We start from the raw sequence: 72,089 nt of genomic DNA on the forward strand, positions 1-72,089 counted from the left end.
TTTACGATTTTTCCTGTCTCTAGTTATTCTCATACCAAGGATTTGTTTTGCAGCTCCCAAATCCTTCATTGCAAATGAATTTGCCAATTTTCTTTTGAGCGCATTTATTTCCTGCATGTTAGATCCTGCAACAAGCATGTCATCTACATACAATAACAATATAATATAGCTGCCATCATTTTGCTTTTTCAAATAAACACAATGATCAGAGTGACATCTAGTATAACCTTGTTCAGACATAAACTTGTCAAATCTTAGATACCACTGCCTTGGAGCCTATTTTAAGCCATACACGCTCTTCTTCAACCTGCACATTAGTTTATCCTTCCCTTTCCTGTCATATCCTTGTGGCTGCTGCATATATATCTCTTCCTCCAAATCCCCATGGAGAAAGGCTGTCTTTACATCTAACTGCTCAAGATGCAAATCTTCAGCTACTACAAGACTTAAAATAGTTCTGATTGAAGTCATTTTAACAACAGGAGAAAATATTTCATCAAAATCAATACCTTTCTTCTGTGCAAACCCCTTCACCACAAGTCTAGCTTTATACCTCTGTTTTCCTCCATCTTCTTCCTTCAGCCTGTAAACCCATTTATTTTGCAATGTTGTTTTACCTGCAGGCAACCTGACTAACTCCCAAGTCTGGTTATGTGCTAAGGAGTCCATCTCTTCTTTCATGGCTTGCTCCCACTTCTTCCTGGTTTCTACCTGCACTTCTTCTTCATAACATTCAGGTTCACCAGAATCAGTCAACAATAAATAATATAATGAAGGAGAGTAACGTTCAGGGGGTCTACTTATCCTGGTAGATCTTCTAACACCACTTTCGGGTGTCTGGGGTGCCCGTTGCTGTTATGGTGGTTGTTGTTGTTGTGGTTGTTGATTATTATTATTTTCAGGCACCTTTACTTTTTCAGTGATTTCGTCAAGAACTGCGTATTACTTATTTTCTTTTTCTTGCTTCTTTTCCTGCAACTGTTTCTTATACAAGACCTTTTCATTGAATATTACATCTATGCTCCTAATGATTTTGTGATTTTCATAATCATATAAGCGATAACCAAAATCATTAACACCATATCCAATAAAGGTACATTTCTTTGACTTTGCCTCAAGCTTTGTTCTATTTTCTTTATCAATATGGACAAAGGCCTCACAACCAAAAGGCTTTAAAAAAGAGTAGTTTACCTTTTTACCTGTCCATGCTTCCTCCAGAACACCACCATCCAAGGAACTTGAAGGCCCTCTGTTTATTAGATAAACAACAGTATCTACAGCATCTGCCCAAAACTGTAAAGGCAATCCTGCATGCAATCTCATGCACCTTGCACGCTCCATGATTGTTCTATTCATCCTTTCTGACACACCATTTTCTTGTGGTGTTCTTGGAACTGTCTTCTCTCTACGAATTCCATGCTCTGAACAGTACCTATCAAACTCTTTGCTGCAATATTCACCTCCATTGTCTGATCTAAGACACTTCAATTTCTTTCATGTCTCAATCTCAACCAAAGCTTTCCATTTCTTGAAAGTATCAAATACATCAGATTTATTCTTGATACAATAAATCCAAGTTTTTCTAGTTGCATCATCAATAAAAGTAACATAATAACGAGAGCCACCGAGAGATGATACCTGAGCAGGTCCCCATACGTTTGTATGCACAAGCTCTAATTTTTCGTTCTTCTTTTCTTTCCCAACTCTGAGAAATCTGACTCTCTTCTGTTTTCCATAAATGAAGTTCTCACAGAAGTCCAAATCAACATTCTTCAAACCCGACAACAAATTCCTTGAGTGAAGAATCTTCATCCCCTTTTCACTCATGTGTCCGAGCCTATGATGCCATAATGTTGCATCTGCTCCTTTGGAAGTTAAAGCATTAACAGAGTTAGAAATACCATTGCATAAATACAATATACCAACCCTTTCACCTTTTGCTATTACCAGGGCTCCTTTAGTGACCTTCCAAGCTTTATCTGTGAAAGTTATCACACAACCTTCACCGCCTAACTGCCCTGTTGAAATCAGATTTTTCTTTAGATCTGGAACATGCCTTACCTCCTTTAATAGCCATTGGTTTCCATTCTGCTGTTTTACAAGAACCTTACCCATTCCAACGATTTTACAAGGTTTATCATCACCTAGACGAACTTGTCCAAAATCTCCTTGAACATAGTCATGAAAGTATTTCTTATCAGGTGTGGCATGGAATGAAGCCCCTGAATCTACCACCCAGGAATCAGTAATATTTTCGAAAGAAAGAATCAAAGCATCTTGTAACACCTCACCTGTCACATTTGCTTCATGATTGTTTTCTTGCTGTGCATCTCCTTCTTTTCCCTTCCGAGATCTACAGTCTTTCTTTAGGTGTCCTTTCTTTCCACATTTCCAGCACACTATCCCTGATCTAGACTTGGATCTGCCTTTCCTTGATTTACTGCGATATCCTGAGCTCTTTCCTCTTTCCATTTTTCTTCCTCTAGACTCTGCACTCAAAGCGTTTCCCGATGTCTCACCGGAGCTTTTCTATCGCATTTCCTCGCTAAGGATAGCACCGACAACATCATCAAACTTTAAAGTACTAGATCCAGAAACGGAGTTACTAATGGCCATTACCAAACCATTCCAACTTTCTGGTAATGAGCACAAGAATAACAGTGCTCTAACTTCATCATCAAAGTTTACCCCTACAGAACTTAATTGACTTGTAACTGTATTAAAATCATTTATGTGGTTTCAACAGATCCACCTTCCGACATATTCATATTAAATAACCGTTTCATAAGAAATAGCTTGTTTGAGGCCGAGGGTTTTTCATATAGTTTCGACAACGTCTTCATCAAACCCTTTGTCGTGGTTTCCTTCGAAATGTTGAAGGCGAGTGACACAGCAAGGCACAACCGTATTGCTCCGAGTGCCTTTCTATCAAGAAGGTTCCATTCTTCGTCTTTCATACCTGTCGGCATCTTTGTTTTTCCGCCCAATGGTAGGTATAGATCTTTCTGATACAGATAATCTTCCATCTGCATCTTCCACAGCGAGAAGTTTTGGCCGTTAAATTTCTCGACCCTAAACTTACCATCTTCCGCCATTGCGAACCAGGAACCCTTTTTCCTGCAAGCCAAATATACCTTCGGCTCTGATACCAGTTGTTAGAAAATTATATATTACGGAGCAATGGAACACATAAAATATTGCAGAAATATAAACACAGAAAACGCACAAAACAAGAGAGACACAAATATACGTGGTTCACCCAGTTTGGGCTACGTCCACCCCGAACAACCAGTCCTTCCTTTCTATTATCCAGCAAAATGAAGAGACACAACCTACAGCAAATCCGCTGTAATATCCTCTGTTTTCTCTCACAGTCTCACCTCTCTGTTTCTCTCTCACAGTCTCACCTCTCTGTTTCTCTCTCACACCGAATACACATCTATCACATAGCCTAAAATACAATACCCTCATACAAAGAGAGGGGTTTCCTGCTAGGGCAAGAAACCCTAAACAAACATAAGTTCTTCCGTCAGATCATCCGCCTAATGAACAGCCCAGATTGACTAGAAATTAGTATACTTTTACAAGGCAATTTTACATTTATTTTTGGCTTCGGGGGACCGCTAGCTCCCGGACCCCTGCGGGAGGGACAAGTCCCCCCCGCACCCCCCCGCGTGGAGGGGTGTACAAAACTTCCTGGGGTATACATCCGGCTGAAACAAAGACCTCTAAACAATCATGCTCCACACACAACAATCTCCCACTTCGAGAATGATTGTAGCAACTCCACCGCTGCTTCTTTTGCTGGACAATGGCTCCTCTTTGGACCTGGTTGTTTCTCATCTTCATCGTCATCCTTGAATACCAATTGAAACTGAGAATGTTCTCAGTTTCTCCCTGGTTACAACTTTTGTTAGCATATCTGCAGCATTCTGGCTAGTGTGTATCTTTTCCAGCTTCAACTCTCCATCTTCTAACACTGATCGTATGAAATGATACTTGAGCTGTATGTGTTTAGTCCTGGAATGAAATGCTGAGTTCTTTGCAAGATGAATGGCACTTTGGCTATCACTGTATAACGTGCCCATATCATGCTTCTTACCCAACTCACCCATAAACCTTTGTAACCAAATCATTTCTTTACTAGCCTCTGTAGCAGCAACATACTCTGCTTCTATTGTTGAAAGTGCAACAATACTTTGGATTTTTGAAACCCAACTGACAGTTGTTCCTCCAACAGTAAATACATATCCTGTAGTGCTCCTCCTGTTATCTCTGTCACCTGCCATATCTGCATCAACATATGCTTGTAGGCAGATGTTTGAACCACCAAAGCATAATGCTTGATTTTTGGTACCTTTCAAATATCTGAGAATCCATTTCACTGCCATCCAATGTTCCTTTCCTAGATTGTTTATGTACCTGCTTACAACTCCCACTGCATGTGCAATATCAGGCCTTGTGCAGACCATTGCATACGTTAAGCTTCCAACTGTTGATGCATATGGAACTTTAGACATATAATCCATGTCTTCTTGGGTCTTTGGGCACATTTCCTTGCTAAGTTTGAAATGGCTAGCAAAAGGTGTACTAACTGGTTTTTCATTGTGCATGTTAAATCTTTTCAACACCTTTTGTATGTACTCATTCTGAGACAATGTTAATTTACGATTTTTCCTGTCTCTAGTTATTCTCATACCAAGGATTTGTTTTGCAGCTCCCAAATCCTTCATTGCAAATGAATTTGCCAATTTTCTTTTGAGCGCATTTATTTCCTGCATGTTAGATCCTGCAACAAGCATGTCATCTACATACAATAACAATATAATATAGCTGCCATCATTTTGCTTTTTCAAATAAACACAATGATCAGAGTGACATCTAGTATAACCTTGTTCAGACATAAACTTGTCAAATTTTAGATACCACTGCCTTGGAGCCTGTTTTAAGCCATACAAGCTCTTCTTCAATCTGCACACTAGTTTCTCCTTCCCTTTCACCTCATATCCTCGTGGTTGCTGCGTATATATCTCTTCCTCCAAATCCCCATGGAGAAAGGCTGTCTTTACATCTAACTGCTCAAGATGCAAATCTTCAGCTGCTACAAGACTTAAAATAGTTCTGATTGAAGTCATTTTAACAACAGGAGAAAATATTTCATCAAAATCAATACCTTTCTTCTGTGCAAACCCCTTCACCACAAGTCTATCTTTATACCTCTGTTATCCTCCATCTTCTTCCTTCAGCCTGTAAACGCATTTATTCTGCAATGCTGTTTTACCTGCAGGCAACTTGACTAAGTCCTAAGTCTAGTTATGTGCTAAGGAGTCCATCTCTTCTTTCATGGCTTACTCCAACTTCTTCTTGGTTTCTACCTGCACTGCTTCTTCATAATATTCGGGTTCACCAGAATCAGTCAACAATAAATAATATAATGAAGGAGAGTAACGTTCAGGGGGTCTAATTATCATGGTAGATCTTCTAACACCACTTTCGGGTGTTTGGGGTGTCTGTTGTTGTTGTGGTCATTTTTGTTGTTGTGGTTGTTGATTATTATTATTTTCAGGCACCTTTACTTTTTCAGTGATTTCGTCAAGAACTGCGTATTCCTTGTTTTCTTTTTCTTGCTTCTTTTTGTTATGAAACCAACTCAATAAAAGATAGAAAAGATAAATCCACGCCTTAGAATTCAGCCTCTTCGAGGGGGCAACCTCCTTTACATTACATAAATGAACAATTCTTGGATGATACAAATGAAAAGACCTCCTTTCTATATATAGGAGTCTAAGGGGTTATAACATAATCAGAGCCGACATAACAATAATAATGTAAGGGCACAATAATAACGATAGTGGGCTCCTATGTGGCACAATAGTAACAATATGGGCACTACATGGGTACATCAATATAATAAGTGGGCTATACTAATAACAATAAGGGGTTACACTAGTAGTATAGGGGCCTAACATGCCCCTCTCCTTCAAAAAGCGTTGTCCTCAACGCTTGAGTAGTTCTTGATGCTTCTGTATAAAATTCTTGTCCTCCCATGTGGAATATTCAACGGGTAAGTTCTTCCACTTGATGAGATACTCTGAAATTGATCGATTTCGTAGCTGTTGGGTTCTTGTTTCTATGACTGCTCCAGGTTCCAATATGATTTTTCCTTCCTCTTCAATTTCTGGCAATATTGCTTGAATTAGGATCTTTTGCAACTTTTGAATAAGTAGCCATACTTCTTCGTCCTTCTTCCATTCATCCCTTGCTTCGTTTATCCAATTTGGTTGGATAATATAAATAGCACAAAACAATGCTTCCACATCCTCATCCTTGAAGAGTCTTCCCATTCGGTAAGGTCGCCATTTTTTAAGTGCATGTAGTATTGCCAACATTTCCTTCTCATAAATAGCTTGCTTGAGATGTAGCAGTAAAAATACCCAATCACCTACATCAAAACGATGTTGATCTACCTGTTGTTTCGTTTGATTTTGCACCGGAGTGGCGTTATCCTTTAAAAGTTGGAGAACTTGTTGTTGATGCTTGATGTGATCTTTCTCTGCTTGAACCTTTTTCTTCTTGATATGTCCTTCTATCTTTTGAGGAGTGGTAATTTCTTCTAGTCCTTTACAAGATATGGTCCGATTCATTTCTTGATGCTCGATGTGATCTTTCACTTCTTGAACATTTTTCTTCTTGATGTGTCCTTCTATCTTGATAGTTTGAGGAGTGGTAATTTCGTCCATTGAATTACAAGATATGGTTGGATTCATTTCTTCTTTCTCGATGTGATCTTTCAATTCTTGCACCTTTTTCTTCTTGATATGTCCTTCTATCTTGAGAGTTTGAGGAGTGGTAATTCTTGCCAATGCTTTACAAGATATGGTCTGATTCATTTCTTCTTTCTCTGGGTGATGTCCTGGCGTATATCCTCTTCTTTTGATGTTTCTTGATCCTTTTCTTCTTCTTCTTCTTCATATTCAATGTAAAATAATTTCTTCTCAGCACACCTATGACCTTTAGTGCATTTGCTATCACAATTGTAACAAAGCCCTTTTTCTCTTTTTTCATCCAATTGTTGTGGTGTAACCCTTGTAGGTTGTGGAAGGCTGGGAGAAAAAACACTTCCATCTTTATAGTTGTGAGGGGTATGCTTCCTGGTTTCCATAATTTTGCTTTCCATTATGTCACAAAGCCCTTTTACTCTTTCCAATTGTTTTGGTGTTGCTCTAAAGAAGGTGTTGCTCTTTGTATCCTCATAATGTGCTATCATTTCCTCCGTGAAAATTGACCACGTAACACGTTTTTTACGAGAACAAAGCCCTTCATACCATAAGAATTGATCTCATTCTAAATATGAAGATGCAATACATACCTTTTGTAACAGTTGTACACCATGTAGATCAAAATATTGCTCCATCTGAAGTATCCATTTTACCGGATCCTTGCCATCAAACTTCCTCATCTTTCTTTTTCTTGATTTTAGGAGCTCGACCTTGAAACGACTGTAACTCTGTACTTTCAGATCTTTAAGTTCTGAAATTGTGAATTTTAGTAGCCCTCTGTGTCCTCTTTCTAATGCCACTAGTCTAATCCAAATTGGATTCTCCAAGAAATAGTTATGCACAATCTCCCGCAGTGACCTGATTATAGACTAGTTCAGTAGAGCGAACTTGTATGAAGTGCCACGTGTCACTGTTTCAACCTTTGACTCTGAAAAATATATAAAAGAAAACTAAAGTCTGTCCTCTTTCTGTACCTAATTACGAAATTTCAATCCGATGCTTAGAAAGAAAGTTATGACGATTTTCCCCAGGTCACCTGTTTTGAGTGTAATTCAGGAGTCTGCAAAAATACCAACTTCCTCAGATCATATCTCTGAAAATATCGCGCGAACAGCTCTGAAATTTGGACCTAAGGTTTAGCGCGATTTCTTCTCAAATGGGTTTTTTTTACGACTTCGGAAACGTCACAGAAAAAAAGTTATAGCGAAAATTCCACGAAGACCTGTTTGGAGCAGCGAAACCCTAGAATCCAAAGCTCTGATACCAAATGTTATGAAACCAGCTCAAGAAAAGATAGAAAAGATAAATCCACGCCTTAGAATTCAGCCTCTTCAAGGGGGCAACCTCCTTTACATTACATAAATGAACAATTCTTGGATGATACAAATGAAAAGACCTCCTTTCTATATATAGGAGTCTAAGGGGTTATAACATAATCAGAGCCGACATAACAATAATAATGTAAGGGCACAATAATAACGATAGTGGGCTCCTATGTGGCACAATAGTAACAATATGGGCACTACATGGGTACATCAATATAATAAGTGGGTTATACTAATAACAATAAGGGGTTACACTAGTAGTATAGGGGCCTAACACTTTTCCTGCAACTGTTTCTTATACAAGACCTTTTCATTGAATATTACATCTCTGCTCCTAATGATTTTGTGATTTTCATAATCATATAAGCGATAACCAAAATCATTAACACCATATCCAATAAAGGTACATTTCTTTGACTTTGCCTCAGGCTTTGTTCTATTTACTTTATCAATATGGACAAAGGCCTCACAACCAAAAGGCTTTAAAAAAGAGTAGTTTACCTTTTTACCTGTCCATGCTTCCTCCGGAACACCACCATCCAAGGAACTTGAAGGCCCTCTGTTTATTAGATAAACATCAATATCTACAGCATCTGCCCAAAACTGTAAAGGCAATCCTGCATGCAATCTCATGCACCTTGCACGCTCCATGATTGTTCTATTCATCCTTTCTGACACACCATTTTCTTGTGGTTTTCTTGGAACTGTCTTCTCTCTACGAATTCCATTCTCTGAACAGTACCTATCAAACTCTTTTCTGCAATATTCACCTCCATTGTTTGATCTAAGCCACTTCAATTTCTTTCCTGTCTCAATCTCAACCAAAGCTTTCCATTTCTTGAAAGTATCAAATACATCAGATTTATTCTTGATACAATAAATCCAAGTTTTTCTAGTTGCATCATCAATAAAAGTAACATAATAACGAGAGCCACCGAGAGATGATACCTGAGCAGGTCCCCATACGTTTGTATGCACAATCTCTAATTTTTCGTTCTTCTTTTCTTTCCCAACTCTGAGAAATCTGACTCTCTTCTATTTTCCATAAATGAAGTTCTCACAGAAGTCCAAATCAACATTCTTCAAACCCGGCAACAAATTCCTTGAGTGAAGAATCTTCATCCCCTTTTCACTCATGTGTCCGAGCCTATGATGCCATAATGATGCATCTGCTCCTTTGGAAGTTAAAGGATTAACAGAGTTAGAAATACCATTGCATAAATACAATGTACCAAGCTTTTCGCCTTTTGCTATTACCAGGGCTCCTTTAGTGACATTCCATGCTTTATCTGTGAAAGTTGTCACACAACCTTCACCGCCTAACTGCCCTATTGAAATCAGATTTTTCTTTAGATCTCGAACATGCCTTACCTCCTTTAATAGCCATTGGTTTCCATTCTGCTGTTTTACAAGAACCTTACCCATTCCAACGATTTTACTAGGTTTATCATCACCCAGACGAACTTGTCCAAAATCTCCTTGAACATAGTCATGAAATTATTTCTTATCAGGTGTGGCATGGAATGAAGCCCCTGAATCTACCACCCACGAATCAGTAATATTTTCGAAAGAAAGAATCAAAGCATCTTGTAACACCTCACCTGTCACATTTGCTTCATGATTGTTTTCTTGCTGTGAATCTCCTTATTTTCCCTTATGAGATCTACAGTCTTTCTTTAGGTGTCCTTTCTTTCCACATTTCCAGCACACTATCCCCGATATGGACTTGGATCTGCCTTTCCTTGATTTACTGCGATATCCTGAGCTCTTTCCTCTTTCCATTTTTCTTCCTCTAGACTCTGCACTCAAAGCATTTCCCGATTTCTCACTAGAGCTTTTCCGTCGCATTTCCTCGCTAAGGATAGCACCGACAACATCATCAAACTTTAAAGTACTAGATCCAGAAATGGAGTTACTAATGGCCATTACCAAACCATTCCAACTTTATGGTAATGAGCACAAGAATAACAGAGCTCTAACTTCATCATCAAAGTTTACCCCTACAGAACTTAATTGACTTGTAACTGTATTAAAATCATTTAAATGGTTTGCAACAGATCCACCTTCCGACATATTCATATTAAATAACCGTTTCATAAGAAATACCTTGTTTGAGGCCACGGATTTTTCATATAGTTTCGACAACGTCTTCATCAAAACCTCTGTCGTGGTTTCCTTGAAGGCGACTGACGCAGCAAGGCACAACTGTATTGTTCCGAGTGCCTTTCTATCAAGAAGGTTCCATTCTTCGTCTTTCATACCTGTCGGCATCTTTGTTTTTCCGCCCAATGGTAGGTATAGATCTTTCTAATACAGATAATCTTCCATTTTCATCTTCCAGAGCGAGAAGTTTTGGCCGTTAAATTTCTCGACCCTAAACTTACCATCTTCCGCCATTGCTCCCACTCAAACCAGGAACCCTTCTTTCCTGCGAGTTTATTAGCCAAATATACCTTCGTCTCTGATACCAGTTGTTAGAAAATTATATATTATGGAGCAATGGAACACATAAAATTTTGCAGAAATATAAACACAGAAAACGCACAAAACAAGAGAGACACAGATATACGTGGTTCACCCAGTTTGGGCTACGTCCACCCCGAACAACCAGTCCTTCCTTTCTATTATCCAGCAAAATGAAGAGACACAACCTACAACAAATCCGTTGTAATATCCTCTGTTTTCTCTCACAGTCTCACCTCTCTATTTCTCTCTCACAGTCTCACCTCTCTGTTTCTCTCTCACAGTCTCACCTCTCTGTTTCTCTCTCACAGTCTCACCTCTCTGTTCTCTCTCACACCGAATACACATCTATCACACACCTAAAATACAATACCCTCATACAAAGAGAGGGGTTGCCTTCTAGGGCAAAAAACCCTAAACAAACATAAGTTCTACCGTCAGATCATCCGCTTAATGAATGGCCCAGATTGACTAGAAATTACTATACTTTTACAAGGCAATTTTACATTTAATTTTGGCTTCAGGGGCGCTGCCCCCGAGCCCCCGCGGGGGGGAAAGTCCCCCCCGCACCCCCTCGCGTGGAGGGGTGTACAAAACTTCCTGGGGTATACATCCGGCTGAAACAAAGACCTCTGAACAATCATGCTCCACACACAACAGATGAGTTGGTATCCTTCCATTGAATTTGTTGTTGGATAAATCCAACACATGAAACCTGGTAAGATTTGTGATTTGTTGAGGAATACAACCATGCAGATTATTATAACCAAGGATTAAAGCTCCCAAATCCTGAAAAGATGTGAAGTATTCAGGAAGCTCACCTATCAATCCATTTTTCCTTAAATCCAGTAGCTGAAGTTTAGTGCAATCGACCAGAGATGCAAGCAATGCCCCAGAAAAATTATTAGAATGACCAGAGAAATTTGTCATAGACGTGCAATTTCCAATGCTTTCAGGAATCGACCCTTCCAAATTGTTTTCTGATAGATCTAATGTGTCTAATGAAATCAAACCATTGATACTTTTAGGAATACATCCTGATAAACTGTTATCATATAAGATTAGATAACTGAGAGAGTTTAGTTGAACTATGCTATAGGGGATATGGCCAGTTAATTTGTTTGAATGCAAATATAGATACTGGAGAGAGTTTAGTTCACCTATGCTATAGGGGATATGCCCAGTTAATTTGTTTGAATGCAAATCTAAAAGGTAAATGGAATGAAGCTTCCCTATGGCTCTTGGAATTGTGCTGGTCAAATTGTTTTTTGAAAGGCGAAGATATTGAAGGTTCTTTAAATTGGTAATGGATTTGGGTAGACTTCCAGTGAGTGTATTGTTACTAAGGTCTAGATAAGTTAAATGACGCAAATTGGCAACGACTATCGGAATCCTGCCAGTCAACAAGTTTGAAGAAATAGATAGTTCTGTTAATTGAGAGAAATTAAGAATGGCTTTGGGTATATTGCCAGTGAGTCTATTTTGAGAAAGATGTAAGACTTTCAACTTGGTTAAATTGGAGATGTATTCAGGGATGCTAATGAGTCTATTCCACGAGAGATCTAGTGTCATCAACTTGGTGAGATTGGCAATGCATGCAAGGAAGTGAGTCTATTTTGAGAAAGATGTAAGACTTTCAACTTGGTTAAATTGGAGATGTATTCATGGATGCTAGTGAGTCTATTCCACGAGAGATCTAGGGTCATCAACTTGGTGAGATTGGCAATGCATGCAAGGACGCTGTTGAATTTGTTGAAATTAAGAAATAAGTCAGTCAACTTGGTGAGATTGGCAATGTGTCCAGGGATTTTTGTTAAACTGTTCTGAGAGAGATCTAAGTAGCTCAATTTGGTCAATTTGGCAATGTCTTCAGGGATGCTAGTGACTCCAATTTCAGAAAGATGTAAGTAGGTCAGATTAGTGAAATTTGCAATGGCTTTAAGTATGCTCGTTGTGAGGTTAAGACCACTGAGAGACAGATAGGAGAGAGGAAGCCTAAATATCTCAAAAGGTATAGAATCAAAAATATTCAAGCCATAGATGGATAGTTGTGTAATTTGTGTTAGATTACCTAACTGACATGTTATATTGCCTGAGAAATCATTCTCTTCTAGAAACAGGGACTCCAATTTCTGCAACAAGCCTAACTCGACTGGAATGGAACCGTTGAGCTCATTTTTGCTGAGGTCAAGTACTCGCAACTCTTTAAGCTGGCCCAACACAACTGAAATAGAACCCCCGATGCCAAACTCAGAGAGGTCAAGTACTCACAACTCTTTAAGCAGGCCAAACTCAACTGGAACTAGAATAGAACCACCAACGATGCGAAACTCGGAGAGGTCAAGTACTCGCAATGCTTTAAGCTAACCAATCTAAGGTGGAATTCCTCCTTCCATGTCATTAATGGAAAGATTCAGGGTGCAGAGATTTTGCAACTTGCCTAATTTGGCTGGGATTGACCCATTGAAGTCATTCCAGCCGAGGTCAAGTATTTGCAATGACTTAAGGTGGCCAAACTGGGTTGGAATTCTTCCAGTTAAAAACTGACCAGAAATATTGAAATTGCGCAGTAAAGACAAATTTCCAAGAGAGGAAGAAAGGGCACCTTCCAACCATTGGGTACCTTGCCATGCCGACCAAAATTCAAAATTGAACACGTTAGAGCCCTTCAAATGGCCTTTGTCACGTTAGAGAAGGAGAAATTTTTACGCGTCAAAAAAAAATTAAAACATGATTTTTGTCATTTAAAAAAAATGGAATAATATCTTAAAATTTTTTAAGAAGGGTTATTAAATTTTCAACCTTTTTTTAAATTTCATTTTTACTAAAATTAAAATTTTAATAATGTTGAATTTGTGAATTTCCTTTCATGTTAAAACTTAAATCCCATTTGAGAAACTTCCATTCCAAAAACAACAATTTCTTTTTGAGTTGTTTTTTCTAATTGTGCATATGATGCAAGTTCTTATTACTTATTATGTCAAAATTACCTTTTCATACCATTACATTTGGCAGTTTATAAGTTGCTCCGATTTAAAAACAACAGTTTCTTTTTGAGTTGTTTTTTCTAATTGTGCATATGTTCCAAGTTCTTATTAATTACTATTTCACAATTACCCTTTGATACCATTTCATTTGGTAGTTTCAATTGAGAACCACTAGATGTCAATATGGGTCATGTATTGGGTCTGTAATTTTACTGGGTTGTGCCTGAAGGCTGCCCAAAGCAAGGTTTGACAACGATTTAAGCTAGAGAGGAGCAGAGATTCATGATTCAACAAACACCCAAGCAAGGTTTAAGCACAATTTATGCTTGGAGAGGAGCACATTCCACAGCCTTCCTAACGTAATGGATTTTATTTTTTTGCGGATTCCCAATTCCAGGTATGTTTTCATATTCCCAATTTCTGAATGAGTTACTTGTATCAGTGTTAGTAAATGTGCTAGTGACTTGGAGGCAAGATACTAGTAATCAAAGAACAGATTTATCTTTGTTCATAATAATTCTAGATGCCACCCCAAATCTGGAAAGTATGTTGTGGAATGCTTGTAGTTTTTCTTACCTTATTTAGAAAACAACAGGTCATCCACAAACATGAGATGTGAAATACCAGTGGTTCTTATTACCCTGCATCTAGTAATTAGTCCATTTTATCTAGCCAACTGAATGCCTTAGCTCAAACCATAAATAACTAAAATAAATAGTAACGAAGAAGGTGAACAATCTTGTTTTAGTCCCTTGTAGAGTTTGAAGAAATTAGTCGGTTTCTGGTTGATGAGTATTGATAGTTTTGTTGAGGAAATGCATGTCATAATGTAACAAGATTAGTCCAGATCTGTATAGCAGGAAATTCTCTGTGATCTGTAAATAAACATGTACTCATTTTTAATCAATCAATATCATATTAAGAAACGCCACCCAATTGTGACTTCTCCCATAAATATTAAAAAAATCAATCTAATCCTATTAATCTAAAGAAAAACATAATATATTAAAATGGTGTGAGAAATCAACACTGATAACAAGATATAAAATATAAAATAACGCAAAAAATAAAGGAGATACCAAAAACATATACACCTTTGTACACTCTTCTGTTGAATCCTAAACCTGTTTAGAATTTCACTGAATTTTTTCATTCATGCAATAAACTTAAATTTGATTGAGCTACTTGTATATTGGTATTTCTACTTGTAGTTGCTGCTCCTATTAGACCTACCTTATACACAACATCCATGGGGTTGTTGTTCCACTATTCTCCTATTACTCATTAAAACACAAGTAAAGTTTTCTTTCTCTTTTTCATTTTTTTAAGGAATACATCTGGCTTAGGCTAGGCTAGCCCATGTATATATCGAAGAATAACTATCCACTCATATCAGCAATACTATTAATTATTAATTTCTCAAAACTAATGAGGAGTATCCCCCACAAACCGACTGGTATACTTTATACTATGTCCATAAAAAAAAATAAGTGCATCAAAAATGATTTTGTGAACTATATAAACCTATTGCACTCACCTAAAACGATTGTAGCTTTGTCTTTGGGTTTAGGAAAAGGATATGAACTACCCTTCTTCAGATACATCACAATTTCTCCAAGGACCCTAGCTCGGAGCCATGAGACATGAGCGTGCCACCACAAGGTTCCTTCCTGATCAACAATGATGAATCTGTATGTGTAACTTCCACCCGGTTGAATTGGGCACTGTGTAATATACGCATGTCCATCGGCCCAACCTGTATGTAATTGGTGTACTCCATGCCTGCCATGATTGAAACATCTATCACTCTCAGCTTTACATTATTTCTTTCATATAGTCAAAGAGGTAGGTTAACACCCCAACGAATTACCCTTTTCCACAAGTTTAAAACACTGAGAGGTTAAGAAGTCGATTTCAAGGGATATTCAGCATAAAGTATTCTTGTTTGCTGAAATTATTTTTGTTCATTGAAATTATACGCAAGACTTATGTATGCATAATCTGAGATTGCACATATCAAAGGCAATATGGACTTCGAAAATGGCTAGATTCATTTTTACAATAAATATCTGTGATTTTAAGAGATGGTAGATTTGAATTGAATCTCATATTCTAGGAATCTGTAATGCATATAAGTTAATAGATGTTAGATTTTAATTGAAGTGGATATCCCAAGGAATCTGTAATAGTGGTAAATAGTAAATTTGAATTGAATAAAATATTTCAAAAATGTGCAATTAATATAAGAAATTGAATCTCCAAAAGTATGCTTGGTGAATTTGAATTATGAATTTGAATTAAATTAACTTCACCAAAGATTGAATCACCATATTCCAATTAAGGGATGTCCAAAAAATGAGAGTAGAGACAAACCAGTGAATAGTGGAATCCCATAGTGTCCCGTTGCTTAAAAAAGAGTTGGTCCTGGTAACTGGCCATTTACAATGACTATATCGTGCATTTGGCATAATCTCTGAATAGGGGTGATTTCAATCTGTTCCAATAAATTGAGATTGTAACAATATAATGAGACGAAATTTAGTTCAAATCATAGTTTGATATATGCCCATTAGTTTATTCATCTCCTTTCACTCAGAAATATTATATAAAATTTTCACAATATATCAATAGAGAGTTACCAGAACAAGAAGACATCACAAATAGCATTACAGAGTCGTAGTTCTAAACAAAAGAGCTATGACAAACATACAGTGAAAGTATGATGGTGCATGTGTGATAAACAATTTATATGGATCAAATAGTTTGCAACTCCCACCACTATGAGTATTAGTAACCCAACTGAGCATCCTGTCCAAAATACTCGTCCCACAAGCATTGGTATTCATATGATCTCGTCATGAGTTTAAGCTTAGTCTCAATATTCAACGTTCAGTGTTAGGCCTCAAAATTGTTTCAAGGGATTTAGTTGGACTCGATTTATTGCCAGGAAAATAATGAATGAGGATTAGAGATTTTAAGCAAGATAGGAATATTTGGTGATACAATCCAAATCAACTTCCATAATGCCATAGGTTTTCCATCTATGTTACAGACAAAAAAGGGGTTGATAAGTGGTCCAACATAATTTTTTAACAGAGAGCACATTATTTCTATATTAATCTAAACTTTTTAACAGGGAGGAGGACATGTCAGGTTATTTCTATCTTAATCTATTTTAAAAAATCAAGATAAATGGTATATGTATTTATTATAATATAGTTTTATAAATAATACAATTTTATACAAGGTGGAAAATTTTATCATAATTTAGTTGTCAAATCAAAAGCCAAGATAGCTATGTCTGGCTGCGATTCTCAAAGAACTCAACACAATTATTTAAGGAAAACCACGCCACCTAAAATAACCTGGGGGTAGGCTTTCACCCCTGCCAGATGCCTCTCTGTCTGGTGTCGTTAACCTCTTTCCTTATGTCCAAAGAAAACGAGTTCTTACTCAAACAGGAGCAGTTAACCTCTTTCCTTACGTCCAAAGAAGACCAGTTCTTACTCAAACATGAGCAGTTTTATGGCATACTCCAGACTCATTATTCATCATATTTACTCTTAATTTCTAATTTATTTATTTTTATTTTGGTTCAAGGAGTCTTTTAAAATTGGATAAATAAGAAAGAGGTCAATTTATTGTTAGTTTCTTTATTTATGGACAAGAAAAAGAATCAATAATTTGATTGGTTTTCTAAAAAAACTATAATTTAAATAAAAATGACCATTTATTAATAATTTTAACATGTATAATTAAACCGTTTGCTAGCAAAATGTATTTTTCAAAATTACAAATGGTAAGGATAAATAAAATTGTAAAAATAAATAGGATATACATGTGTTGTGTAAACATTATTCCTTACTCATTTTATATGTACTAGTGGTCTAAAAGCACACAATTATAAGATTGATATACCTAGATAGGAAATTAGAAAAAGTTGAACTAAAGAGATATTAGATTTAAAAAATAAAAATGGTTTATATTTATAAAGATTTGTTCTGAATTTTACCTGAATTTTTTTTAATGGAATGTTACAAATACTTTATTAATATATATTTCTATGTTATTAATATATATAATTAATAAAAATATGTAAATGAGAGTAAATGTTTTGTTTAATTTTAGTTTTATTAAATATTGGTTATAAATTAATTATTTAAAAAAATTACAGAGGCTTTTTTTATTTTGTGAATTTTTTTTATTTTAATATGAATATTTGTTATATTATAGAATTAGCTTAATGCCTAATAATATATTGGTGATAATTTTGGACTAAGTTAAGATGAATCTATGATATAATTTTGGACTAGGTTAAGATGAATCTATGATATATTTTTAATGTATTCAACTGATTTTTTTATTATTGTAATATTGACATTAAAGGCAGATGATTTTTTTTTTGTTTTTCAAGGAAAGTTATAGGGGCCAATGTTTCCAAGTGAGCTAATTTTCCATGGTTTTCTAGAAAAAGAGATTTGCCAATTTCCGTTTATTCTAAAAATGGTTCGCCTAAATTTTATGTTAATTTAGAGACTATACAATAATTAAAAATTTTAGTATTCTTACAAAAATATTGCTAAACATTTTTTAGCTTAATATTGAGGACTAATAAGATTTTCTTACATTTTTAAACTTGGAAATTTTTTTCATCCTTCAATTTTTCCATGTTCAATTTGAAGAAAATTTTCGGTCTTTAAAATTTCCATACTCATTGTAATTTAGACACATAATTCATACATTTAGTTAATTCAATTTAAATGCAAAAACACCTCATTCTCCTAGTTGCAATTAAGCTTAATTTATTCAATTTATAATAATTAATAATAATTTCAAATGAGTGGCCATTAATTTTGCTCATACATTTGTGTTGACTATGAATGTATGCTCCAAAACATAATATCCCAAAGTCTAATTGGTGAATGGGGACCAAAGGGATACATTGATTGATTTAATAATAGCGCAATATAAGAGATTTAAAGGGACCAAACATTAAAAAATTATCAATTTCATTAACATTGTATCCCAAATCAATTATGTATCCCAAACTCTAATTCATGAAGCTAGACCAAAGTGATACATAGATTGATTTAATAATAGCATAATATAAGATATTTAAGGGGAACAAAAATTGAAATATTATCAATTTCATTGCCAATAAAGTTAGGGGTAAAGTGATTTACAATCAATTGTCTCTCATAATAACTTATTTTGAAGATAAAAGTTTAGTTAATGAAATGAACATAGAAGAATAATGAGTAAAAAGAGAATAATAAGATGTTAGTGGAAAAGATTTAACAACAATTTTTTTTGTTTTCTTATTTTTCAATATGTCAATCATCTTTTTTACTAAATGTAATATGGATTTCAGTTTTATAAATCAAGAAGTAAGAAAATAAATTTTTTATATCTTTTTAAATTAAACAGAGAAATTTAAAATGCTATATTTTAGAGTAGAAACACAAGTTTTTGGTCATGATATACAAAGCAATTTAATTACACTAGAAAAAAACTCACACTCATGAGTGAATTGATTATTGTTCATTCACTTTATTTATTTTTACAAAAATTTAAACAAGCATTTTGAAGGATAAAAAAATTGAAGTTATTCAATCAATCAAAGTATTGTTTAAATCCCTATACAATAATGACATTGATCAAAGTATATCTACCTATATTGTAATCTTAGAGACGTCTAATATCACATGTTTGCAATAATGAAATGAATAATGTTAATTTATTATAGAGAAATCCAACATACAAAAAACAATAGATATAAATCCATATAGGACAATAATAATTAATAAGATAGAATGAGTGATGGCTTTACAATGTCATGTGATAATATGTTTATATGTGTTGACTAGTCAATGTTATGTTCATTATAACAAGTTGACTTGAGATGCAATGGAATGATTTGAAACATCCCAAACCATTGTACATTGTTCAATGCATTTTTTTTACTGTATAAAAGAAGGATAAATAGATGAAGAAAAATATTCCACTAATAAAGGCATGTAACAACTCTAAGAGAGAGATAGAAGCAATTGTTGTTTTTAGTTTCCTAAAGCAAAACACACAATAAGAGTATTTGAAACAATTGAAATGCACACTCTTTCATGTTTGTAATTTTATTTGAGATGTAATTATAACCATAACATTGAAATGTACACACATGCATGTCTATAATTTTATGTGTGATGTAATTAGAACCATAACATTGAAATGTACAGTTGTTGAGCATTGAAATTTGGACTTTTAGTTGCCCACCTCCACTCTCAACCATATGTAGTTGTTAACATACATAACAATCATGGAACCATGCATGTTAATATTCATGGCTATCCTAATCATCTGGTGTTAGCAGTGTTGGGAGATAATCTTGCGTGATTTTTATTCATTATTTATTATCCAGCTACACCACCTTGTACAGCTGAATTTTCTTACCAATTCCACCTTCTAATTCTGGGTGGGTGTAATTCAACCGTTGAAAATCACTTTCTTCATTTGAGACAAAAGGAAGCATCTTAATGCTCTTCTCTAGTTGGAAGTGTTTGTGAACTCTTTTCAAGAAGTATCCATACATGACACATGCTGCATAGACTTGCCCCACTCGAACTGCCAACTGCTGGTGTGCTTTGTGCATCCCTTTTTTGTGATTGTTGTCCTTGTGAATCGTGATGCCTTCTACATTACAATTATTAAAAATAATTTGAGATATTCCTTGCTATAAAAGAAATTTCATTTTGGTGATGGCAATGTGCATAACCTTCCATGAAGATCAATGTTAATTTTAATTTTCAATGATCAACAGAGCTATGTGTGTGAGATCGATTTGTTGCTTTTCATTAGTTTTCATATCAATTTTGTTGTATATTGTCTTATTTTCAAATAATATTATGTATTTTTATATTAATTTATATTTTTATATTTCTTGTTTTGTTGATTATAGGTATAAAATGCCACCTCTTGGTCGCCCCAAAAAGGATTTGAAACAACTTTCACTTTCCGATGCATTTGGTATCTCTCAATGTTTTAATCAACTGCATATTTCTGAAATGAAATATATGATCATGTGGATGAGGACCATGAATCAGATAGTGCAGAACTTCTTGAAGAGGAACCAACATCCAAGAGGTACAAAAGAAAATTCAAGTCCAAATGGAAGCTGAGATTTCCATGGGCTTATGCTGTAAAAGATTTTAATGGTGTTGAAAGGATAAAATGTTCATGGTGTGTAAAATTTAAAAGGAAACTCCATTTGCTAAATATGGAAGCACAACCCTTCAAGTTAGTGCTTTAAATATCCAACTAACTTGTAGAGGGAGAAAGTAAACGGAGTACTCTTCCAATTACAAAACATGTAGAACTAATGGTTAATGCTCAGAAAGAGAGAATTATATCAGTGATTGAGAACATGTATTTTGTTGCAATACATGATTTACCTTTGGAGGTATATAAGCCAATTTGTGACTTGAATACATACAAAAACACTCCTCACATGCCTCTAACAGATGAATACTCAGCATATACAAATACAACATCTAGAAAAGACTTTCTAGAAGCTGCTAAGGAAGTATATTGGAAAAAATTAAAAGATGAGATTTTCCAAAGTCCATATTACTCACTTTTAGTTGATGAAAGCATTGATCGGAATATGGTGCAACATTTGATTATTTGTATTACATATTTGACCAATGAGAGAAGAGGTCCATGTGCTAAGAAATTCATACAATTGCTACAAATTAGGGATGGAACATCACAGTCTATGTATGATACTGCGACATCTCTTTTAGCAGACATGAATGTATCCATGACAAAGTTAGTTGGATTTGGATCTGATGGAGCATCATCCATGAGGGGTATTCGTGAAGGTTTATTTACTAAGCTTCGTCAACATGCCCCTCATTTAGTAGATATCCACTGTATAGCTCATCGAGAAGCATTATCAGCTAATGATGCTTCATCTTATTTTAAAGAGTTGCAAGCTATTGATAAGTTTTCAAACAGAATCTATTGTTAGAGAAATCTACTAAAAGAAATGGAGAATTGAAAGAGCTAATGAAGTCATTTCAAATCACAAGGCCAGAAGTGTTACAAATTCATCATATTAGATGGCTTTCTAGAGGAAAAGTCATGGAAAGACTCGTTAAGCTCATGCCTGCTTTGTTAAGGCACTGGGAGTTAGTGGAGAAAAAAATGTATGAGATGGCTACAATATTTCAAGTTCAATTTCGCATCTACTTACTTGCAGATGTGCTTATTGAGTTAAATAAGCTGAATCAAAAGTTTCAAAAGGATCATGTTGACATTACATCTATTGGAACAACTTTGGATATCACTATTAGCTTGCTTCATAAGCGATTTCTAAGAGGCACATTTGGGGCAGGTGTGATGCACACATCATCCTTCTTAAATAAAACACAACAAGGAACTCTTGAGTTTGCAAATTTCACAGGTATAGTACATGTACATGAATTGAGGTTTGAGAGTTTGCCAAAGTCACAAAGATCAAGGACACTAGATGATTGCATTATGCTGGGAAAGGCTTTTGTAATGAAGGTGATTGACTCTCTAAATGCAAGGTTTACAGATTTACCTATTTTTAATGCAGCTAAGTTTTTAGTCCTCGTAATTATTATGAGGATATGGATGACAGAGACTCTCAAACAAGAAGATGGTTGACATGTTTATGTGAAAAATTTAGTGCTGGAGGCTTGCTTGTTGTGGACAACATTAAATATATGGGGGAAATGGATGAATTTATATGTACTATGTATAAATCTTACCCAAAAAAGCATATGTTTGGAGCATGAGATCTATGTCGAGGTGAAATTGAATGGTTTGAAGGATTTCCATGCTTAATGCAGCTATGGCAAGCAATTCTTGTTATTCTGGCTAGTACAGCAGTTTGTGAAAGAGGTTTTTCAAAATTAAATCGGATAAAAAATGAGGATAAGTCAAGGCTTTCTTTAAAAACACTGGATATGTTAATGTTTATCTCTCCCAGTGCACCTCATGCTCTAAATGAGGTAGATTGGAATGCTATTTATGATGAATGGAAAGAGATGAAAACTCGAAAACCTCTTCCACTATGAAAATAGATTGAAAGAACTACTAAGTTTCAGTATTTATTACCATCATTGTCTTACTCTATCGAGCACTTGAATGAACCATTTTGGTAAGTGAATTTTTTTAGTTTTATACCATTTTCCTTTTGTAAATGAAAGCATAACCATATTTTTCAAGTTTGTATGTGAAGTTTTTCTGACACATATTGAATATAATCATTGCAGGATATTGCACAAGATATGTTAAGGTGGAGGACCACAACTGTCAAAGTTTTATAACTGAAAGAAGAAGCTATCTTAAATCAATTTTGCGGCCAAGTATAGGGACTGTAGTTTCAATAGTTTGAGATGTGCAAATATTGGAAGTCTCAGCTTTCCAAAAGAGTTTTAATAGACAATAGAATAGTGATTTGATCAAATTTGAAGTTTATAAGCTAGAATTACACTGATACCTCCTATTTAAGCTAGAATTTATTTTTAATTTTATAAATGAGACCTTCCATATACTTTTAATATAAGTATTTTTGTTTCTTCGTATTTTTATTTTTATTTCAATTTCATTAAAATGTAATTATGTCTATATGTTTATTTTTTGTACTCATATGCATTTTCCCAACTATGATTTTGTCCCTATAGTTGGTTCAATTGTGGCTTAGTTCAAGGCCTGGGCAATATGATCTTATGTAGTTACATTTTTCAATCACATGTGTAAGAGTAATTCATTTACTAATGCAGCGTTTGACGTAGTAGTATTTTTAGTTTGTGAAAAAATAAAAAGAAATTTGAAAATAATTTAATATTATCAATTGAATTGCTTTTTTTTAATGCTTTTCATTATAGAAGTGCGACCTAGATGTGTGCCCTTCTAAATGAAATTAAGACCTACCTTTCAAATTTGATCACTGATACCAACAGAGAAAGATCAATGCCGACTGCTCTTTTAGTGTGCTTCCTCCAGCGAACACCATACCATGAGGAGCACATGTTATCAGAATTATCTGCCGTCCACTTGGAGAGCAAGCCATACGGATCCGACGTGATGGACGGACTTTTTGAACGACAAGAGAGCGTGGAGATCCCTTTCATCGTGTGCGTCCATTAATGAGAATGTAAATTCAGTTTCTTCAACGATGCGTTCAGAATCAAAATGACGTTGAAGCCACGTAGATTCACCGGGGGTGTGGTCATATAACCCATTTACCCGATGATGCGAATGGGAATACGGCTTCCACTTTGGGTGATTGGTTGCAGGCAGAGAGGCAGCGATGCAGAGAAGCAAAAATTTCAGAACCTCCATTTCTTCCTTTCCCACTACAAAGCCTTTCAGAGCGTGCGAGTACTTGTGTGCTCTTGTCTATCTACACACATACATATATATAACTACGGCGCTTCTAATAATAAACAGTCCTGCCTGGAGATCGTGGAAAACTTTATCGAAAGGGAATGGTGTGGTATTAAATTTTAATACAGCGTTATTCCTAAAGGGTGGGTGGTCTTTCACGAGAAATGGCAATTTTAGAAAACTTTTTATCGGTGCGAATCCATCGGAATTTGAAAAGCAAATGGAATCCCGTATGGACGGATGCTAATCTGGCGGACGGGACCACAGGATTTTGAAAAGTAAAGGAAATAGGATTATAGTTATAAGAAAAGTAAACGAAATACAGTATTGCAGGATAGTTGTAAAGTTTAGAACGTATTATATATTAAGCATTCTTAACATAATTAAATTATATTTTATTATATAATAATGAATTATGACTTATTTTATTATTTTTTATATAAATAAATAACTTTTATTAAATTTAAAACAATATCAACTTAAGACACTCTTTTCTTTTCATATATGTTCATCATATAACCGTAACTTTTATTAACGGTTTACAAAAAAAAAAAAAAATCGTAGGCTTAATATTTAATGCACGGTCGTCATGTAACCATCAGTTTTGTTAATTCTTTATCGATTAAAAAAATTATTAACCATTTATTCTATTGCTAATATTATAGGTCGTTTAATTAAAAAAAAAAACAATTTGAAACCATCATAATTGTATTTTTTTTAAATATTATTCGAATTTTATTTATTTAGTTTTCGTAATTTAGACTTTCCTTTTGCAAGATATGCGTTACCTTTGATGTAAGTTTAAACTTCTTAGTTGTAAATTCAAAATTGAGCTTTATTATTAAGTTTGGATTAATTACACATATAATTTAAAATTAAATATTGATTTTATTTCTATATATATATATATTACAATTTGGTATTGAAAAAAAGAAGTAGATGGCAAATACAAATGACTATAACATTATATTCAAAATTTAAAAAAAATTCTAATAAATATTAAACTATTTTTTTATATATTTGATAATGTCTCAAAAAATTAAATTAACATGGATTTTTAAATATAGACTTATCAAATAATTAAAAGTATTAATTTTGTTAGTTTTCAAATTTTTACAATATGAAGAAATTAATATATGACGTATTATTAAATGTTCAAAAAATTTACTCATTAGAAAATCTGTTTTTCTATGGAATTTAAGATGATCTCTTAATATAAAGATATTAATAGTCTATGTATGTGTAATGGAATTCAGGGTTAAGAGAAAGGGTTTCCTCCTAAAAGGTTACAAGTTCAAAACTAAAGGGTGGTAGAGTATGTATGTGTGTAATAAACTTACTAAAATTTTCCATAAACTTATTAAATAATCCACATCTTTCTATACACCTTTACCATCTCCAAGTTTCTTAAAATTATTGTAAAATCCCACCTATTTATTCACCTTTATGCCCCCAATGAATATGGTGATTTCTCTTTCACTATAATTTCCTCACAAATTTCCAAATATATGCCTATCTAAAAGTTTCCATTACGTTAATGAAAAATTCCCCACCTATTTCTTGGACTTTATGTCCCTTGTGCATTTGACATTGAATATGGTGATTTCTGTTTCACTATAATTTCCTCACAAATTTCCAAATATATGCCTATCTAAAAGTTTCCATTACATTAATGAAAAATTCCCCACCTATTTCTTGGACTTTATGTCCCTTGTGCATTTGAGTCAATGTCATGCATAAAACCACTGCTTTATCTATAGTTTCCTCACAACTTTCTAACTCTATTTCCATCTCCAAGTTTTCATAAAATTATTGAAGAAATCTCCATCGTTTTCTTAACCTAACTTGAGAAAATAAGATCATTTTTTTCCTATAATTTCTAAACAAATTTCAAACTCTATTCTCACTGCAAACTTCATCAAGTAATCAAAACCTCCCCACCTAGTTCTTGTCCTCTGTGTTCCCAATGCATTTGAATCAATTGGGTGAATATGACCATTTCTCTTTCTCTATATTTTCCTTGTAACTTTTCAATTCTTTTGCTATCACCAAGTTTTCATAAAATTATTGAAAAAAAAAACCACCTATTTCTCGACCTCTATGGCCACACAACTTTTCAACTCTATCATCATTACTCGTTTTGTTAAAAAATATTGAAAACATCCACATCTATTTTTTGGCTATATGCATCTAGTTAACTCAAGTCAATTAGGTGAACACAATAATTTATCTTTCTCTATAATTTCCTTAGAACATTCCAACTCTATCACCATCTGCAATTTTCCATAAAAACAATAAAAATATCTCAATGCATTTCTTGGCCTCTATGCCCCTAGTGCTTTCTAGTCAATTGAGTGAATACAATCCTTCTCTTTCTCTATAATTTCCTCACATATTTCCAACTCTATTGCCATCGCCAAGTTCCCATAAAAGTAATGAAAAATCTCCACCTATTTCTTGACCTGTATGCACCTAAACCATTAGAATGAGCGGAGAGAACACATTCATTTCTCTTTCTTTATAATTACCTCACACTTTCTAACTCTATTGTCATTGCGAAGTTTCCATTAAATTACAAAAAAATTGTCCACTTGCTTTTTGACATCTCTCCCATTAGTCCTAGTTATTGGGGTGAATAATGTCATATCTCCCTCTACAATTACCTCACAACATTCCAACTCCATTGCTATCTCCAAGTTTACATAAAATGATTGAAAAATCTCCATCTATTTGTTGGCCATTTTGCCCCAATACACTCAAATTATGTAAGTGAATACAAATATTTGTCTTTTATAAATTTGTTAAAAATTATTGAAAAAATCCACACCTATTTATTGGTTGTATTTCGAGATTTCTCTTTTATTGTAATCGCCTCACAACGTTTGTCATGCACCTACTACAAACACATAAAATTAAAAAAAATTACCAAGTTGACTTATATCAAAGTTATCGTTGTCCGGATGTTATATATGATACCGCCTTAGGTTATAATACATATTTCCCAGTGTTCGGAAAACTTTCCAATGACATGATAGTCTTTTGCATTAAAGTGACACCATACCACCGTCCTTCCAGATTCACCTTCACTTTCCACCTGGCTTAACATTTATCCCCTGCTTTGTCATGGTGGCGTGGCAAGGGCAGGAGTACCAACAGCACTTATGCACCTCGGGCTCCTCTAGTCATCAACGGTGGAGATTTTGGTCGACAGATCCAAGGGTTGAACATCGAACCAAGGGTTTTGTACTTGTTACCCTGGTGGTATGGTTCATTCGGCTCATTGTTTCTTCACGCTCGATCCAGCACTGCTCTGCCTTCCACTATGCCGAAAATTGTCTGCAATACTATGGTTACTGCTTAGGGTTTTAGTTCAGTTGCCAGGCTGCCTAAATTTCTAGTGATTTTTTACTTGGGTAAGTATTCGCCACCTTTCTTCTTTCTTCCATTACTCATCTTTTCTTTGGCAATACATAGCTCATGGTTGTAACAATTTTCCTTTGTTTGTTTCCACGATGAAAGAGGAATGGGCACGACCAAGGAATGCTGGCTCGAATCAAGGGATGGTCACGGCTACTCAGACTGTCTACCTCCTGCACAGACCACTGGGTAAGCAAATATGGTTCTGGGTTGAAATTACATGGTTTTGGGTTGAACTTTCACGGTTCTGGGTTGAACTTTCATGGAAGTGCACTATATAAGAGCTGTCATTGCAAGGGTTATGGACCTTTCTCTTTTTTTTTTAATGATTCTAGCTCCGGAGGTATTGCCTATCGAGCTTGGAGCAGTGTTATTCTGCAACCTTGCTTCATGGTTTCATGGGTTATGAGGCTGTGGCTGTCCTGGCCTGAGGCTTGGTCACTTGGATGCCTTTTCCGGCTTTAATCGCCTTTGACTATGTTAGTTGTAATTAAGTGAACATTTTCTTGGGTTCTTCTGTAAACTATGGTGAATTATTTGGGGTCGAGCCCCTGTAAGTTATTTGATCATTGGTTAAGTTTTCTTATTAACAGTTCAAGAATCCTTGTGCCAAGCTAATTGTTGGTTAATTAATTTGTGCTCCGACTTGAGCGGAGTCCTTAAGACTTTCGGCATGAATTTTTGGAACTAAATTCTGGGTTTGTATAATTGTTTTCCAAATGATAAATCTAACAGTTGTTTACGTTCTCAGCACTGAAACTACTCGTGTACTGTAGTTCCGCTCTTTTATTTTATGACGTACACAGTTCTATACACATGCTCTTGTATATGAAGCAATAAGTAAGGGTTTATATAGATGCCAACAAATCTATTAAAAAAAGAGTCGTTTATATATTTGAGCATTTGGGTTTTTCTTGTATGTCAATAATACTCTCGGCTTTTCTCAAACGTTGTAACGAGTCACTCTTTTGTCTGTCTGTTGGTTGAAATATCGATCGCCGAAACCCCTTCATGGTTTCTTCTAGTACTTCCTTAGGGTTTCATCCTATGATACTATAGGGTTTCCAGCTATACACTATAGGGTTTCCTCCTATATAACTATAATAGGAGAACCTCATTTTGAAAGGTCTTCCTAATATCGTGTCCTTCTCTCTCTTAATTTATTTGGATATCCAATGTACATTCATACTCCTGGACCCACAGGCTGCTAAGAAAGCCTCCATCGCCTCGGTTTTGCCTTTCTCATGTGACTCTGTCATGAGGTTGTGCATGGCAATAGTTTAATATAACTCAATTCGGGTCTTCCTGCCTTGATTTATACGCAAACTAGAATCTGCAATGATTCCAGGGTTCGAGTATCGACCCCATACTTGTATTCTTTCCAAGTATTATTATTTTCTTCTTAACAGCATGGCAACATTTCTTTCAGTTTAAACAAGAATTTCATAGAAGGCTAAAATACTGTTTGTGCATGTTTCATTTTCAAGCATTATTTACCTACACTTGTCATTTCGTAGTTCTCGAATATGCTCTTATCTTTTCTGTTTGTCAAGCTATTGTAATAAGAGTCTGGTTTGCATCCTATGGCTATATTCACTATCTCTGAGGTGTTTGTTTGATTAGTACCACAGACCCTAACTTCTGTTTCTAAATTTTCTTATTCAAGATTGTTTCTGCACAATAAATATTCTCTAGTTATTTCCCTTGTATTTAGCAGAAAAGTAAAAGAACTATTTCCATCATACAGTTCTCTCCTAATCGCAAGAAATAAACCAGACCTCTACATCCCGTTTTTGAGCAAATTACATATAAATTATTTAACAAATTATCTAACAGATAATCTTAACATATTATCCAAGTGATTTCCTTACTTACCTGGTATCTTCCTGGTGATAAAGAATCTTCAGAGGTTCACCTGGATTCTCTGTTGTTTTCTTGTCCACCCAACCACGAGATTCGTCTTTCAAAACCAGAATCTCCCCCCTAGCTCTCTTGCAGTATCATTATCCTCAGCAAGAACGCACTTAGTGCTTGGCTATCTGGTCATCACCAGACTTAGCCCTCTGACCTCCTCTGCCTGTCCCTACAGCCCAAATTTTTGCCTCTCCCCACTTCCTTTTCTCTGGAATCCTTTCTAGTTAGGGGTTGTAGTTAGTGTTGCAGTCTCAGTGACCGTCTTTTTCCAACTTCCTCCTCAAAAGTTGCCAGTATTTCCAAGAAAAACATTTCTTATATTTCCTTAAGAAAATAAAATAATAACAAGACTATTAAATTTCAAACAACTAACAATGTCATATTTAGTTTTATCTTTTACCACAGTAAAAATCAAATATTTACATTTCCCGGGGCATCACATCTCCCCCTCCTGAAATTGGACATCGTCTCGATGTCTTCCGACCATGAACAGCCCTGGGTAAGCTTGTTTCATGAGCTCTTCATCTTCCCAGGTGGCCTCGTCAAGCCCAAAGTGCTGCCACTGCACTTTAACTTGGGTAATAGCTCGCTTCTGCAGCATGACTTCTCTCCGGTCTAGGATGTTCAATGGTTCGACCAGGATTTCTCCTTCCGGTTTGACCTGCAACATGCAACATCCTAAGTCAGTTCTCTTTTAAAGGAAAACACTTAGACTGATTTACTGGAGATAATTCTCACATGTTTATCCTGCCATCTGATTATATGCTTAGGATCATAAACATATTTTTTCAACACAGAAACATGGAAGACATTGTGAACTCATATGTGACTTGGCAAGGCGAGCTGGTAAGCCACCAGCCCAATTCTTGCTAAGACTTGGAATGGTCCACAAAATCGAGGTGCCAACTTAGTGCAACTGTTCCATTGTAGTGTGCTCTTTTTTGCTCATATTCTTACATACACATGGTCACCGACTTGGTACTCCTTGAATCTTCTTTTCTAGTCAGCAAAGCTCTTTTTCCTATCCTGAGCTACTTTTAAATTGGATCGTACCTTCTTAACCATGTCCTCCATCTCTTTAAGCATTTCGGGACCTAACATCAATTTGTCTTCCGGTCCACCCCAACTTGAGGGTGTGCGACACTTCCGCCCATACAGTACTTCAAACGGGCTCATTTGCAGTGATGTATGATAACCATTATTATATGCAAACTCGACCAAGTGCAGGTAATCTTCCCACTTGGTTGGTTGCTGCATTACATATGCCCTTAGCATATCTTCCACCACCTGGTTCACCCGTTCTGTTTGCCCATCAGTCTGAGGGTGATATGTTGTACTGAAATTCAGCTGAGTCCCTAATTCTGTAAACAATGTTTTCCAAAAGACCGATGTAAATTTAACATCACGGTCTGAAATTATTGTTTTTGGTAGCCCATGCAACCTAAATATATTCTGCATAAAAATATGGGCGATCTGCACAGCTCTATAAGTAGACTGCACAGGTATAAAATGTGTTGATTTACTTAATTTGTCCACCACCACCATGATGGAGTCGTTATTTTTCCTTGTCTTGGGTAAACCGGTTATGAAGTCCATAGAAATGGTTTCCCACTTCCATTCTGGAATGGGTAATGGTTGTAATAACCCCGCAGGGTGTTGGTGTTCTGCCTTAATTTGTTGACACTCTAAACAACGTGCCAAATACTCAGCCACATCCTTTTTCATACCCATCCAATAATATTCTTTTCGGAGTGCCATTATCGTTTTCTAGTATTTGGGGTGTCCATCATAATGGATTTTATGGAATTCATCCAAAATCCAGTTTTTAATGTTGTTTTGATTGGGCACATACAGTCTTTTCCTGTAATACAGTAGTCCAGCAATGTCCATCGCATAATCTTGTTGATTTCCTTTGTTGGTTAGCTATTGTACCTACTGTTTTATTTGCTGATAAATGGTATCTTGCTTTGCTGCTTTTTTAATCATCTCTTCAAAGGGGCTTTTCTATTCGCTACTGTAAATTTCATATACACATTGTAATTTCTGACTTATAGTGTCCGCACCCGTTTCTCTTTTCTCTTCAAATGTTTGATTTCGAAATTAAAACTGCTTAGGAAATCCACCCACTGTACTTGCCTGGAATTTAAAGTGGGCTGGCTAAAATAATCGGTCAGGCTATGGTGGTCTATCAATAATAAGAATTTCCTTCCCATGAGATAGTGCTGCCACATTTTCAAAGCATGAATGATGGCTTTTGACTCATAAGCAATTACCCTCCCATCTTGCATCAACACGCCTCCTACACCTTCTTTGCTTGCATCAGTGCATACCACATAGCCCTTACTACAATAAGCTATGCTCAAAATGGGTGCGGTGGTGAGCAGATGCTTAAGCCACTCAAAACTTCTTTGGCATTCTAGGGTCCATCTGAAAGCTCTTCCTTTTTTCTGTAAGGAAGTGATAGGATACACTACTCTTGAGAATCCTTCTACAAATCGTCTGTAGTAACCGGCTAATCCCATGAAGGACCTGATGTCTGCCACATCTTTCAGTATGGGCCATTCCAGTATGGTCTTTATCTTTTCGGGATCTACCGCAATCCCTTCCTTCATGATTATATGGCCCAGATACTGTATTTCTTCCTTGAAGAAGTCACACTTGCTGAACTTGGCATATAACTGGTGTTCTCGGAGGGTTTGCAACACTAATCTGAGGTGCTCCTTGTGCTCTTCCATAGTGCGGGAATATATTAGTATATCATCAATAAATATCAGCACAAATCTATCCAAATATTGATGAAATATATTGTTCATTAAGCACATAAAAGTTGCAGGGGCGTTAGTTAACCCAAAGGGTAGCACCACAAACTCGTAATGTCCATACCTTGTTCTAAAAGTTGTTTTAGTGATGTCTTCTTCCTTAATCCTGATTTGGTGATACCCTGATCGCAAGTCGATCTTGGAAAATACTGTTGCACCTTTCACTTGGTCAAAAATTTCATCAATCCAGGGTAGAGGATACTTATTTTTTATTGTCAGTTTGTTCAACTGATGATAATCTATGCACATGCGAAGGGTCCCATCCTTTTTCTTAACAAACAAAACCGGAGCTCCCCAAGGAGACACACTGGGACGAATATAGTTTTTGTCTAACAGTTCTTGTAATTGCATTTTTAACTCTATCAACTCAGGTGTACTCATTCTGTAGGGCGCTCTGGATACCGGAGCTGCCCCTGGTATCAATTCGATAGTAAAGTCTATATCCCTTTTAGGTGGCAGTCTGAGAATCTCCTCCAAAAACACATCAACAAATTCTTGTATCACAGGGATGTTGTCCAATGTAGTTTTATCTTTCGAGTTAGCATAGCCCACTTGGATGGCATAGATCTGACACCCCTTCCTAATGCATCTTGCTAAATGAGAGGCAATTATTGGCTGAACCTATATTGGCTGCTTAATCCCTTGCATCTCTTGCCTTGCTCCAAGCTCATCTCTATAATAAATAGTCTTTGTTTTGCAGTTGACTAAGGACCAGTGTTTTTCTAGCCAGTCCATACCGATTAGAACATCATATGAACCAAGGGGGAGCACATTTAAATCTGCCAACACTGGCTGCCCTGCTATCTTTAGAGAGCAGTTATTGACTTTTGCAAGCACTCGCCTCTTGGCCCCTGTAGCCAGTTGTACTAGCCACGGATTCTTGAATTTAACAGGTTGCAATTTACAATGCTCTACAACCTTAGGACTAATATAACTTAATGTGGCTCCAGGATCAATTAAAACAGTTACAGTAAGGTCTAAAATTTTACCTTCGAATTCCACCATGGTCGGCTGGTACTCCGCCTGACGATCTTCCAGGGCCGCATTAATCCATGGTAAACTTCGTCCTATATCGCCGACTGTTGATGCTTCCTGAATTTGGGAAACCTGTTCGGTCCCTTTTCGTTGAGGACAGTTTTTAACGTAGTGAGGCCCACCACAACCCCAACACTGCACAAGAGGCCTTGCTGCCCCTTCGTTGTCCAACTTTACAGGTTGTTCGCTGATTCTGGACTCATTGGTTGGCTTGGGCCTGAGCGAATTTTTCTGTATATTTCTGCTACTTTGCCCCTTGCCAAAACCCTTGTTACTACTACTGCGATTTCCCTTACTATTTCCAGCCAACTTATTACTTCTCTTATCATTCCATCTTTTACCTGGAATTTCCCCCTTCTGTTTACTCTGTTGGTAACAAATTATGGCTTTACGAATTGCTTCATCCATTGTCTTTGGATTGTCAAACTCAATCCTTTCCCGCATATTCAAAGGTAAACTACTAACGAACCTCTACACTTTAGATTTTTCTTCTCTAATATAAGGCACATAATGAAGCAATGAAGTAAAACGAGTGATAAATTCATCCATGGTTTGCTGTTCCAGCCGCAGGTCATGGAATTCTCTTGCCTTTTCCTCATAAAAACGCTCAGTCAGGAATCTTTCCTTAAAGTACCTTTGAAATTCCTCCCAGGTTATGTTCTGTTCGCTTACTCCTCTTACGATATTAACATCTTCCCACTATAGGGTGGCTTTTCCCTGTAATTGGAAGATGGCCAATCATGCCTTCAAGTTGTGATCGTATTTGTATAGCTGGAAGTATTTGTTCATATTTATCAACCATGCCTCAACTGCTTCCTCCTGTTCTCTGTCAAAGTGTGGCGGTTTGATCTTATGAAATTCCCCTTGCAACTCTATTCGTTGCCTTTTTGATGTTTGTTGTTCAAATCCATTATCAGATTGTTCTTCCCTTCCTTCTGACTCTTCAGCTTCTGTGTGGTGATTTTGTTGTTCTGACATTCTCTGTTTCTCATCACTAGGATTTGTTGGCTACTGATTCTGTCTATCGGACAGGATCTTTATAATCCTCTCTTGTCCCATAGTTAACCTTGCGTTATCCTCTCGTAACCGGGCCATTTCATTTTTCAACTCCTATACTATCTCCAAAATGGCCAGGTTTGTATTGCAAGCCTCCTCTCTGAGCTGTACCCGTAGCTCGTGGTTATTCTCAGGGCCAGTTATAGGTCCCTGACCCACTATAAACCTTCGTGATGCACCGTCTGTTCTCCTCATGCTGTCAGTCTCCTATTTCCTGTACTTAGCATAAGAAAAGCGACTGGAAAAAAAAACAAAGGTCAGCGCATTAATTGTTTTTTTTTCCTAAATTTTACTTGAACTGCTCAACAGAGTTGGAAATAAATGGTATGTACTTTTATCTGTCTATCAGTTTTTTTTCTTTCAATTCCCAGAGGCCACAGTTTTCCATAAACTTGGCTCTGATACCACTTGTCATGTACCTACCACAAACACATAAAATTAAAAAAAATTACTCAGTTGACTCAAAATTATCGTTGTCTGGATGTTATATATGATACCACCTTGGGTTACAATTACATAGTTTCTAGTGCTCGGAAAACTTTCTAATGACATGATAGTCTTTTGCATTAAAGTAACACCGTACCACTGTCCTTCCAGATTCACCTGCACTTTCCACCTGGCTTAACATTTATCCCCTGCTCTGTCATGGTGGCGTGGCAAGGGCAGGAGTACCAACAACATTTATGCACCTCGGGCTCCTCCAGTCATCAACGGTGGAGATTTTGGTCGGCAGATCCAAGGGTTGAACATCGAACCGAGGGTTTTGTACTCATTACCCTGGTGGTATGGTTCATTTAGCTCATTGTTTCTTCACACTCGATCCAGCACCGCTCCGCCTTCCACTATGCCGAAAACTGTCTGCAATACTATGGTTACTGCTCAGGGTTTCAATTCAGTTGCCGGGCTACCTAAATTTCTTGTGATTTTTGACTTGGGTAAGTATTCGCCACCTTTCCTCTTTCTTCCGTTACTCATCTTTTCTTTGGCAATACATAACTCATGGTTGTAACAATTTTCCTTTGTTTGTTTCCGGGATGAAAGAGGAATGGGCGCGGCCAAGGAATGCTGGCTCGAATCAAGGGATGGTCACGGCTACTCGGACTGTCTACCTCCTGCGCAGACCACCAGGTAAGAAAATATGGTTCTGGGTTGAACTTTGACAGTTCTAGGTTGAACTTTCATGGAAGTGCACTATATAAGAGCTGCCATTGCAAGGGTTATGGACCTTTCTCTTTTTTTTTTTATGATTCCAGCTCCAGAGGTATTGCCTATTGAGACTGGAGCAGTGTTATTTTGCAGCCTTGCTTCATGGTTTCATGGGTTATGAGGCCATGGCTGTCCTGGCCTGAGGCTTGGTCACTTGGACGCCTTTTCTGGCTTGAATCGCCTTTGACTAAGTCAGTGGTAATTATGTGAACATTTTCTTGGGTTCTTCTGTAAACTATGGTGAATTATTCGGGGTCGAGCCCCTGTAAGTTATTTGATCGTTGGTCAAGTTTTCTTTTTAACAGTTCAAGAGTCCTTGTGCCAGGACTAATTGTTGGTTAATTAATTTGTGCTCCGACTTAAGCTGAGTCCATAAGATTTTCGGCATGAATTTTTGAACTAAATTTTGGGTTTGTATAATTGTTTTCCAAATGATAAATCTAACTGTTGTTTACATTCTCAGCACTGAAACTACTCATGTATTGTAGTTCTGCTCTTTTGTTTTATGAAGTATAGAGTTCTATACGCATGTTCTTATATATGAAGCAATAAGTCAGGGTTTATATAGATGCCAACAAATCTGTTAAAAAAAGAGTCGTTTATTCATTTGAGCATCTGGGTTTTTCTTGTATGTCAAAAATACTCTCGGCTTCTCTCAAGCGCTGCAACGAGTCACTCTTTTGTCTGTCTGTTGGTTGAAATATCGGCCGTCGAAACCCCTTCAGGGTTTCTTCCGGTACTTCCTTAGGGTTTCATCCTATGATACTGTAGGGTTTCTGGCTATACACTATAGGGTTTCCTCCTATATAACTATAATAGGAGAACCTCATTTTGAAAGGTCTTCCTAATATCATGCCCTTCTCTCTCTTAATTTATTTGGAGATCCAATGTACATTCGTACTCCTGGACCCGCAGGCTGCAAAGAAAGCCTCCATCGCCTCAGTTTTACCTTTCTCATGCGACTCTGTCATGAGGTTGTGCATGCCAATAGCTTAATATAACTCAATTCTGGTCTTCCTGCCTTGATTTATACGCAAACTAGAATCTACAACGATTCCAGGGTTCGAGTATCGACCCCATACTTGTATTCTTTCCAAGTTTTATTATTTTCTTCTTAACAACATGGCAACATTTCTTTCAGTTTAAACAAGAATTTCATAGAAGGATAAAATATTGTTTGCGCATGTTTTTTTTTCAAGCATTATTTGCCTACAATTGTCATTTCGTATTCTCGAATATGCTCTTATCTTTTCTATTTGTCAAGCTATTGTAATAAGAGTTCGGTTTGCATCCTATCGCTGTATTCACTATCCCTGAGGTGTTTGTTTGATTAGTACCACAGACCCTAACTTCTGTTTCTAAATTTTCTTATTCAAGATTGTTTCTGCACAATAAATATTCTCTAGTTATTTCCCTTGTATTTAGCAGAAAAGTAAAAGAACTATTTCCATCATACAGTTCTCTCCTAACCGCAAGAAATAAACCAGACCTCTACATCCCATTTCTGAGCAAATTACATATAAATTATTTAACAAATTATCTAACAGATTATCCAAGTGATTTCCTTACTTACTTGGTCTCTTCTGGCGATAAAGACTCTTCAGAGGTTCACCTGGATTCTCTGTTGTTTTCTTGTCCACCCAACCACGAGATTCGTCTTTCAAGACCAGAATCTCCCCCCTAGCTCTCTTGCAAGATCACTATCCTCAGCAAGAACGCACTTAGTGCTTGGCTATCTGGTCATCACCAGACTTAGCCCTCTGTCCTCCTCTGCCTGTCCCTACAGCCCAAATTTTTGCCTCCCCCCACTTCCTTTTCTCTGGAAGCCTTTCTAGTTAGGGGAGGTAGTTAGGGTTGTAGTCTCAGCAACCGTCTTTTCCCAACTTCCTCCTCAGAAGTTGCCAGTATTTCCAAGAAAAACATTTCTTATATTTCGTTAAAAAATAAAATAATAACAAGACTATTAAATTTCAAACAGCTAACAATGTCATATTTAGTTCTGTCTTTTACCACAGTAGAAATCAAGTATTTACATTTCCCGGGGCATCACAACGTTCCAACTTTATAACCATCTACAAGTTTCCATAAAATATTGAAAAAATCCCAATATATTTCTTGGCTTCTATGCCCTCAATTATTGTGAATACAATTATTTCTCTTTCTCTACAATTTCTTGACAATTTCCAACTTTATCACCATTTCCAAATTTCTATGCAAATTATAAACATATCTACCTATTTCTTAACTTTATCTATCTGAAATGAGAAAAAAAACACATCCATTTCTCTTTCTCTATAATTACCTCACACTTTCTACTCCAATTACAAGGTTTCTATTAAATTACAAAAACATCTCCACCTTCTCTTTGGCCTCACTACTTCTGATCCTAATTATTGTGGTGAATGAAGCCATATATCTATGTACAATTACATCACAACTATTCAACTATATTTCCCGATACAATTACTTCACAAGGCTAATTGTTTTTTTTTATATAATTATGTTAGAAAGTTCTTTCTGTATAACTATTATCTCAACTTGTCCAACTCTCGACTTTTCTACTCTACCACGATCTTCTGTGTTTTCCATTCTCACTCCAACTCATATTAAACCTTGACGATGCAACCGTGCTTTCTTTATCAAATAAAGACTTTTAGATGTCCAACCTATGGATTAAAGAAGTTAGTGGGACCTCCCTAATTATGTACAATGAAGTTAACTGGACTTCTATTTCACGATCAATTTCTCTATCCCATACGCGTTTGAACGGCGATGGAATATGTAGAAACGGCTATTTGTCTCTCTAATATGGCTATGTATTACCCTTCAATTTTTGAACGTATATAACTCCTCTACTTCGTATCGACGAAGGAGGCCAAATGAAGAGGAAGCAGCGTTCAAAATTATACATTATAATTATATGCATAATTAAAATTTATATAAAATGATTTTAAAATTATTTATATATATATGAAATGAAATGTAATGTTGTGATTTAGTGGGAAGGTTTCAAATAAAAAGATCTTGATCTTATTAAATAAATTTAAATTTGATTTTGTAGAATATTTAAAATTATACTATTTTCATTTTTAATATTTAAAAAAAAATATTTATTTAAAAATTTAATTTATTATTATTTTGTTTATATATAGTGGGTAAAAAAATAATTTAACAAAATTAATAATATAATCTTAGATTTTCATTTTAATAAAATATTTTTTTGTTTTAAATTAATAGAAATTAATAATATAACTTCACATAGTTATAATCTTACATTTTCATTTTAATAAAATATTTTTTTGTTTTAAATTAATAGAAATTAATAATATAACTTCACATAGTTTTTATTATATTATTGATTAAGATAAAAATTAAATAATATATTTAATTTAATAAAAATTAAAAATTAAATTAAAGGAAGAATACTCTCTAGAAAATTTTGAATCGCAAGAAATCGGGCAAGAAAAAAACAACTCTCAACTCAACTCTGAATAAATCGAGCAAAAAAGAAACAACTCTCAAGACAAGCAGGGGGAAAGCCCCACCCAACAACAAAAAAGTGAACTCGAAAACCCCTCAAGCATCAATAGTTATGAGGATTTGAATACCGCACAAAATGAAGATATCTTCATTTAACAGCAAAGCAGATCTCCCAGACCAAACTTCTTCTTCGACTATTTTCAAAAGGACGAACACAACAGATTGCGAAGATAAGACACCAATGTCCCAAGAACCAGAAGATATGAAGAAGATGAAGATAAAGGAAGTTGGATGACCGTAGAAAAAAAAAGAAAGCTACAACACCAATCTCACCAAAAAAGACGAGAAGCCACACAATTAAGAACTAAGAAAATTATAGGTCCGATAGACCAATTTGGTCTCAGCGGACGTTAACCACCACCACCATCACCACCACCATCATCATCTAATTACTTATAATATAAATACATAATAAGATAAACTATTTAAATAAAATATAAAACAATAAAATTGTTTTTAACATTATTTGAATTCTAATAAAATAATATATTTTTAATATTTAATTACTTATAATATGAATAGATAATAAGATAAAATATTTAAATAAAATATAAAACAATAAAATGCTTTTTAGTGTTGTGATTTAGTTTGAAGATTTCAAATAAAAAAATCTTGCTCTTATTACACAAGTTTAAATTTTTTTTTTAGAATATTTAAAATTGAATAATTTATATTTTTAATATTTAAAAAAAAAATAATTAATATAAAAAATCAATTTATTATTATTTTTTATTAATAAATTTATTATTACTTTTTATTTTTATATATAGAGAATTAGTAAAAAATGATTTAACAAAATTAGTAATATTATCTTAGATTTTGATTTTATCAAAATATATTTTTGTTTTAAATTATATATATATATATATATATAAATAACTTCACACCATTTTATTATATTATTAATTAACATAAAAATTAAAATAATGTATTTATAACATTTAAATACTTATAATATGAATATATAATAAAATAAAATATAAAACAATAAAATACTTTCTTAACATTATCTGAATTTTAGTAAAAAATTCTATAAAGATTAAGAAAATATAATATAAGGATGTTTTTTTTAATCATTAAAAAATTTAAGAGGAAGTTATTAATCTTATTTTTAAAATATACCTAATAAATTTATTTTTTCAATTATTATTTTAAATAAAAAGTTGGCAATATTACATTAAGAATGAATTTTGATTCATTTTATACTTATTCCCCGATCATTGATTTACTCCATCACTCCATCGCTATTGCAATTCACGAATCTTACTAATGTATAACCCTTCACCGCATCCTGTATACGATTAACTACAATCGGACTTCAAATCAAATTAACTGCATCCATACCTTATCGGGTCCGGTCAATCGCACTTCACAATTCCTCTCACCCCGTTCAACCTCGCACATCGCAATGTTGCATATTGTCGTTGCTTAAGGCCCAGTACATTACCATGGAATATTTACGATGCGATCAGATCGCTGATCACCTCGAACATCGCAATCGCATACTGCACTTGCCTGTGGCCAAGGTTAATTCGCTCACCATTTAAATGTTGCGATGCGAGATTCATTAAAGCTCCTCGACCGTTGATCCAATCACTCGATCCAACGGTCAGCGATGATCCTGCATGTCACAATCGCAATCACTTAAGGCCGCTTCACTCACTCCCGAATTATGTTGCGATGCGATATTAATTATCCCGTTCTCTGTGACTTGATCTCATCCGTTGATCTGTTAGATCCAACGGCCCCTGTGCATTAAGGCTTCACTCCTCTATTCTTCCTTTTTACTTGGACTAACACTATTTCGTCAATGTTCTTTATGGTTTCGGTTTCTTCGATGGTTCCTTGTCCTTCCACTGTTCCACTACACGATTCCCTCCTGAGATTAACTCCGCATATTATTTAACACAATCTCTCTAGAACATTACTTTGGTTATTCGAATGATTTCAATGGTCCATTACGATCCGCTGTCTCGTTCTCCTCTCTATATTCACCGAACTCCACCTGCATACATATGTTATACAAAATCTCTAATACACACAGAATTTATCATTCCATGTTCGAATCACACACTTATACACTCAGAATCAAATTATTTGTATATAAATAGATAATTAAATGATTACATATTGAGACTCTCCATCCCTCTTTGGCCTGATTCTTCTAATTAGTGGCCTCTATTTCCTAATCTGCCGTTAGGCTCACAGTCACACTCTAAGCAGCTAACCTATCCAAACTATCTCTCCTCTAACTTTTCCTTTTAGGCTTACATTATAAATAGATAATTAAATGATTACATATTGAGACTCTCCGTCCCTCTTTGGCCTGATTCTTCTAATTAGTGGCCTCTATTTCCTAATATGCCGTTAGGCTCATAGTCACACTCTAACCAACTAACCTATCCAAACTATCTCTCCTCTAACTTTTCCTTTTAGGCTTACATTTATACAAAAGGATTCTGAAAACAATTCCTGGTTTAGATCCATAAACCTCTCAACAAAATCCTAAAATCCCTTCCTCATCCCTAAGGATCCTCTCTAATCCACAAAATCATGAACTAATTCCTAATCCAAGATTTACAATTAATTCTCAAATCCCTCAATTTTTCAACTATCCTAAATCTCTCATGTTCTCCTACATTCGAGAACATTTACAAATATGTCTCACAATATTTAATTAAATCCTATTCTCATTAAAATCACTCAAAAGCCTAAATAATTACATAAATTCACACTTAGGAACCAACTTCCTTGGAAACACAAGACCCCATAGGTCTACTAAAATACAATGATATTATTGGGCTAAATGCTCCTGCATCACAAGGAAATCAGTAGGGTACTCCTAGGAGTCAATGGAGACCATTACATACTCAATAACTCCCTCAGGAGCTACTATGGATTTGCCTGCAAGCTGCAGCACTGTAGTGGTCTTCCTCAAGGACACTTAAAGGTTGAGCTTGAGCATGATTTCCTTGGTCATCACAGTTATTGCAGCCCCAATTTCAATTAAGGTATTAGGGACCATAACACTATCAATGTGCACATCCACTACTAGGCTACGAGGATCCAAATACTTTGGGGATATTACCCTCCCAAGCATCAAATCAGACAACTTCCCAACAACATTGATAGTGGGGGTATATCTTCTTCTTCTCCCGGGCCTTTTAAAACACTCTTCCTTGATAAGCCTATTGTAAATTGGGACATCTTTGATCACCTAGAGAAGGGGTATTTTAACACACAAGTTCTTCAATTCTCCTTGAAGTTCAAACTCGAACAAGTTGTGTTGTTTAGGGTGGACCAACCCTTCAGGATAACGAGGTGCATTGGCTTGAGGGGCACTTTCTTCCTTCTCTTCTCCAATCTCTTCAGGTGGATAAGATGGGTGGACATATAGAAGTACCTTCCCAGACCAAAGGTTGATCTCTTGGATTTCCACAACATAAGTAGGATAGGATGTCTCCCCACCATAAATTTGTTGTGCCTACTTATTATTTGGGTTCAGATTGGGTTGGGAAGGAATTTGAGGTTGCTTAGGTGGGTTATGTTGAGGGATTTGTGGTTGAGGTTTAGGTGGAGGCATTAAAGGAGGAGGTTGCGTTGTTTGAGGCCTCTATTCGTGTGAGGAGTTTCCCCATTGAGGATATTGAGGTGGATATGGATGGAAAGGAGGGTGGATAGGTTGAGGAGGATATTGAGGAGTATAAGGCCAAGGTGAGGGTATGGGCCATGATGGATGAGTAGAATTCTACCAAGGCTAGAAAGGTGCATTCTAATTTGGATTGTAAGGAGGATAATGTGCACCTTGATTTCCTTGTTGATATGGCCAAGGGCCTTGGGGCCTCCTTTTGTTAATGAAGCAGAGTTGCTCTGAACCACCTTCTGCCCCTTGGTATACAAATTTTAGGCTCGACAGAGATGAAATTTTGTTTTTTGCATGGTTTTCCTCATAGACAGAGCATAATTCTATGACATTCAGTGGGCACTCATTTATAGGATGTCTCTTAATGCATCTAAGGAAAAATATAGTTAGTGCCCTTTTTGCTTCCTCTTGCTTCATTTTAATCTACATCGTGTCCATCTATAGGTAAAAGGTATGCAACATAAAATTTCACTCTTGAAATCCTCCAACATACTTCCTATCTCATGTTTGATGGTTGATGCAGAGGGAGATGACCTAACCAAGCCTTGACCAGACCTACCTTTTTTCCTAGTGTCCCTAGAGTGATTCATGAATATCGTCTTGATGTCATCATAAGGAAACTTGTAGATGTCTCCTCCAGACAACATGTTGAGGGTCTCCATTACATCCTCCTTGATCCCTCATATAAGAGCTAACTTGAGTGACTCAGGGTCACGGGTACATTTATCCCTCCTATAACTGAGATGGAATCTTTCATCATAGTCCTCTAAAGATTCATCTGGTCCTAGGGTCATACTAAATATTTCTTCCTTTGTTTTTTTCAACCTACAGTAATCCCTATGATTTTCATTAAAGGCTTTCTGCATTTGGGCTCAGGTATTCATGCTATCTCCAAGTAATCCCATAAACCAGCGCAAGGTCACATCTTTGAGGGTGTATGGAAACAACTTCAACTTTTGTTCATTAGAGGTATAGTCATAGGTCCTACAAAAAATAACAAATTCAAACATGAAGGTGTCAGGGTCCTCAAAGGTTGGGCCATGGAAATTTGGAAGGGAAGTAGAGCTTATATTATTCGTTATGGCCTCCGCATTGGTTTCTCAGATAGGAAAAAGATCTTTTTTTTCTATTTTTAGCCATGGTTTAGGTAGGTGAGGTAGGCTCTTCTTCTCTTATCGACTCCTAAAATTTTTTCGGTTGCTCATCTAGAGGGTTTTCTAACTCCCCTTTAGTCAAAGAGAAAAGTTCACATATAACCAAAGAAGAATGAGGTTTGACTACTTGAAGGGTTGGGGATTTTTGGTAGGAATTTCCCTTGACTATCCCTACTCATACGAGGGATGAAATAACTAACACTTTTTTTTAAGCTTTCAAATCAATAGAACTGATGCAAAATAGAAAGAAAAAGAAAGCAAATTATAGGTAGGAAAAACACCTACTTGGAAACCTCCCTGACAACAATGCCAAAAAGTGATGAGCCCTGGTATTGCATCAAGGATGTTGCAACTCCCAAGACTCTCAAATTGAATTATCAACCTCGGATTTGTACAAACTTAGAAGTGACAATGTTATATGTATAGTAGGTCAAGTTCTACTCATGTCACCCTTAGTCATTGGATTAGGTCAAGTCAGGCAAAGACCACTCCTTTAGATAACTACCAAGAGAATTTATGTGGAAATACAAAAAAACATAACCTAATTGCAAGCAAAGAAGCATTAACCTAATTGTAGAAATGAAAGTGTCATTCATTAGATGTAGAGATTAATTGTAACTACGGGAAAGGGAAAGACTGCATTAGTTATAGAAATAAAGCATGTTATTCTATTTGCAGACCAATCAAATCAATATTCTACTTCTAGAATGTAAATAATTAATCTAATTGTAAATTGCTTGGAAAGAAGAAATTCAGTCTACAACACATAACTAGGAAATCTAAAAACTAAGTCTAATCTATTTGCATTTAAAATTTTTCCTTCATGTAACTAAGTGTAAGATGGATTTAACATTAACAACAGGGTCTTTACTCACAGCATAAGAGAACACTCATTGTGATTCAAATGTGAAAATTGTCTTCCTAACTCTGTTTGTTGTTTTGTGCTTGCAATAGAGGAAGGATGCGTCTAAAGTGGTCCTTGGGTCTCCCTAATCATGGATTCAAATCCCAGGGTTCATTATTCAATATCAAAATGGAAAACTCAAGATCCTAGGGAAAATTTGGCTGATTTTGGGTAGTGTTACAAGATTGCTACAAGGTGCTACAAGGAACCCTGTTTTGCTACAAGATTGCCCTATTTTGCTACAAGATTAGGTCTAAGAGCTTTCTAAGGGAAAGGAAGGCATTATAAATGTCAAGGAAGGTGTATGAAGGTGGATGAAGAATGTGTGAGGGATTTTACTAAGCTTAGCACCCCACATAGGTCCATCTTGCACAAAAATTCATGCCCACGGTGTCCTTCATTAACCCTAGAAAAATGATCTCAGTGGTAGAACTTGAGAGTAGTATGAGCTGTCTAAGAGGAGTATGTTAATGTCTAAGTGGATGTGGATGAGTGTGTCAACCCTTGTAAGTCACTGGCATCCCTTGCAGGCTAGCAATCAAGAACATACATCTAGTAATAAATAATGCAGCAAAATTAATCAAAGTGGAAAGGATGAGTTGAATTTTATTTCTTCAATATCTATTGTATCCTACAACATGCATCTAATCTAATTTCCAAGTCATGATACTAACTTCAAGGGTGCAGAAACCAAGAATGAAAAATAATTTCAATGCAAAGCCTAGCAAATTCCAAGCAAACGTAAACACGTATTCTTGGCTTGTCATTGTAGACCTTCCAACCACACTTCCCACATGAGAGGTGGTGATTAGACTTGCAACTAGAATTTTTGCAATCTAATTCCAACTTATAAAAGGAAATAAATATAAAAACTTGAACAAGAACAAAGGAAAAATACATGAGAGGGACTAAAGGCTCTAGGTTGGGCCCTAACCCAAGTGTTTCAACCCTCTTAAGGTAACTCCTACGTAGACCAACAAAGGGACTTTCATTAACAAAAAATAGAGTGAAAATACATAATCTCAAAATGGAGATAACAATTTCAAGTAATTGGCCTTTAATAGCTCTTCCTAGCTCCAACAGTTCAAATCCTAATGAGCCCTTAGGACCATTTATTTATAAAAAAGGTGACTGAGGGGCATCTGCCTGGAGAGGAGGACTGCTTCCCTCCAAAATCTTGAAATTGGTGGATCTAATTGCCTTATATCTCTACATGCACTTGAGTTCATCAACTTCCAGTGGAATTCAAGCTGTTGGTGAGGAATATTGGGACTCAAGTCGAGTTGGAGAGTTAATGTAGTGGACAACCCTCCTACATTCTCTCTAGATGCCTCCAATATGCCCTTACATAGTAAAATTCTACAAAAATGTTTCTTTTGTTTGCATATTAACCACAGAAGCCATTAAATATGACATGCACCCTTTAGTATTCCTACTGAGCACATGATGTCTAAGAAATGTAAATTAATGTGAGAGAAAGATAATTTAAGGGTTGGAGGATAGCACAATGGGCCTCAAAATATACCTATTGATGGGACCCATGAATATGCTTGGTATTTCATTGCAAAACAATATTTTTTGACATATTGATAGCATTTGTGTTATCACAGAGAATGGGAATAAGTTGATCATGATTTACCTTCATATCATGCAAAGTTTGTTTCATCTAGATTACTTGAGTCCAACAAGTGGTTGCTAAAATGTTTTTTTCTTTAGTTGTGGATAGGGAGATAGAAATCCATTTCTTACTCAGCTAAGAAAGCAATTTCTTTTTAAGAAAAATTCTCTTGCACTGATGCTTTTCTTATCATCCACACTACCTGCCTAATCAACATTTGTATATGTTTTTAAAGTGAAGTCTTTAATCTTGTATACCATAGGCAAGAGTCCAGGATGTCCTTCAAATATTTGAATATTTTTCTTACATCTAGAAAATGACTCTTTTTTGGAGCAACTTGGAACCTTCCAACCAAACCAACAACTTTTTCCATCCCAAATTTATTTAATATTTCCTTTAGGTGCTTTGTTTGGGAAATGAATATAACTTTGTTTGATTGTGTAACTTGAAATCCTAAGAAGAATATAGGTCCCCCAAGATGTACATCTCAAACACATTCTAGATTTCTACTGCAAATGTTTGACTCATTTGATCAATATCACTTTAAAAAATCATATAATATACATATACCACAATAAGAATCAACAAATTTTCATTATATATTTTTCTACAAATATTGTTGTCTATTATTCCTCTTTTGAATCCTTTTTGTTGTAGATATTTGTCAAGCCTTGACTATTAAGCCCTAGGAGCTTGTTTTAGACCATACAATAATTTCTTCAATATGTAGACATCATTTTCATTTCTTAACATCTAAAATCCTTCTAGTTGTTCAACATATACTTTTTCCTCTAAATCACCATTTAGAAAGGTTGATTTAGCATCCATTTGATAGACTTTTAACTTTTAGAAATAGAAAAATACTAAAAAAAATCATGGCTTCAATTTTACCTATAGGAGAAAATGTTTCTTCAAAATTAACACCTTCTACATGTGCATACCATTTGAAGACTAATTTAGCCTTACTCCTCACTACGTATCCATCTTCATTTAGATTTTTCCTAAAGACCCACTTAGTGTGAATTACATTCTTATCATTTGTTCTAGGAACAATTTCTAATGTATGATTTTTCTTAATTTGGTCTATCTCTTCTTGCATAGCATTACCCCAATGCTCATCTTCATAGGATTCAACAAAGTTATTGGGGTAGCATCTTGGACAATAAGGAAAATTTGGCACGCCTCAGTGTGCTTATCAATTTCTTTCTAGTTTCAACCATTGACTACTTATAGCAATGATTTGGTTTTCTAGACGAACTTTCTGAAGATACCTTGAGGGAGTCTTTGGATGTGAAGTTTTTTCCTCTTCTTCCTCTTCCTCTTTTTCTTCTTGTTCTTCACATTCTTGTTTCTCTTCTAGGTCTTCCTCTTAACGCTTACACATGATTGGATCATCTGATATGTGATGTTATTGTTGTCTTCCAGTTGTAAGAGGTTCTTCATCTATTCTCACATCAATTCTTTCAATTATTTTGCATTAGTAACATTAGTAGAATCTAATTATTAACATTTTTCATTTTTTAATGCAAAAGGGGATTGGTTCAAAACTAAAAAAATTCAACATGAATTTTATATTTGAGATTATGTATTTGGTTTTGTCATTACTAATATCAATATCAGATTTCTTGTCTAGTTCAATGTTTATAATTTTATTGCAATGATTGAGATAAGAGGTGCTCTACAACCAAGTATATGAGGGAGATATTGTCACATAACATTACATTAAAAAATTTAAAATTTCTAATGCTAAAATTTTGGAATCTAATTTCCACTTCATAGCTAGTGGTGGTCAGGCCTGGAATTTCAAATCCCCCTGCTCGTTAAATGAAAATTTTATCTGACGTTTTTGAACTTTTTATGCTTTTACGTTCTACTCAAATTTTTGAGTGTCAATCTTCCCTTATCTAGAAACTACTCTTACATCTCAGCTTCCATTAATCTCCCTCTGAAAGTGCCTTGTTTTCCTAAGTTAACATAGGTGTTTTTAAATAGCATGCAACCATACTTTTAAGACTTTATGAGATTTTTTAGCTTTTGAGATTAATAATTTTGATTATGTACTTAAATGTTAACATGTAAAGAACACTAAAGAAAGCCACATGATTAAGATGATAAAAACCCTCAATCACCATTATTAAATGAAAAGTTAGAAAATAATAACAGATTATGTACTTAAATGTTAACATGTAAAGAACACTAAAGAAAGCCACATGATTAAGATGATAAAAATCCTCAATCATCATTATTAAATGAGAAGTTAGAAAATAATAGCACATTGTAAAAGAATGACATTTAAAAAAACAACATCCCTCATGATCAATAATAAATATTGATATGATGAAGAAAGAATTTGGAAAGTAAGTTGTAACAATATCTTGATTAAACAGAGCATTTAATAAGCCTCACTCAATACATTATAGATCAATTACTCAATTCTCCTTTCCGGGGTAATATGAATATGCCTTTTATACATTTTTCTTCTTGTACATTGATGATTTTAATTAGAAATACTTTTGATGGTTTCATGCTTTTGAATGTTTATGAAAAATGATGAGGCATCATACTCTATAAACATTGGGAGCCTGAGAACATGTTAGATGTAATTAGGTCCATTGTTCAACTAATTCGGTATCAATTTTAGATCTCTCTATTAAAGAAATGGACAATATATAAATATATATAAAAAAAACAATACATAAATATATATTTAAAAAAAACAATATATAAATATATATGAAGAGTGCATTTAATCTTCAATCTAAGTATTTGTTATAAAAAAAACCTCAACGGCTAGTTACCAGTGGTAGTGGCAAGAGACAAATACTTTCTCAACATATGTATTTATTGTAAAAATGTTTCAGGCAAAAATATAATTGCATGTGTTTTATAATATATGGATTTCTATGTGTAAGTATCATATTACATACAATAGATATTTAAATGTTATTTCAAAATAGATATTTAAATGTTATTTCAAAAGGGAGCTTTTGGACAAAGTGAGTAGACAATCAAGCTTTCAAAATATCCTTTGAATTTTCATTTCTCAATAACATAACATGAAAATTATCTTATTGTAATTAGTAATAGAAGTACAAATATGTCACCAGTAAAAATTTGTTTGAATCAACTGTAATAATGATTTCCATCGATTGTAGTAGTAATTTCTAAAATCAACTAGAATAATCATGGGTTTCAAACGCTGTAATTAAATGGCAGCAAATTAATGGTAATAATGAGTTTAAGAAATTATAATAATAACAATGTTTGAAATCGAATGTAATAATAATGAATTAGGGCTGGTGGAAGATCTGATCGATATCTTGTAGGACAAGAATTTGCAATAAGCAGTGTTTGAGATTGCAATGACATAAATGTGAATGCTTGAAACAATAATGAATCTTTCACTTTCCACACAGTTATAAACAAAAGTCAAAAGCTCCTAATTTTTTTACACAAAACAGAACATTGAAAATATGGTTAAAGTAATATGATACCTTGAGCAAAGTTTAGTGAATGATGTACACATTCCGACTTAAAGAAAAGTGTTGCGGAGGACACCTGTTTCAGCCTGGCTTGTTTGTCAAAATTTTCACAATTCCTTCATCGCAACCAGCGATGAATAGCAGGTTTCCTTGTTGCTTGTCCATTGTACGTGGTGGAGAACAAACATTGATACAATTACCATTATGGAACAAATAATCTATGTGATGTCGAGTAGACGTTTAATAATAACATTAATTAATGTCATTGGCTCCATCAAATACTTGAAAAATGTGTTTATTCTACCTTAACCTGTTTGGGTGTGGTTCAATCACGCGGTTGTCTCCTCTTCTCTAGTCAACGTCAAGCACAAACTTTGTATCTTGATCTTGCTGCAACTCAATTTAATATCCAACTTCACCCACTTCAACCCTTAAGCACTAACTTTGTATCTTGATCTTGCTGTAACTCAATTTAATATCCAACTTCACCCACTTCTCATCAGGTCTGGAATTTCAAAACCCCTTTGCCCAATCTAGCATTATGTTGCCTAGTTTCTTCTAAAATACTAAACAAAACAAGAGTATTGATAAATAATGTAGGTTGAGGAGATTAAAAAAACCCACTTTGCAATACAAGATCTTAGGCTTAAGCTTACCTCCATATCATTACACATGGGAATCTGAACCAGAACCATCAGGTAGTTTGCATTCGCATTGTTCTCCAAATCTGCAGCAGAACTTGGGAATTCTAATTGGGGCGCCGACTTTCTTCTTCAAGTGGATCCACAGGCACCCCATTCCCAACACCAATCTATCTGCCAATTGGATAATAAACAACACAATGCAAATGTTGGCCAATGTCTAAAGAGAAGGGGTAAGATAAGTGGCCTTGACAAATATCCATTCATAATAAATAGAATACAAAACGCCCTACGAGCCCAGCAATGGAGAAAAATCGAAGTAACGGCAGCTAAAGTGCCAGCCTTTCATATAAGTCATAATCTCAAACCGTGGAATCAGGATGGAAAATAACCAACCTTCTAATGACTTTGTACAATTTACTTTTCCTGATTTGTCCTCATCTGTCACACGATTTTGATTCTTGCTCAAACTGACTCTTTTTTTCACGGCCTAGAGATGGCTCCATAGCCCACGGTGCGATGGGATTTCCACAGCCAAACCCAGGTAAGCAGCTTGTCATTTTTTTCCCAGCCTTGCTTGTCTGAGTGATGGAAATCATCGGGGGGGGCTTTGCAATTCCACCATGGACCAATTTGGATTCGCCATTTTGAAAATAAAATAGAAGTTCACCCTGTGGATCTCCTTCTTCGTGTTCCACCATTCTTCTCCATATAGATCTCTTTCTCCGTCTTCCACCATTCTTGACACTCAAAATTGAGAGCCGAGCCAAACTAATCCCCAACCCCAGGGAGTCACATGAAAAACAGAAATCCAAAAAAAAGTAGTGGCCAAGTTTGAATTTTGAGGATAAGTTTGAAAGACCTTTTGACAATAATAATAATAGTAAGTACGTTCTGTTGAAATATAATTTCAACTGTCGTGCAAGGACAACGATGGCAGCGCAATTAATTCCACAAAACCACCTGTTTCATATCGCACCACCTTTCGCACAAAGCAGTATTTGTCAGAGGGCCTCCAATCACCTCGACCATGTGACGCATGTCAAGTGTACAGCTCGAATACCACCCATCCCCCGATCGGTAAAGTTCGTGCAACTTAGGCAAGCGATATACGTCCGATTGCAAGGATGGATGATGACCGTTGATTGAATTCAAAGATGCATACAAGCCTGAATATTGCGTGACGTGAAGATTTTTGTTTGACCTCCAGACTTTGTCAGAAAATTCATTAATGAAATTTAATATGGTTTTTACGATGGTTGGTAAATGTTTTAATTTTATTGTTTTTTTACTTACGGAGGTATGGGTAAGTCAACGCATTGTTAAGTTTTTTTTGGTTTTGGTATATGTAACTTTTGTGTTCATTCGCATAAGTAATGCTCTAACAATGAAACATGTTGGATCAGGTGCACAGCAATTAATTAAACACATAGCAGAATAAATCAACAAACACATAAGACACAGCTTTTAACGTGGTTCACCCAACCAATCTGGGCTACGTCCACCAAACATAGGCATCAGGAATATATTAATCAAAATTGGAGATTACATCAAGAAATCCTCACACTCTCTTAGCAAACATCCGAATGACTGCCTGTTAAATAGCATAGAGAATCTAACAGCCTCATAACTCCCTCACATCAAATATAGGAGGCATTAACTCCCTCCCAACAACCTGGAGCTAATCTAGGAACTGAATCCCTATTGTTGTCATCCTTCAGAGATTTTTGCCTATTTGACTAAAACAGAAAATCTCAACAATCTCCACCTTGACAACAATTTGCCTGATGCCCTGTTATTATTATTTTATCTTTTCTGCAAGCCAAGAGAAGCCAAACACCAGCGTAGCTTCTCCAACAAAACTGGTTTCGTGAACATGTCTGCACAGTTCTCCTTTGTATGCACCTTTTCAAGAGAAACTCCCCTTTCAGTGATAACCTGTCTTACAAAATGATATTTGATTGGAATATGCTTTGACTTACTATGATAGGCCAGATTCTTAGCCAAATGTATTGCACTTTGACTGTCACAAAGTAACCTGATGTTATCCTGTAACCTACCAAACTCACCAAGCAAACCTTTCAACCAAACCGCCTCTTTGCAAGCATGCGAAGCAGCAATGTATTCTGCTTCAGTAGTGGATAAAGCAACAATGTTCTGTAGCTTTGACATCTAGCTTATAGCTCCACCTGCAAGAGTAAAGACGTACCCTGAAGTTGACCTTCTCTTATCCAAATCACCTGCAAAATCGGAATCAACATATCCGCAAACATATTCACTACTCTTATTGTAAGAAATACAATAACTACTTGTGCCTCTCAAGTACTGAAGTACCCATTTTACTGCTGACCAGTGCTCTTTACCCGGATTTGCCATGTACCTGCTGACAACCCCAACTGCATGAGAAATATCTGGTCGCGTACACACCATCGCATACATCAAACATCCTACTACATTGGCATAAGGAATTCGAGACATATAATCCTTTTCTTCATCTGTATTAGGACATAAACTCGAAGAAATCTTAAAATGGGAAGCTAAAGGGATCGACACAGGCTTCACATTGTTCATACCAAACCTCAAAAGTATTTTCTCAACATACTTCTATTGTGATAGCCACAGCTTACCATTGCCCCTGTCTCTGAAAATCTCCATGCCCAAAATCTGTCTTGCGGCTCCTAGATCTTTCATATCAAACGTCCTTGCCATCTGAGTCTTCAACCTGTTGATTTCTTCAATGCTTTTGCTTGCTAAAAGCATATCATCAACATACAACACTAAGATAATGAACATGCCATTATTTAACTGTTTGAAATAAACACAATGATCATATTCACTTCTAACATATTTCTGACTCAACATGAAAGAATCAAACTTCTTATACCACTGCCGTGGCGACTGCTTCAGGCCATATAATGACTTCTTGAGCCTGCAGACAAATTTCGCATTGCGATGCTGAACAAACCCTTCCGGTTGTTCCATATATATTTCCTCATCTAAATCACCATGTAGAAATGCATTCTTAACATCTAACTGCTGCAACTCCAAATCAAACAAAATCACTAATGCTAACAAAATTCTAATTGAAACAATTTTAACCACTGGTGAAAATATCTCATGAAAGTCTATGCCAGCTTTCTGAGAAAACCCTTTTGCAACCAGCCGAGCTTTGTACCTGTCTTCCGTATCATTCACACCCTGTTTCAGCTTGAAGACCCATTTGCATCCCACAGTTTTCCTGCCTTTGGGAAGTTCAACTAGATCCCACGTACCATTCTTACCTAAGGCCATCATTTCTTCCTTCATGGCTGCTTTCCATTTGTCACTATTTGAACCTTCTACAGCTTCCTGATAACACAAAGGTTCATCATCATTACCGATCAAAGCAACTGAATCATCATACCTTCTTGGACGGCGTTTTATCCTTGTAGATCTCCTTAAGAATGTTTCTGGTGCTTCCACAATTGGCTGTCTATCATCTGTAGAAACTTCTTCATGATCGCCATCTGAGACCTGTTCATGTCCTCCATCTGAACCCTGTTCATAATCTGATTCTGAAACCTGTTCATGACTAGAATCTAAATTATGGTCGTTATGACTATCATTAGAAATGTTGTCAAACTGAATATGCTGGAAATCAGATACATCATCCTGTTTCAATCTTCTATCTACATCTAACTGTACAAGAGAGGATTCATTAAACCTTACATCTCTGTTGATAATGATTTTGCGGGTAGTAGGATCCCACAATCTAAATCCCTTTGTTCCATCACCATACCCAACAAATATATACCTTTTAGACTTTGGATCTAATTTAGTTCGCTGATGTTTAGGCACTAGAGCATATGCATCACAACCAAACACTCTGAGTTTAGAATAGTCACAAGGGTGTCCTGTCCATACCTCTTGCGGAACCTTGCAGTCTATTGCCGTTGATGGAGATCGGTTTATCACATAACAAGCAGTTGCCACTGCTTCCGTCCACAACTCCTTCGGCAACCCGGCGTTACTCAGCATACACCTTGCTCTCTCTAGAAGAGTCCTGTTCATGCGTTCAGCAACTCCATTCTGCTGAGGAGTATAAACCGTGGTCTTATGTCTCTCGATCCCTGCATCCTTGAAATAGCTGTCAAACTCCTTGGAGGAAAACTCACCACCATTGTCAGTTCTTAAACATTTTATAGTTCTACCAGTGCTGTTTTCTACCAATGCTCTAAACTGCTTGAAAACTGTAAAAACATCAGACTTCTTTTTCAACATGAAGACCCAAACTTTCCGAGAAAAGTCATCAATGAATGATACAAAATAAGATGAGCCACCATATGACGCTGTAGGGGTTGGACCCCAAACATCTGAATGGATATAATCAAGTATCCCTTTACTAGTATGTTTGCATGTTTTAAACTTTTGTTTACTTTGTTTACCAAACAGACAATGTTTACAGAAATCCAATTTTCCAGATCTTAGATTAGGAAGTAACTTTCGGTCAGCCAAAATTTTCAATCCTCTTTCACTCATATGCCCCAATCTTTGATGCCATAAGTGAATGGAACTACTGTCATGTTCAGACACAGACACATGATCTGACCCAGTTCTACCTTCTAACTGAAACAGATTTCCTACTTTCTTAGCTTTAATCACTAGTAAGATGCCTTTATAGATTTTCATAACTCCACCATGAATTACAGTTTTATATCCATTTGAATCAAGTGCTCCTAATGAAATCAAATTTTTCCTTAAATCTGGTACATGCCTCACATCAGTTAATATTTTGGTTGTGCCATCAAACATTTGTAGTTGTATGCTTCCAATCCCAACAATATTACATGTTACATCATTACCCATGTACACAACACCATCATCAATTGATCTATATGTTTTAAACCAATCTTTATGTATACACATGTGGTTAGATGCCCCGGAATCTAACAACCAATGTTGATCATGTTTTGAAACATTAACTGACAATACTTCATCACTCATACCTGAACCAGATACTGAACCTGTATCTGTGGTGTTGGCTTCCTTCTTTTCTGTCGAAGAGCCTTCTTTAGCAGCCTTCTTTCACTTCCAGCAATCCTTTTTCAGATGTCCAGCCTTGCCACAATGCCAACACTTCACCTTTGGCTTCTTTCCTTTGGATTTTGAACGAGAGTCGCTATGCTTTCCCCCGAAGTGTCTCTCTCGTGAGTGACCTCTGACCATCATTACCCCTGATGTTGAGGTGTCTGCATTCGACCTCTTCCTCGTCTCCTCAGCCAACAAGGCTCCAACAACATCGTCAAATTCAAGAATTTCTGATGTACTAAAACTTATGGAAGTAACAAAGTGATCCCAGGATTCAGGCAAAGAACATAATAAAGTTATCGCCTTATCCTCTGAATCAAATTTCACATCTAGACTATTTAATTGCACCAACAAGGTATTAAAAACATTCAGGTGATCAGCAATTGAGGTACCTTCTTTCATCCGCAAACTGTAAAGCTGCCGTTTCAGGAGAATTCGATTTGTCAGAGATTTTGTCATATAGAGCTTTTCGAGCTTCGACCACAAGCCTGCGGCGGTTTTCTCTGACACAATGTTGAACAGAACATCGTCCGCCAGACATAACCGAATTGCGCTCAGAGCTCTATCGTCCATCTCATCCCATTCATCCTCCGTCATGGAAGGAGGTCTTTTGTTTTTCCCCAACAGTGCTTTCGCCACACCTTGTTGAACCAGCAGATCATGCATTTTCACCTTCCAGATCTCAAAATTATTCTTGCCATTAAATTTCTCAATCTCAAAACGGGCACTTTGAGTTTTCGCCATTAGATATAAGCAAAAAATACAGTAATCTCCAAATATCCAACCAGCAATTTAAAAAAAAAATTGCCTATGCCTTTGTTTTACACAAAAAACTGCCTATGCCTTTACAAAAAAAAACTGCCCTTTGCACTTTTCTTAACTTTTCTTTATTTTTTTGTTTTAAAAAATAAAGAAACACTTTCAGGTTATTTGTGCAAATTAAATAATCTCAAAAAAACAACATTCCTTGTGTTATTTGCACCAATATAAGTGCTTTCTTAATGGTCCATATTCCTAATGGTCCAAGCCAAATTTTAACGCAACAAAGTAAGTGGTAAGTGTTTCCTTATAAATCCATCGTGTTATAAAAACAATCGAATACTTTGTATGTAAAAACAAGGCTCCCCAAATTAGTTTTTTTTTTTTAAATGGGCGGCTGTTGGTATTTAGCTTTCTCTGCCAACGAAACTCGGAGTCACTGCGTTTTAAAAAACTGGACTGCGGGTTTTATCAAAATCATTCTGCATTTTATGAACCACACTGATTATATGCAACCCATACAACCCATATATTAAAGTGTTAACATATAACAATGCCGGCACGCTGCTACAAACAGAAAATCCAGGCCGTGTTTTTCAAGGGTCACACGCTGTTTTTCACTTACATATACCACACAGCAACATAAAACACAAACCACCCGTGTTTTTCAAGGGTCACACACTGTTTTTCAAATAAAACCGTGTTGTTCTTTTTTAAAAAACAATATATAAACATGCATTTGTTATGCATATATATAGCAACGCTGTTTACCGCCATGATAATAAATATCCACGCAGTGTTTAAAATCTATCCATGCCGTTTTCAAAAAAAACATACCCATCACCATGTGTTAAATCATACATTCACACTGATTGAAAACCATACCCACGCAGTGCGCACCATCCCTGGACTGTCTCCACGCACCAGCAACAGATACGCACTCGCTCCAGCTCCACGAGCGCTGCCAGCAAATGCTCCAGCAAATGATCCAGGCAGCCAGTCTTTAATCATCCACGCAACAACTGCGATCTGTAAAATATAGCTACTAACAGCCCAAGATTATCAATACCAAATATTTCACATTCAGAACTTAATATGTTGTTTAAGATGACATACCTTGACTAACAGCGGAAGATGTAATGGCTGCCATCTTCTGTCTTCTGTCTTCTGTCTTCTTCTCAGAATTCGGTTTCTCTCCTCTTGCCCTCACTTCCTTTATGTGCTTCTTGATGGAGAAGAATGCAACTCTTGTGTGTGGGAGAGAGAGGACCCAATTCTTTATATATTATTTAACTCTAATCTGGTACGTCCATCATATACCAATTCAACGCTTAAGATCTAATGCTTTAGATTAGAAACTGCTTTAGTGCTTTAATGCTTTAATGCTTTTAACGCTTTAATGCTTTAATGCTTTTAACCGGGTCACATTAAGATTTAGAAACTGCAGATTTCTAACATTCTCCCACTTGACCCGATTATTCATAATATTAAGTGTTGAACATCATACTATGATAAATTGCTGAGAGTTATGGCGGTTGTGCACTATTAATTCAATGCATTCCCTTCCATATACTACAATACCAGCAATCCATCAATTCATACTCATAATTTATATAAAACAGCATAATGGTCCACATAATATCTTATATCATAATGATTAAACATAATATCTTTATAAGACTCTTTCTTGTTTAAGATTACATAAAATACGTACTACTTCATTAAAACAAGAGACACATAATTGTATATCAGAAACACATAAAAGAGCTCAGAATGTCACACATCAATTATTATTAATACAACCAAGACCCATTCTTTGAACATGTTCCTTAAATTGTCTTGGTTGTAACCCTTTCGTCAAAGGGTCTGCAATCATAAGTTCTGTCCTGATGTGCATGATTGACACTCTTTGTTTCTGAACCTCATCTTTCACAACAAGATACTTCAGATCTATGTGTTTGGCACCTTTAGAGTACTTGTCGTTCTTTGAGAAAAATACTGCTGCTGAGTTATCACAATAGATTTTCAGCGGCTTGCTAATGGTGTCGACAACCGCAAGGCCTGAAATAAAGTTCCGCAACCATAATGCATGAATTGTGGCTTCAAAACATGCCACAAATTCTGCCTCCATAGTAGATGAAGCAACGATAGTCTGTTTCGCACTTTTCCATGATATGGCACCTTGAGCAAACATAAACAGGTAACCAAAAGTCGATTTTCTAGTATCGATGCATCCAGCAAAATCTGAATCGCTATATCCAATCACCTCTGATTCATTGGATCTTCTATACATGAGCATGTAATCTTTCGTGCCTTGTAAGTACCTCAAAACTTTCTTTGCAGCTTGCCAATGTTCCCTTCCTGGATTACTTTGATACCTCCCTAACATACCGACCGCAAAGCTGATATCCGGTCTAGTACAGGTTTGAGCATACATTAGGCTACCTACAACAGATGCATATGGAATTGATTCCATTTCCTTTCGTTCAACATCATTCTTAGGACATTGCATGAGATTGAATTTATCACCTTTCTGTACAGGAACTATTCCAGGTGAACACTTACTCATTCCAAATCTCTCTAGAATCCTTTCGACATATCCTTTCTGAGACAATCCCAATATTCCTTGTGATCGATCACGGAATATTTCTATTCCAATCACATAGGATGCCTCTCCCATATCTTTCATTTCAAAGTTCGTTGAGAGAAATTCCTTACTCTCATGCAATATACTTCAATTATTTGCAGCAAGCAAGATGTCATCAACATAAAGGACCAGAAAAATAAACTTGCTCCCACTGATCTTTAGGTATATACAGTGATCAACCGTATTTTCCTTAAAACCAAAAGATGTAATAATGGTATTGAACTTAATATACCATTGCCGGGATGCTTGTTTAAGCCCATATATTGACTTCTTAAGTTTACACACCAATTGTTCTTTACCTTCTACAGAAAAACCCTCAGGTTGATCCATATAAAAATCCTCATCAAGATCTCCATTCAGAAAGGTTGTTTTCACATCCATTTGATGCAACTCCAAATCATAATGAGCTACTAATGCCATTATTATTCTTAGTGAGTCCTTTTTCGAAACAGGAGAAAATGTCTCCTTGTAATCAACACCATCTTTCTGAGTGTAACCCTTAGCAACAAGTCTAGCTTTATACCGTTCGATATTACCACTAGAGTCGTGTTTGGTTTTAAAAACCCATTTGCATCCGACTCTTTTACAGCCATGTGGTAACTCAACGAGATCCCAAACTTCATTATGTTGCATGGCTTTCATTTCTTCTTTCATGGCATTAATCCATTCCTTTGACTCTTTACTTTCTACAGCATGTGAAAACGAAACTGGATCCTTATTGATTCCAATATCATAATCTAATTCTTGCATATAAACCACATAATCATTAGAAATAGCTGACCTTCGATTTCTTTGAGGTCTTCTTAATGCTACTTGTTGTGGTTCATGCATATCAGTATTATGTAAGTCATTTCCTTCAGGAAGTACTTCTTCATTTATATGTTGTTCATTATCATCATGCTGTTCTACAACAGTTGGAACAACATTTGGAGTAATAGTAGATGGAGGAACTATTCTAGGCAATGTAACATTTACCCTTGTTTCCTTTATTTCTACTATTTCTCTTCGAGTACTCCCACTGACTTCACCATTCTCAATGAATCTTGCATTACCAGTTTCTACAATTCTTGGACTATGATTAGGACAGTAAAACACGTACCCTTTAGATTTCTCAGGGTATCCTAAAAAATACCCACTGATCGTTCGAGAATCTAATTTCGTTTCATGTGGATTATAAATTCTCGCTTCCGCTGGACAACCCCAAACATGCAGGTGTCTTAAGCTAGGTTTCTTGTTAGTCCATAACTCAAAAGAAGTCTTTTGAACAACTTTACTAGGAACCCTATTCAACAAATAATTAGCGGTTTTGAGAGCATACGACCACAAATTCTTAGGTAGTGTAGAATCTGACATCATACTCCTAATCATATCCATTAACGTCCTATTGCGCCTTTCTGCTACACCATTTTGCTGTGGTGTACCTGGCATTGTGTATTGCGCACATATGCCATGACTTTCGAGGAATTTTGCAAATGGACCTGGACACTGGCCTGACTCATTATATTTACCATAATATTCACCACCTCTATCAGACCTTATGATTTTCACCTTTTTATCTAATTGCCTCTCAACTTCCTTTACAAACGTCTCAAGGACATTCACAGATTGAGATTTTTCATGAAGCAAATAGACATAACCATAACGGGAAAAATCGTCAATGAAAGTGATGAAATAATTTTCTCCATTAAAGGTTGGAGTGTCCATAGGTCCGCAAATATCAGTGTGTATTATTTCAAGAAGCTGGCTGCTTCTAGTGGCTCCTTTCTTATTATGTTTGGTTTGTTTACCTTTAATACAATCCACACATAATTCTAGATCACTAAAGTCCAAATTTGACAAAATTTCATTACTTACTAATCTCATCATTCTTTCTTTGGATATATGACCTAGTCGTTTATGCCACAAGAAAGCAGAATTTTCATTCAACCTGCTACGTTTACATCCAACATTATTTACTACATTCAACAAGGAATTCGCATAAGTGTCATTCAGTTTCAATTTATATAAACCATCAATTAGAATACCAGAACCAACATTATCAGTATTCTTATATAAATCAAAACAGCCAGATCCAAACATACATCTAAAACCAGAATTATCCAACTTACTTACGGAAATAAGGTTTCTAGATAATGAAGGTACATAAAGGGTACTGTATAAGTCTAATACATATCCACTTTCTAGAATTAGATGATAAGTCCCAATGCCTTCAATTGAATATTTCATTCCGTTTCCCATAAAGAGAAAACAATCTTCATTTGGATTTATGGTTCGGATCGTAAGAAACCCCTGCATATTGTTGGAAACATGAGTTGTAGCACCAGTATCAAGCCACCATGTATTAATAGGAACTTCAACTAAATTTGATTCAAAACATACGAAAGATAGACAACCTGCAAATCAAAAATGAAATAACTATAAGCTCATAACTAACGCGATTCAGATGTAGACATAATAGTATAATATAGCACTCCTTTGGGTAGATACTATCTTATACTTAACATAATTAAATACCAAAACATAAGTAGGTAATAAATATATTCAATTAAATAGAACTGACATCTTTGGATGATCAATATTTATTTAATCGAAATATCTATCAAACCTCATCATGTCAACTAGTTATAGAACAAGACTTTCCTTTGGGTAAGTTCTCAGGTTCTATCATTAGTGACGCCAGTTCTTAATTGGTATTATTATAACTGGCAATTTCTATCAATAATCATTATGTCACTTATGCACTAAATGATTATTCTGATTTTGACCACTTTGGTGATTAACAAAATCATAAATCTCATGTGCATAAATAATTTATAACACATACCTTATGCAAAACAACATTCTGATTTTGACCACTTTGGTGATTAACAAAATCATAAATCTCATGTGCATAAATGATTTATAACACATACTTTATGCAAAACAATCAGTCACAGAACAATTACTTTTATGCCCAAATTCCAAACAATTAGAGCCAACGATTTACTCTGTAGCTGACCTTTCCATAATCTGAATTGACATCCCTTACATGTGTATTACATCTACCACAAACAATAATTTTATCCATATGCACTTTGCCGAACGTCCTCATTATGTCGTCTGTCCATCGATCGGCGATTGTGATTATAAGGGAGTAATGAGTTTCTGGTTTTTGCTTATCCAAATCACATTCCTTCAGCAATAATTCAGATTCGAGTCACGCACAAAAGTTAAAATCTGTCAGATCAAATGATTTTTCGATCGATTAAAGTTTCAGGGCTACAAGCAAATCGTGATTCTGCCAGAAAGGAAGGATTAGGATATTGAGGGTTGTTTGGCATTAAGAGATCAAGGCCCAATCTTAAGTTAATTCTGTGTTTTCTATTAGTTTCATATCTCATAAGCTTCGGCTGCATAAATTGGATTAGCCCTATCATGAACCTGTATTATGGCCTCGGAGAAGAAGAAATCCGTTATAGAGATGTCACTTTGCAAACTCGCATAGTTCTCCCAAATCATCGACTAGCAATGAAGGAAAAAGCCTTCATGCCAAAATCCAACACACAACCCAACAGTGTGGGATGCTCTGCACTTATCGACGGTGTGGGTCAACGTGTAGAAAAAGATTATGAAATTGGGAGTAATACCGGAGAAATTATGTGCTGCGATAGGTCACACTTTCGCACAGACATATGTTATTTGAGAGGGGATGTGCGTACCCACGCTCAATCTTCCTCTGTTTTCCTTCACTCTCATCATAATCAAACGACTTGAGAGGAGAAAATCAAGCCATATACACGCAAATGGGAGGGCAGTATTATGTGTCACCATAGAGGACAGCGCATTTTCATCAAGCCATGAACAAATCAATTGCAATCATAGGAAATATTCAGTTATTGATTGGTAGCTCCGATACCAAATGTAAAATATAGCTACTAACAGCCCAAGATTATCAATACCAAATATTTCACATTCAGAACTTAATATGTTGTTTAAGATGACATACCTTGACTAACAGCGGAAGATGTAATGGCTGCCATCTTCTGTCTTCTGTCTTCTGTCTTCTTCTCAGAATTCGGTTTCTCTCCTCTTTCCCTCACTTCCTTTATGTGCTTCTTGATGGAGAAGAATGCAACTCTTGTGTGTGGGAGAGAGAGGACCCAATTCTTTATATATTATTTAACTCTAATCTGGTACGTCCATCATATACCAATTCAACGCTTAAGATCTAATGCTTTAGATTAGAAACTGCTTTAGTGCTTTAATGTTTTAATGCTTTTAACGCTTTAATGCTTTAATGCTTTTAACCGGGTCACATTAAGATTTAGAAACTGCAGATTTCTAACATGATCCACCTCTAACATCCTGTGATACCAATTGTTGGATCAGGTGCACAACAATTAATTAAACACACAGCAGAATAAATCAACAAACACATAAGACACAGCTTTTAACGTGGTTCACCCAACCAATCTGGGCTACGTCCACCAAACATAGGCATCAGGAATATATTAATCAAAATTGGAGACTACATCAAGAAATCCTCACACTCTCTTAGCAAATCATCCGAATGAATGCCTGTTAAATAGCATAGAGAATCTAACAGCCTCATAACTCCCTCACATCAAATATAGGAGGCATTAACTCCCTCCCAACAACCTGGAGCTAGTCTAGGAACTGAATCCCTATTGTTGTCATCCTTCAGAGATTTTTTCCTATTTGACTAAAACAGAAAATCTCAACAAAACGCACAGTAGTGCGAGAAAAAGGAAAAGAGGGCAGAGTTAATTTTTCCTTGTGAAGACATATTTGAAATATACAACAGTGCATAAGAAATGTGTTGTTCATTGTAATTGTTTTTTGTTGACTGTGAAATGAAGAAGGGCAGAAACGCAGCAGCGTGGAGTTTGTAGTTGTTCGTTGAAACGAATGGGAATGCGCAGTAGCGCAAATGTAATTTTCTGATTGAATATGCAATGTGAAAGACCGGCAGCTTGAATGTAATGAAAAAATTCACACAAGAGTGAAGGTAAAGAAAATTTTTACACAACAGTGTAAAACTTTCTGGAGAGCCAGAGTAAATTTTTTTTTATGGAACTAGTGGTGAATCCCTCTATTAAGAGGAAGATGTTTTGTAATAGCAATTTGTTTTATTAATAAATACAAAGTTTTATCTGTGTATGTGTGAACTTTGCTCTTCAGCAAACATTTTTTTTGGTTTCCTGGGAGAAACAAAGCATTTTCTCTGTTCAGTCTTTTGTGTTTGAAATTACCAAAAATTTTTAATGTGTGGCTTGAGTAGCTTTTACCTAAAAGGTATTTAAGCTCTAAATCACTCGGAATGACACTCAGTTTAGGCCACACCATTAGGTCACACCAACCTTTAGCATGGTTGAATTTCTGCCTATAAAATTTTAAATCAGTAACACATACACTACAAAATACCTTAATAGAACACCATATAACCATCTGATGTACATCCTGTAGAATAAAAAATTATATATTTAAAAAATAATAATAATATATTATATATTGATAAAAATATATAATACAAATAATATTAACATTAAAGTTAGGAGATTTTTACTATTTCCTATTATAAATAAAAATAACAAATAAACTAACTATTTTATTATGTTTCGAGTACATTAGCTTTCATTTTGTCATCTCAGTTGATTTAATAAGGGGTAGGAATAATAATAAGCAGCCCATGTTCTTTATTTTTTTTCCAAACTTCCATTTTTGTTTTTACATTCGTTTCTTCATCATTAAAGATTCTTTGGATGATTCACTGTATACAGAGACTCTTTTACTCCTGAAGTACAAAATCTCAAATGCCAGGCTGTGTCAAGTTTTATATGAAATTATAATCGTATATAGTCATATAGGTTATGGAGGGTCGTTTATACGGAATTGACATAATTTTGTGGTGATATATAGAAATTTTTTTGCTCACTTGCAATTATTTTACAGACTCTGGAACAATTTTCAAAATTCCTTGCAATTTTTTTAATAGCTCTAACAAAAAGCTCCAGAATTTCACATTAGAATCCAAAATTCTTCACAACTTTTTAATAGTGTTAACAAAAAGCTTGCCAACAAAATTTCTTTCAAACCTAAACCTTTATCAAACCAAAAACCGAGTGAGAGAGGACTACAGAGCCATCACTTTATCATTTGATGTGCAATGCGTCTTACCTTAGAACTTGCTAATGATGTTAAAGTTATCATAGTAGTTCTATGAACCCCCTTCATTAAAGTTCTATAAACACATGATGCTTTGAGTTCCATGTTAGTCTAATGGAGATAAAAGTATGATACTATGAGCCCTTTTCATTCAAGTTCTATAAGCACATGATGCTTTGAGCTCCATATTAGTCCAGTGGAGATAAAAGTATGATAATATTTTGTGACAGTTTTCTTGATCCTAAAAAGAATTACTCTTAGCCATCTAATTTTATATGTCTTCCTCGAGCACATATATATCAGTTTGTTAATTGACTTAGCATGCATATATACAAAACTTCAGGGTTATAAATATCGCACTAACATGATTTTTTGGGAAGTAATTGACAATGATAATGATAATCCACTCATTAATGACCCTGACAATTATGAAGAAGAGAGAAAGAAAAGATAATAAACTCATTAATGAATCAATCCATTTCTATGCAATTGCAGCTACTTTCCCAGGTAATTTACTTCTTTATGCTTTGGAATTTCTGTTGTTCTAAACATCATAGGCGTTGCTACTAAAAGGAATTAAAACTCAATTAATTTGTAAGATCGATGAAGATCACGATCTCATGTATGATGTAAGTGAATTCCAAAGATGTGCGATAATCACCACCCTATTTAGTTGATCATTAATTAATATGTTCAAGATTATTCGATGAGGGGATTTAGGTTAGTTTGTGTTATATCTTGAAATTCAAATTGAGCTGTGCTACACAAATTGACCTTTAATCCGCAGCCTGTCATGTAGATTGTATTGCAATCCCAATGTAAGCCAAATGTATATTAATACTTTAAATGGAGATTTCTTCATGATGTGAAACACATCCATCCTAACCAGAGGCACGAGAGCATAAGCATGTTGGGACTTTTGTTTACACACATTTTAAATTTTCTTTAATTACTCTTAATTAGGTATAATTTATTATAATTTTTTTGTTATTTAATTACTGTTTCATGATTTACATATTTTTTAATCACTGTAATTTGGGTATAATTTTTCTTTGTGATATGTATTGCTTTTCTGTATATATAATTTTGATGTGAAATTTTTTCCTCTCGGATATGTATTGCAATGCATGCCAAATGTAGCTTCCTGGATGATGTGAAATCCCATCCAATCTAACAATGCACACAAAAACATAATCATCTTGAGATTTTCTTTTGTTTGCACATATTTTGTTTTTTACTGACTCTAATTTGGGTATAATTTTCATGCTATTTAACACGGCGCACACATGCACACAAGCATAAGCATCTTGAGATTTTCTTTTGTTTTCATACATTCTAGATGTTTTTTTTTCACTGACTGTAATTTGGGTATAGTTTTCATGCTATTTAATGACTGCACTTTAATTACTGTTCTATAATTTATATATATTCTTTAATTACCATAATTTGGGTATAGTTTCTATCTTGTTCTTGTTTTGTTTGTTTTTTGTATTTAAATATTTTGGATGTTCAATCTTTTCTTAATTTTCTTATGTTTTAATTTTTATTTTTATTTTCCCTTGTTCAATCATCTTTGATCTTGCATTTAATTTGGTTGATTTTCTTTCTATGTTGTGTATATCAATTGTTTGTATTTTTAAGGTTGATTGTAGCATATGTTATTGAAGTTTTTTTTGGTCCACATGCATAGATGAAAAGTATTTTCACATGGATATACAATTGTGCATAGCCATGCTGGAATATGTTATGTTGGGAATAATCGGTATTTTTGGACCTTGGTTGCAGGGTGGAAAAATAATAATTACTGAGAGGGGACATGTTGAAAGACCAAGTTCAAATCGGTAAGGTTGTCTTTTGCAAGTTACTATGTATACATGTTTGTTTGTATTTTTATTATTAAATCTGATTTTTGTCATATATTCTTTCAGATGGATAGAAGAAAATTAATTTTTGTAGTTGATATATAGATTGTTGGTGACTGCGCTGGTATGCCGTTTTCGGTTCGAAAGAAATGAGCATTGCACGTAACTGTGAGTATTATTTAAATGTTATTTGTTTGATTGAACTATGGTTTATAGCCAGTAAAATTTAATTCAAGTAAAATTTTGATGACCCTGAAATTTGCCGAGAAATGTGATTTCGAATGATTATTGAAAATTAATTCATCGTTTCTATTCTTTGGTGAGCAATTCTGTTTAGTTTGAAATACTTTTGCACATAAATAGATATTAATTTGATAAATTACATATATAATTTATTTAGCGAATAAAAAGGTGAAGGCATTGGAAGTGAAGTAATGTTTTCATGTATTATCAAGAGTTGTTATTGAGAGTTTTAAGAAACAAATTAAAAGTTGTTTTTTTAGTGTATGAGTTGTAGTCATGATCTAGAAGTAGGGAAGTGAGATATTTATGTCTTATATATGTGTAGCTATTGTGATCAATAATCCGCGTACATCCATCTTAAATACATAGACTTATTTTAAATACAGATCTAACATGAGCTGAAAGGGATCCAATTTCTTCACGTGTAATTCTTTTACGAGCCTACATTATTTAAATTTTTTGTATAATTATTTAACTTTTTTCTTAGATTTTTCATCATTTTTATTTTGGTGGACATAAGAAAAATTTCAATGTAATTTTGATGACAGAGAAACAATACTACACATCATTCTGGCATGTAAAATGAGCCTCTCAGCTCAAAAATATAACATTGTATTTGATGTTGTGTGTTTAATCGCCCTCTCTGATCTCTATTTTCTAACATGATATCAAAACCTCTAAAATTTAGCTTGACTCCCTCAAGGGAAAGCCATGAAGTTGTAAGTGTTAGTTCAGAGCATATATAACACACAACAGATTTATATTCAAAGACTTAGACGACAATAGCAAAGAATAATTTCAGAGACAGACAAATGGAGAAAAAACAAGATTACTCAATCAGAAACAACGGAATAGATAAAACAATCACTGGAGAACAAAAATCACTTAGCATTATGCAACAGGCCTGGACCTTGGCTTGCTTTCCTTGGCTAGAGAAATTACAAATTTATAGAGGCTGAAAAAGGGTCTAGAATCATGTATGTGATTCAGATGGAGATCTAGAAACTAATGGTGGTGTAGAAGGATCTAGAATCTTGCATGAATTTGGCTTCACACTTAACATTCTCCCACTTGAAGCTAAATCATGAATCAAGTCACACCAAGTCCTACCATGTCTATACATAACTTATGTTTATTTCGTGGTAGAATCTTAGTGAGCATATCAGCAGGATTCCTATCTGTATGGATCTTTTCCAAGGATAACTGTTCTTCCTCCAACACATGCCAGATCTAATGGTACCTTAAGTCAATATGCTTGGTTTTTGAATGAAATGTTGGATTTTTCACCAAGTGAATGGCACTCCGACTATCACAATATAACACATACTTGTCCTGCTTTATTCCTATCTCTCCTAGGAATTGCTACATCCACAATATGTCTTTACAATCTTTTATTGCAGCTATGTACTCTGCTTCTGTTGTAGAGATGGCTACTATTCCTTGTAGCGTTGATTCCTCTTGCCCCTGCAAATGTATACAAATAACCTATAGTGGACCTTTTAGTGTCCATATCTCCAGCCATATCCACATCTGTAAATCCTTCAAGCATAGTCTCATCATGACCAAAACATAAACAATAACGACTAGTACCCTTGAGATACCTCAAAACCCATTTTACTACTTGCCAATGTTGTTTGCCTGGATTGGCAAGGAACCTACTCACTACTTCCACTGAATATGCAATGTCTGGTCATGTGCATACCATGGCATACATCAAGCTGCCAACTGTTGAAGCATAAGGAATCCTGCTAATCTCTTCTTTCTCCTTGTCATCACTATGACATAATTCAGTACTCAGCTTCAAGTGGGCTGCAAGGGATTTACCAACTAGCTTGGCATCCTTCATATTAAACCTGTCAAGCACCTTCTTGATATATTTTTCTTGTGACAACCACAATATTTTGTTTTTCCTGTCACGCATAATTCGCATGCCCAATATCTGTGGTGCTGGTCCCAAATCCTTCATTGCAAATTTGCTACCCAAATCTTTCTTCAACCTATTGATCTTATTCTTATCATGCCCAACAATCGACATGTCATCCACATATAACAATAATATGATATACTTTCCTTGATCATACCTCTTGATATAAACACAATGGTCAGCTTCCAACCTCTGAAAACCATGTTCCAAAATGAATTAATCAAATTTCTTGTACCATTGTTGAGGTGCATGTTTCAACCCATAGAGACTCTTCTTCAACCTACAAACAAGGTCTTCTTTGCCTTTTTTTATGAAGCCTTTTGGCTGCTCCATATAAATTTCTTCTTCCAATTCACCATGAAGGAAAGCAGTTTTTACATCTAATTGTTTACATTTTAAGTTTAAAGTAGCGACTAGACCAAGAATGACTCTAATGGATGACATTTTAACAACAAGTGAAAAAATTTCAGTGAAGTCAATACCTTCTTTTTGGGCAAAACCTTTCACCACCAGCCTTGCTTTATACCTCTCATTATTTTCATTATGTTCATGCTTAATCCTGTAAACCCATTTGTTTTGTAAAGCCTTTCTACCTTTTGGGAGGTTTACGAACTCCCAAGTTTTATTTTCCAGCAAAGAGTTCATTTCTTCTTCCATTGCTTTCTTCCATTCTTCACTATGCTCAACTTTACAAGCTTCTTGAAAACAATTAGGCTCACCTTCATCAGTCAACAAAATATAGTTTGAAGGAGGATACCTTTGTGAAGGCTTATGAGGCCTAGAAGATCTGTGAACCAACTGTGGTGGTGCATTATCAGGATGAATCTCTTGTAAAGGTTCCTGCAAGATTCCTTCTTCTTATTGTTCATCATTTTCACCTTGTTGTTCTTCATGCTCCTGAATTTGTTGTCCATTTCCTTGTATTGGTGAGATGTTTTCCTATTGCTCTTCAAACCTGTCAATAACCTTCTTGACCTCCAACTCACCTACAGTCCTCTTGAACATTTCTGACTCATTAAATATAACATCCCTACTTCTAATAATTTTATATTTGACTAGATCCCATAGATGATAACCAAAATCTTCCTCCGCATATCCAAAAAAATTGCGTTTCATAGATTTATCATCTAGCTTAGTTCTATTTTCTTTGGGAATATGTACAAATGCTTCACATTCAAAGATTTTCAAGTGAGAAAAATTCAAATTCTTACCAGTCCAAATTTATTCAGGGATACCGCCATCCAAGGTTGTAGTTGGAGATCTATTTATGAGGTAGCAAGTGGTCTTGACTGCTTCAGCCTAGAAATTCTTCTCCAAACTAAAATTGGACAACATACTTCACACCTTTTCCATAATGGTGTGATTCATCCTTTCTATGAGACCATTCTGTTGATGAGTACCAGGCACAGTCTTCGCATGTTTTATGCCAAACTTGTTACAATATTCCTTAAATGCATTTGAGCAATATTCTCCACCATTTTCTGTTCTTAAACACTAGAGCAATATGTTAGTCTCTCTTTCAACAACATGAAAATTTTGAAATATTCCAAACACTTCACTTTTACTTTTCATAGGATATGCCCAAACCTTCCTAGATGCATAATCTATAAATGTTACAAAATATTATGCTCCTCCTAATGATTTGATGTTAACAAGCCCAAACACGTTTGAGTGTACCAATTCTAATACATTTTTTCTTCTGTCATGGCCACCTCTAAGGAATGAAACCCTTCTTTGTCTACCATATATAAAATGCTCACAAAGATCAAGATTGTAGGATTTCAAACCCGACAATAAATTTTTACCAATAAGGATTTTTAAGCCCTTCTCGCTCATGTGACCCAAACACTTATACCACAAATCTGCTAAATTTCCTTCTTTTGTGACAACAACCAAATCTGATTTTCCTATCAGTGTCTTCAATGTGTATAGTATTCCTGTCTTGGGTCCTTTGGCCACGACCAATGCTCCTTTGCTAATTTTCCAGCCTCTTTTTCCAAAGCTTGTGGAATAGCCTTCATCATCTAATCGACAGATGTTAAACTCATGCGCATTTCTAGTACATGCCTGACCTGTTTCAACAATATACCTTGTCCATCTTTCATCTTGATCTGGACATATCCCACTTCAACAATACTGCAAAAATATTATTCCCCAAATGCACTCTACCATAATCACCAGGATTGTATGAAACAAAACTATCTTTGCATGGGGTAACATGGTGAGATGCCCTAGATTCAAGGATCCAATCAAAGCTACTATTAGATGTATATACACATGCATCCTCTACATGGAAAATTTTAGGGGCGAATGTTCGCCCTTTGGCGAAATTAAGGGGTTTTAAATTTTTAGTGGGCGAATATTTTGTATCATAGTACATTTTTACAAATCACCTCAAATAGCCCACCTTATTTTAAGGGAGAGGGTAAAAAAGGTAAATTTAGCCCTTGAAATTAAGAGTTACAACCTTCCATTCGCCCATTTTCAAGAATAGGTTTTATTTAAGTGAATCCTATGGGCCAAAGGCCCAAATACCATATTTATAAAAGAGGTATGGTAAATTAATAAAAATATAAATAAATGAGAGATATGGTAAATAAATAAAACATTTTTTATATTTACTCCATAAGTCACCTTATATACATGCAAGGGTGTAAACAAATAAAAATATAAGTAAAGTGGAGGTATGGTAAATAAATAAAACGTCTTTTTATACTTACTCAAAAGGTATGGTAAATAAATAAAAACATAAATAAACGAGATGCATGGTAAATAAATAAAACCTCGTTTTATATTTAGTCCATAACCCTCGTTCTATTTATGAAGGCTCAAGAAAGAGGTTTTATTTAAGTGATTCCTATGGGCCAAATACCATATTTGTAAAATAGGTATGGTAAATTAATAAGAATATAAATAAATGAGAGGTATGGTAAACAAATAAAACAATTTTTTTATATTTACTACATAAGTCACCTTATATTTAGGAACACTAAAAAAATGCGTTATATTTAGGTGAAACCTATGGG

Source organism: Pinus tabuliformis, chromosome 2_2 (genome assembly GCF_031772625.1).
Source record: "Pinus tabuliformis cultivar Carrire ecotype Pingquan chromosome 2_2, CPIR1, whole genome shotgun sequence".
NCBI classification, from domain to species: domain Eukaryota; kingdom Viridiplantae; phylum Streptophyta; class Pinopsida; order Pinales; family Pinaceae; genus Pinus; species Pinus tabuliformis.